The 69,809-nt window shown below is 44.5% G+C and overlaps 3 protein-coding genes across 6 annotated transcripts in view; 2 read left to right on the top strand and 1 right to left on the bottom strand.

Moving 5' to 3' along the window:
* Nucleotides 1–7,579, top strand: part of LRIF1 (ligand dependent nuclear receptor interacting factor 1) — a 12,056-nt gene extending 4,477 nt beyond the window's left edge. The window contains exons 2-4 of the mRNA XM_082494476.1: nt 1,373–2,888; nt 4,459–4,737; nt 6,053–7,579. Coding sequence (XP_082350602.1) covers nt 1,373–2,888; nt 4,459–4,737; nt 6,053–6,520 — 2,263 coding nt within the window. The 3' untranslated portion in view covers nt 6,521–7,579. The remainder of the gene's footprint in view (nt 1–1,372; nt 2,889–4,458; nt 4,738–6,052) is intronic.
* A 14,523-nt stretch (nt 7,580–22,102) lies between these two features.
* On the bottom strand, nt 22,103–36,935 carry DRAM2 (DNA damage regulated autophagy modulator 2). Of its 3 annotated transcripts, none has more exons than XM_082494509.1 (10): nt 36,865–36,935; nt 35,343–35,435; nt 33,187–33,282; nt 30,608–30,765; nt 29,847–29,914; nt 29,149–29,288; nt 26,624–26,801; nt 24,351–24,433; nt 23,287–23,379; nt 22,103–22,451 (listed from the first exon to the last, which is right to left on the bottom strand). In XM_082494509.1, exons 4-10 carry the CDS (start codon nt 30,736–30,738, stop codon nt 22,344–22,346), a joined length of 801 nt encoding a protein of 266 aa, XP_082350635.1. In that variant the 5' UTR covers nt 30,739–30,765; nt 33,187–33,282; nt 35,343–35,435; nt 36,865–36,935; the 3' UTR covers nt 22,103–22,343. The 3 variants fall into 3 exon arrangements, with proteins under 3 accessions (XP_082350635.1, XP_082350636.1, XP_082350634.1); XM_082494510.1 differs by lacking the exon at nt 35,343–35,435 and adding an exon at nt 36,046–36,123 and having other exon boundaries at nt 36,865–36,886; XM_082494508.1 differs by lacking the exon at nt 35,343–35,435 and having other exon boundaries at nt 36,865–36,905.
* A 79-nt stretch (nt 36,936–37,014) lies between these two features.
* On the top strand, nt 37,015–69,463 carry CEPT1 (choline/ethanolamine phosphotransferase 1). 2 transcript variants are annotated; one of them, XM_082494477.1, is made up of 9 exons: nt 37,015–37,024; nt 38,792–39,193; nt 42,945–43,092; nt 44,098–44,239; nt 60,385–60,469; nt 65,245–65,376; nt 66,268–66,426; nt 67,629–67,754; nt 68,533–69,463. In XM_082494477.1, exons 2-9 carry the CDS (start codon nt 38,798–38,800, stop codon nt 68,650–68,652), a joined length of 1,308 nt encoding a protein of 435 aa, XP_082350603.1. In that variant the 5' UTR covers nt 37,015–37,024; nt 38,792–38,797; the 3' UTR covers nt 68,653–69,463. The 2 variants fall into 2 exon arrangements, with proteins under 2 accessions (XP_082350603.1, XP_082350604.1); XM_082494478.1 differs by lacking the exon at nt 60,385–60,469 and adding an exon at nt 52,095–52,179.
* The last annotated feature ends 346 nt before the right edge of the window (nt 69,464–69,809 follow it).

Below are 69,809 nucleotides of genomic sequence, written 5' to 3'. Positions count from 1 at the left end.
CTGTGACGCTTCCCTGCCAGAAAAAAAATGCCAGTGTTTCAAAACTGCTTGGCAGTAAACAGAACACAGTACTGATGTCATCTGGACTGGGAAATACTCTCACGTCCATGTTCTCAATGCATTTATTGATGTAGAAAGCCGATGGGATGGAGCTAGAATGCTCTTGGTGACTGAAAGTGGAGGTGGCAGCCTTGCCTTTTAATTGTTCTGGATCTGATGTGAAGACCATGAAACCTACTTCCAGTTCATTTGGTCTCTTCTTTACTAGCGAGGGAAACTGTTTTGATCTTATCTTTCTCAGCATGCCATGTTGCTCCTGCAGTGCTTTGGGCATTAGATTATTCTTCTGAGAGTCCAGGAGTTCTTTGAGGAAGATGCCTGCACGTGGGCAACCTCACTTGAAGTGGGAGAGATTCTCTGTCTTGCAATGGACTTTAAAAATCCTGGCATTTGAAGCAGTCACGGCTAACTTGTTATTTGACATGGGTCTATCTGTTTCTTTGCTGGTTTTGAGTTCCTATCTTCATCTGAAAAAAAGTCTGTATTTACTCTTCAGATTTCACTGGTGCTGTTTCCACGTATTCCTCCTCATTCTTGAAGCCTTTTCTTTCCTAGACTTAGACTTCTGTTCGCATAAATCTATGTACCTTGACATAATTTGAGGTTGTTTTTTTTCCCCATCTCTTTGAAGATGACCACCTTTGTAGTCTATATCTGCCTAAAGAGTGAGCGGGGAGGTGAGACGTAGGCATGGGAGGTGGTCATCCTGTTCCACAAACTAAATGTATTCTGCATCTTAATTTCTTTTTTTTTGTATGTATGTGTCTGAAGTAATTTCTACTTCCATCTTTTCATGTGCCTAATCTGCCTGCATTTTCCCGAAGCTTTCCTGAAATTCATACTTTGTAGCACTAGGTAGGGATATTAATAGTAACAGGGAGATGGGAAAGCAAAAAATATGGGCTTTCTGTAGAATCGGGAGATAATGTTTTTCTTTTTCAGAATGAAAGGCCCTGTGAATAGAAGAGGAGGATAATGTAAGGTGTTTTCTTGGGTCTTTTAACTTATTTTTATCTGAAAAGGATGCCATTTCTTGCTACTCTGTGGTATAAAAGTTTGACATTATTTTCAGATAGTCTGTGGTATTCTGAAATGCGAACCCAAAACGTACACTAAGTAGATCAGTATGGTTTTTGCCAGTGAAGTTCCTGAGGATTAGATCAGGCATTTTTCAGTAGTTAATCTGCTTCTAAGGTGTAGCAGTGCTGGGTATACAATTCACTGATGCACATTAATTAAAATATCTATGCTGTGTTCACTTATGCTATCTTTCGTTTTTCTTTTTCTTTTTTCTTTTCTTTGTTTTGTTAAGCATTGCAGGCTGTGTGTACCGAGTAGTTCAGACGACGGGACCAGATGGAAAAAACCTTCTGAAATTACTTCCAATTTCTCAATCTTCTGGAAGCTTTGTGCCAATAGTTCAGTCTTCAGCCATGCCAAATAATTCTAAAGGGAGTATTTCTACTCCAGTCCATCTTACTTTTAAGACACAGCTTGCCAATACTACTGCACCTTCATCTGTTACGATACCTGTTTTTCAGTCTCCTAATCCTGGAAAGATTATTCTTACAACGACATTAGACAAACAGGAAAGTGTTAGGGCAGGTTCTGAAAAAGAAAGCCCAGTTCCAAAATCAGCTGCCAACATCCAGAGCAGTTGCGTTTCAGTTGATAGACTGTCTTTGCAGAACATTGCTGTTACAAGTTCATCTAACCAGAGTAACACCGCGTACATGTTGGTAAACACAACAAGTCTTCCAGTTGCTGTCAAGTCTCCAATGCTGCCCTCTGGCCACCACCTCCAGATACCGGCTGATGCAGAAGTGAAATCTGTCCCAGCTTCTTCTTTACCATCTGCAATACAGCATAAAATACTTGCAGCTGCAGCAACAAATGTGTCTGGAGGAGCTGATGGTACAAAAATGCCAACTGTCATTTATGTGTCACCAGTGAACACAGTGAAAACAGTACTTCCCAAGTGTTTGCAAGCCATTTGCCCAAAACCTGCCACAGAAGTTTCAAAAACATTAATAATGACAGCTACGCAAAAGGCAAATAGCTCTTCTCCTGAGACAGTAAAGTCTGACGGTCAGCAGTGCCAGCAAACTCCAATGAAATGGATTGTGCAAGAAAGTCCGCAGTCAACAGCGCCCTGCCTTATTCCTGTAAAGTCGTCAAATAATGTGGCTTCCAAGATCTTGAAAACTTTGTCAGACCTGAAGAATGTGGAAGTTAACTCTGCAAATATTTTACCGCTCTGTTCTAGTGGTCCTGGTGGAAGCCAAACAAAAATCACACCTATTAAAGATAATGCTCTGGTCATGTACAATGGGAAAGTCTATTTGTTGACCAAAAGAGGCTCTGATGTTCTGTCAGCCCAAGCTGACAAACAAGCATCTTCCTCTTCTGATGCTTCGCTTAAAAAGGAGACATCCAAGTTAATCGATTCTACTGCAGTCAATAAAATAACCAATAAAGTAGTGAATCTGGTGTTGTCAAAAAGCAAAGGAATGGTGCTGTCTCAGAAAGATCCCAAAACGTGTACGGGCTCCAAAAATTCTTTACCAACTGGATTAAGAAATGACTTAAAATCTGCACCTGCAGCTCCGGTGACACCACATGCTAATCAGCAGAATTCCACTGTAAACCAGAGAAAGAGTTTGCCCTTCACTGAGAGCATTTCAAGTGGAGTGACTCCTGTTACAGCAGTAGGGACACGGGAAAATGGGTGCCAAAATGGCAGAGAAAAGATTCATTCCCCCAAAGCAGCGAGTGCTGTTTTGCCTCAGTCTAAACAAGAGTGTGCTTTCAGTGAAGACTGGCAAAAGGTAACTCTCTCCAATAAACCTGCCCATCTCAGTCTCTGCTAAATTGTTATATGGTCCTGGTTCTATTTGAATAAAATGGCTATTAATAAGTTCACGGATTTTTGTAACCAAGTATCACTGGAAATGCTGGTCTGAAGTGTGGTTCTAATCAATAAATGATCTTTATTTTCAGTAAGATCGCACTATGCAAGTGAGAAAATGCATAAAGAAAAGAAAGTGGCGGGGAAAAGAGGACTTCTTATTTCCTCGCAAGATAAATTGTCAGTAACAACTGAGGCTATCGGGAAGTTGTTCATTGTTTGAGCTCTGGGAACTATCTGCTCTCTGGTGGTGTTGGTGCCACATCGCAGCACAGCCATTGACTGTTGTAGGTGTGATTATGTGTAGTTTGCAGCTCCGCAAGAGGAAAACAAGGTGTAAGAGTGGGGTTTGTCATCCAGAGACAAACTCTGGTGTTGCACTAAGTCACCTCCAATCTCCGCTGCCTCAGACAGCCAAAGGCAGGAGCGTTGTTTCCCGCCTTTCATGCCATGATGGGAAGGGATCCACCTCCTTTGACTCACGGTTTCATGTCAGGCAGAAGAAAATCCTGGGATCTTTTATGGCTTTTCCCCCTTCATGCTGGACCTACATATTCTTTTAAGAGCATAAGGTCGAAAAGACATAAAAAGTCCTTGGCCTCAAATCCCACAAACTCTACCTATGAAGGATTGTAGGTCAAGTTTTCAGTTGCTCAGGAGGCCAGAATGAATTTGCCTCCAGATAAAAAAATCATTCTGAAGCTAGTTTACGCTTGCTTGTGTTGACAGAAGTGTCAGCTAAGCATATTTGTGCAAATTTTAGACATTTAATCGTTGCAGCAGGTTGTAGGGCCTCTTTTGTGATTGTTCCTCACCTGGAAAATGGTTAAAATAGACTGGTATGGGTTGGTTTTTTTTTTTCTTCAGTGCTGTGTGATGCCAAGTATTAGCATTCTCATTTGCTTTAACCTCCGTGAAAAAGAGCGTATCAAATGCTTGCTGCTTTTAGTCCGTAAATTTGCAAGCCCATGGATTGCCAGACAGTACTGATGTGAGATTGACCGTGAAGATCAGAAAGAGCTCAGGTTGCAACGAGGTTAGGTAGAAGAGATGGCCAATAGCGCTTTGTTACCATTATGAACCCCTATGCAAATATGAAATGCATTCAACGGTCTGAAAGTGACACTGTAAAGACGCTGTCTGATCTTCCGTCATCTTCCTTTGCTACTTTGAAGTTAGGAATCGCCTAGAGCAGGTGATTCCCTTGTTGCTTCTTTTTATTCTGTGGTTTATTAGTTGGACTGTGTTCTGGATGTTCCACAATGTACTTGGGGGTTTTAAATAACTAACAAGAGTGTTAGACCCATGATAATATGTATATAATTTCTCAAAATTGGCTTATCTGTCTTAAATGTAACTTGCGGAATGGCAGACAAAACGAATGTTTGCCTGTCTCTTTAGTAACTAATTTGTAGTTTATATGTACGGAGAGAGGAGAGAGAAAGTGAGAGAGTGTGATTGATGGCGCTCTCACTGTTTCTATATTTCAGATCCAGTGTGAAAAGATGGATTCACCAGGAAAGGTTGTTCAACTCAAACACCAAGAGAAGCCACATTGGAAACAATACTTGGAATTAAGGAAAAAATTTGGTCTCTCTAAGGAGGAGAGAGTGTACCTTAAGAGAATACCATTAAGGACCTCCTACGAGAAACCAGAAGAAAGCGTTTGTTGCAGTAACAACTTGAAAAGGACAAATGATTCTTGCAGTTCATCACCGTTAGATGCGGAAAAAACAAACCAGCATCAAGAAAGTGTTGAAAGGGAAAAGGTATCTTGACATTTTTCAGTGCTAAAATGTGTACTGCGACACATTCAGAAAGCACCACGTGTGTAGTCGCTCCAGAGCTGCATGTTGATCTGGACCCTCCAACCTCTGGATTCATGGGGGCAAGTCAGTCGTTGTTCTCTGGTCCCTGTGAGAATTGTTCCTAGAACTTGTTTGTGTGCCACAACGGAGTTGTGTGATTTCAGTATGACTTGAGCACCATCTAAGAATTGTTATCCTCTTTTTGGGCTCCACTGGAGGAAATCTGAAGAACAACTGCTTTGGAAAGGACTCAGACCCTCTAGTGGTGGCTTAGCAGTCGAAGGGATGGTTTTTATTGGAGTAGAAATCACACCTCTGTATCCTGAGTTATATTTAGTCTTCTGCAAACAATTATGTTTATCCGGTAGTGAATGGATATAAGCAGAGTAATAGAAGAATAACTCCTTGTGAGGCTTTACCCTCAAGTTTGAAATCAGTCAAGTGCCATTATTTCAAGGCACTTTAGTCACTCCCAGGACTAGGTGTGGCTGGCTTCCAAAAAAGGGTATCCACTTAGTCAGGTGTGGTTTTGTTAAAAGAGATTTACCTGTGTACCTCTCTGATCTTTAGAGTCACAATTGTCTTTACAAACGCAGTCCTTTGGCTAGAAACTTGCTTGGGTGCTTCTGGAAAGGTTCCCTCGGTGTAAGGACTTCCATCTTAATGCATTCAAATGACTTTTATCCATCCAAAGTAGTTCTGTTCAGCCACAGTGTTCTAAATTTTCTTTTGTATGATTCTACCCAGTCAAAGGTTTTCTCAGGTTTTAATAATTCTGCGTTCAGAGCCCTGCTTTGAGCAGCTCTCCTGGCTGCTCTCAGTAAAGTACGTTAACATTTAAATAACAAAGCAGCTGGGAGGAATACAGTCTTGTAATGGACATTATTGCTCACGTTTGAGCTTTTTGGAAGTGTAAGCATGAAGAATTCTTCCATTTTGAATTTTCCCGTCAAGTTAGATGGAAAGTTTTTGTCTTACACTACAGTTAAAGAACTTAAGCAGCAAGAGGAGATGGTGGGTACGCACAGGAAAGGTGGAAGTGCACTGTTGACTAAGGAAGGAATTTATTGTTCTGGAATTGTTAACTGGGAATCTTTGCTAGAAGAATACCGAACACGGAAGTATGTTTGCGCAAATTGCTAAAAGAAACATCTTCCATATAGTAATTCTAAGAAGCTTGCAACAAATAACTTGTAATTTGTGCTTAGTGATGTTATAATTTAGAATGATGCTCAGTTTAACAGGAGTATATTTTGTATTTTTCTTGACTCTACAGATAATTGTGGATCTGGAAGAGGATTTGACTAAGAAAAGAAAAATCAAATCTTCGCCATTGTCAGACAGCGCAAAGAGAAGGAAAACTTCAGTCAGATCAACCACAAGTCCAAGTTCAGAAAATACCAGCTCAAGTTCCAGTGTACGTAACAGAAGCGTTTCACCTCCACCAGTCTTATTGCAGCAAAGTATTGCTACAGACTTTGTTACGTCGTCTCTAGGGAGGGACTCTGAGCAAGACCCAGACTCTCAAGATGGTGACGTTACAGACTCAAATATTCCGGTTTTAGTGTCTTGTGAAGATGATACTTCAGTTCTTGAGGGTTCTTTCAGAGATGATGCTTTCCCTTTGACTCCCCCAGACTTGGACGAAACGATACGGGATGAAAAAATAAAACGACTTAAACAGCTCTTAAGAGAACGAGAAGCAGCGCTTGAAGAGATGCGTAGAAAAATGCAGCAAAGCTGAAATACTGAAGCTGGTGATTCGGACCTTATTCATCTTCCTTTCAGGGACTTCAAAGAAGAAATTCCTTGTTTAAATGAATGTGATTTTTTTTTTTTTTTTTCTGGTAGATAGAAGATCTTAATGAGATTTACAGTATGTGTGTATTTAGAAAAGTATAGGTTTCCTGTTAAAAACCAGAAATAAAAGACTCGGACCATCAAATTCTGCTTCTGGACGTTGTATGTATCAAAGAATGCAGAAGAATGGCATTTTTATTAGTGTATTCTCCATATTTTGAATTGAGGGGTTTCTGTATTAGTCCTAGTAAATAGACTTTCCCACTTTGGAATTCCATGGCCTATGTCTTAGAAACTGAATGTAAATAGCAAACCCCCACTGTAGATATTTTTTTGTTTCCTAATGTTTTATAGTGCTTTTGTGAATTCCTGAGAACTGTCATAAAAGGTCAATGGTCAGTGTTTAATAAATGCTATTTAAGTGGTCTGGGAATTAGACTTCAGGCAGTAATAATGCAGATATTTGTACGAAACCTCTTACGGATGTGAAGACGGAAGCAGTGGAAACCCCTGCGGACGGTTACCTAGATATGTGTTTCTTACTGTTATTGTTGTAAGCCTTTATAAGGCCTTTGCCGGCTGTGGAACGTTGAAGTTTGGTTGTGGGGTTATTTTTAGAGGGGGAGGTGTGTGGTGGTTTGTTTTGTTTTCGTTTTTTTTTTAAACAAAATGATGTTGAATAATAACTTGTTGAAGCAGAAAAAAACCCATATTTCTTTATGCGGGGGTGGTATCTAATAATTCTTGAGTATCTTTTCCATTCTTTTGTTCGGTCGTTATTTGAACTTGTCTCTTGCTGCCGTCATTTGATGCTCCCTTAGTTCTGCATTGTAGGAGAGAGTGTGCACTCAAACTGTCTTTGCCATCGTCATTTTTATACGTCTTTGTAGTGTGTTTTCCAGCATATTCTATCATGTGTTGTGCGGACGCCTTTCACTACCCTCTGTTGTCCATGTCATCGCATCTTGTAAGGCTCTTCTGCGCTTCTTCAGTCTTTATTGTTACAGCCATGAAAAACTGTTTTGCCAACAGAATTTGTCATTGTTTTTTTCTTGTCGGTTTATGGTTATATTCAACACCTCTGATCCCTGTAGAACTCCATTGCTGATTTCTGTTCGCGGGACGCTATTTGATACTCTTCCTATTTTCTGTATATTAATCAAATTTTCATCTGCAAGGTTTTTCTTTATTATCACGTGGCTGCCCAGCGTGTCTGTAGGGTTTTGGCTTTGGAGGCACGACTTTGGAGAGCCTGGTAGACTGCGTCAGTCCTACGTTCCTTATTAATATGCCTCTTGGCAGTGTGAAAAAACTCAAGTGGATTAGAGAGGCAGGAGCGCCTTTTGCAAGGGAAGAAAAAGACGGTCCCTCCTCTGACGTGCTGGAGGTAGACCAGGTGTAGGAGAAGATGATACACCACACAGGCAATGGAGGGTGAAGAAGGAAGGTATGTAATGGCACTAAACTCTTTGATGGTTGAGGTTACTGTAGAAGAGGCAGGTGCCTGTGATAGCCCAAGCGAGTAAGGGTGACATTATCATGGCATCCACGGGTTCACTGTGCATGGAGTGAGCGTTTTGGGGCAGAAATCCCGTAGTTTAGCATAGGGAGAGAGACACCTAACGAAGGGCTGATGCACAGCGGAGACAATGATGTGCGCAAATTGGGTCTCACGACCTACGTTATCCTGCAGCCCAGGTACCACAGAGCTGCAAGCACACGCAAGACGGCTGAGCGCCTGAGGAAAGCACCATGTTGGTTGGACCAGTGACCTGTAGCCTGACAGTGAGCCCGAGTTGCTTATGGAGCTGGTGTGCACAGCTGCTGTGTGTCCTTTATCGATAAATGTGCAAAGCAAAGAGGCTAATTTATGGGAGATGTTTGGTTTTGGTTTTTTTGGGGTTTTTTTTTTTTTTTTTGAGCGGCCAGTGATACCTGTGAAGAAGATGGTCTCATTGGTGCTTGTTCCAGAAAGTGTGGAAGAAGTGTAAGTCAAATCTAAGCAGTGGTGAGGAGGCAATCATTTTGTGTGAAAAGGGAGAACGTTCCCTGCGCGTATGGGGGTGTGATGGGTTGTCCCAGGCCAACTGCCAAGCGCCTACCCAGCTGCTCGCTCCCTCCCCTCTCCCGCTGGGTGGGGAGAAACTAGAAGGCAGGTAAGACTTGTGAATCGAGATAAAGAGTTACCAGGTTAAGCAGAAGCTGCGTGCAGGCAAAGCAAAACAAGGAATTTAATTACTGTGTCCCGTCGGCAGGCGGATGTTCAGCCCTTTCCCGCATCTAGGCATGCGTAATGTTTACTTGGGAAGACGAATAATGTAACCATAAACGTCCCTGCATCCTCCTTTCATTAAGCTTTTAACTTACTGAGCACATCGTACGGTGTGGAACATCCCTTTAATCAATTTGGGGCTGCTGTCCCGGCTATGTCCGTTCCCACCTCCATGTCTATCTCCAGTTTACGTGCTGGGAGGGACTCAGAGTGAGAGAAAGGGAAAGCCTTGATGTCGCGCAAGCACTGTGCAGCAATAGCCACAGCAGTGGTGTGCTGCCAACACTGTCTCCCTCACAGATCCAAAACACAGCACTACATGGGCTGCGACGAAGGAAATTAACTCCATCCCAGACAGACCCAGTGTGGTGGGACGGCAATCAGAAAGGAGATAGAAGCAGCCTCGTCTTGTATCTCGCTGCAGTCACTTCTCGTGATGCTCTCCTGGCAGACATCACTCACCTATCCCAACCGTCTTCTGACAAAGGTCTTTATTTTCCAACGATCTCCGAAGGAATTAATGAAGCTGAGTTCACTTATCCTCTCCCTTTGCTGGGAGGGTTCCAGGCTTGACGTCCTACAGCACACCACCTTCTTTCTTCCACAACCTCTTTTACCCTAGCAAAGAGGTCCGTTAGCCTGAGTTTTCACTAGAGACAACGACAAGATATTGAAAATTCAGAGAAGAACCCTCACTGCAAGGTTTTGAAGAAATGTGACCAGTAGGATTTGGTGGAAAAAAAAAAGCGAATGGGCGATTTCCTTGCGAGCTAGTAATGGAAAACGCTCGGTGCAATTTGGAAAGACAAAGCCGAGCCATCTATGGAAGAGAAAGAGAGCTGTCTGTCTTGGAACAACATCAGTGCAAAGTTGGACGGATCACCAAGAGCCAAGAGAAGCCACTTGGTGTGCTGATGTAGGAAAGTTGCGCCAACAGCAGGAGCAAAGGGACTTCCAACCGCCAAGGACCTTGGAGGTCACTGGAACTGCTCCTCACCCAGACACATTCTCTGTAGCACAGATTCTGTTTTTCTGCACCGTTCAGCCTCGAACTCCTACAGTCTGTTAAGAATTTCTTTGTGCCAGAAGAACAGTTACACACCACGCTTGCTCTGTTAAGTACGTAGCGATATGAAAACCATGGATTTGGGTTATGAATTAAAAGTATTACTTTCAAGCAAAGATTCAGGAAGAGTCGGTGGAAGACCTTTTAGGAATTTCTGGGTCCATCGAGCTGAGGTGGCAGCGAGTGCTGGACGAAACAGGTTGGGAAGCAAAAGCAATACTGGGCCAGTTGCCAACATCAGCCTAACCCGGTGACTTGGAGTATCTGGACAGAACTATCCATGCGCAACGGTGTTACCTTCCAGCTGGAGGACAACCTACCGCAGCACCGGCGTTTCTATATGAGGACATGAATCTTCACAGAGGTGTCTCCCAGACGTCTAGCCTGAGAGGCCACCTGGAAGCTGGGCACCCTGAAGTCCATCAGGTCCAGTTTCTTCCTGGCAAGCCATCAGTCAGCTGCTGGGGGTGGAGGCGATGAGTTAATCTGCAGCTACTTGTCAGGATGTGCAGATTCGGCTTTCAAACTGTTTTGGACAGTGTGGAAGTGACCCTGAATTTCCTACAGTTGTGTCATTTGAGTGTCCTCCTCTTGTGGACAGGAGGGGCGCAGTCCGAGAGAGCTTCTGGCAAGTGGGAAGGGAGACAGCACTGCTTTCAAAAGCAGAAGCAGTCAGTGCTTGGTCTGGATTGGTCTGAAGATCCATCCAGCCCATCATCGTGTCACCAGCAGAGACCAGCACGGGGAAGGGAATCAGGCTGGACACCGATAGCGGATGCCTAGAAAAGGGTACAAAGACATAGTGATCAGACACGAGGCTTCACTGGTACTTTTAATTTTCCATCTACAATAGCTCTGAAAAAGACACCATAGCTTTATGTTTAACACCCCTCATTGGTGGTTTTTTTTTTTTTTCCTTTGTCTGTTATATTTTTCCATTAATTTTGTGGGGTGAGTGTAGCCAGTCCTCAAGTCACCATGTCCAAGCAAAATATTATTTTCTAGATTTTTTTTTTTTCATCTTAATTTTCAGTCTTTCTTTTTCTAGACTGGGAAATTCTGTGTAGGCATCCTCTGAACAGAAACTATCTTAAACTTTTGACCATTTTTCTTGCCCTTCTCCATAGCTTTCTAGTTCCACCGTAATCTTTTTCAGATAGATGAACCACAACCACTATACTGATTAAAATGTCATTACTTCATGGAGTTACAGTGGCATTTTGATGTTTTTTGTTTTGCTCTCTATACCTCTCTAATAATTTCTTATATTCCAGGGCTCTTTAGTATTGAGCTGATATTTTTGCGGACTGATCTACTAAATTTGCTGATCTCTGAACAGGAGAGCTCATTCAGAGCTCATTATTGTGTGTGGAAACACAAAGGTTTTCATTCATCTACGCTGAAATTCGTAGTTGTTTTGTTGCTCAGTTATTTGGCGTTGCGTGAACCTTCTGAAGCGTTTTTCAGTTCTCTTGAGAGCTATGCACTGGCGAACATTGGCATCTTGCTCTTCACCTGCTTTTCTAAATAATTTGGGAATATTGAAGCGTACAAGATCCAACAGGACTATATGGGACTTCTTCCTTTTGTTGAGAAACCGACCGTTGGATAGCCTTTCTTCTCCTTAAAACCAACTCTTTATACAGCTGAGGACAGTCCTGCTTTTGCCACGGCAGCCTCGTTTCTCTAAAACTATGGTGAAAGAAGTCCAGTCCACTCCGTTGGCGAGGAATGCGGCGGCAGCACCGGTAAGTTCTGCGACTGGGCGCTAGATGGAGGGAGCCGGGGCGTTCCTGGAGCCAGGGAACCCCGGGGGAAGAGCAGAGAGCCCCGCCAGGAGCCAGCAGGTCTTGCGAGGGCGGCTGAGGCAGCTTGGGCCTTGCCGGGAGCAACCGCGGGAGATTTCAACGGCCCTCGGGAGCGTGAGCGACCAGGAGCACTGCCAACAGGACATGGCGCGTCAGGCAGGGCTCGCGTGACTGGAACGCTGTCATGGGTGGCTATGTACTTTTAAGGAAAGACAGACCAGCGTGGCGAGGTGGTGGAGTTGCTCTCTCTCCGTGAGAGAGCAACTGGAATGTATTGAGCTCTGCCCAAGGTGGATGAAGAATGAATCGGGAGCTTAGGGGTAAGAATTAAGGGGCGGGCTAATGTGGGACACGTTGTTGTGGGTGTTTACTACAGATCACCGGATCAGGAAGAGGAAGTCAACGAGGCCTTCTACAGACAGCTGGAAATAGCCTCACGATGACAGGCCCAAGTTCTCATGGGGGACTTCAACCACCCTGATATTGGCTGGAAAGACGACACAGCCGGGCACGCGCAGTCCCAGAGTTTTCTGCAGAGCATTGATGATAACTTGTTGATGCAGGTGGTGGAGGAGCCAACGAGGAGAGGTGTGCTGCTGGACCTTGTGCTGACAAACAAAGAAGGACTGGTTGGGGATGTGAAGGTTGGGGGCAGCCTTGGCTGCAGGGACCATGAGATGCTGGAGTTCAGGATCCTGCGTGGAAGAAGCAGGGCAATAAGCAGAATTACAACCCTGGACTTCAGGAGAGCTGACTTTGGCCTCTTCAAAGACCTGCTTGGTCTACCAAGAACCGTTGGGTCTTTCCCATGGGATAGGGCTCTAGAAGGCAAGGGGGTCCAAGAGAGCTGGTCAATATTCAAGCATCACTTCCTCCAAGCTCAAATTTGGTGCATCCCTATGAGTAAGAACTCAAGCAAAGGAAGCAGGGTACCCGCATGGACGAGCAAGGAGCTTCTGGAAAAACTCAAATGGAAGAAGCAAGTTTACAGAATGGGGAAAAAGGGACTGGCCACTTGGGAGGAGTGTAGGAACATTGTCAGAGTATGCAGGGATGCAACGAGGAAGGCTAAGGGCCACTTGGAATTGAATCTGGCAGGGGATGTCAAGGACAATAAGAAGGGTGCCTTCAAGTACATCAGTAGCAAAAGGAAGACCAGGGAAAATGTGGGCCTGTTGCTGAATGAGGTGGGTGCCTTCGTGACGGAGGATACAGAGAAGGTGGAGTTACTGAATGCCTTCTTTGTTTCAGTCTTTACTGCTAAGGCTGGCCCTCAGGAGTCCCAGAACCTGGAGTTAAAAGAAAAAGTCTGGAGAAAGGAAGACTTCCCCATGGTTGAGGAAGATCCAGTTAGAGATCAGTTAGGCAAACTCAATACCCAGAAATCCATGGGCTTCAATGGGATGCAGCCACGAGTGCTGGGAGAGCTGGTAGGTGGTGGTGTTATCCACTACTCGGTGGATAAGGAACTGGCTGGATGGTCAGTCAAAGTTGCGGTCAACAGCCCGATGTCCAAGTGACGAACAGTGACAAGTGGCGTTCCTCAGGGGTTGGTACTGGGGCCGGCGCTATTTAACATCTTTGTTGGCGATGTGGATGTGGGATTGAGTGCACCCTCAGTAAGTTTGCTGATGACACCAAGCTGTGTGGAGTGGCCAACATGGTGGAGGGAAGGGATGTCATCCAGAGGGACCTGGACAGGCTGGAGAGGTGGGCCCATGCCATCCTCATGAAGCTCAACCAGGCCAAGTGCAAGGTCCTGCACATGGGTCAGGGCTATCCCAAGCACAGCTCCAGGCTGGGTGGAGAATGGAGGGAGAGCAGCCCTGAGGAGGACGTGGGGGTGTTGGTTGAAAAGCTCAACACAAGCTGGCAGTGTGCGCTGGCAGCCCAGAAAGCCCCCCACATCCCAGGCTGCATCCCCCGCAGCGTGGCCGGCAGGGTGAGGGGGAGCTTCTGCCCCTCTGCTGCGCTCTGCTCTGTGGAGACCCCCCCCCCAGTGCTGCCTCCAGCTCGGGGGGTCCCCACAGCAGAAGGACATGGAGCTGTTGGAGCGGGGCCAGAGGAGGCCCCAGAGATGCTGGGAGGGCTGGAGCCCCTCTGCTGGGAGGACGGGCTGGAAGAGGTGGGGGGGTCAGCCTGGAGAAGAGAAGGCTCCGGGGAGACCTCAGAGCCCCTTCCAGTGCCTAAAGGGGCTCCAGGAGAACTGGGGAGGGACTCTGGATCAGGGAGGGGAGTGGTGGGATGAGGGGGAACGGTTTTAAACTGGAAGAGGGGAGATTTAGATGAGATATTGTGAGGAAATTGTTGACTGTGAGGGAGGTGAGTCCCTGGCGCAGGGTGCCCCGAGAAGCTGTGGCTGCCCCATCCCTGGAGGTGTTCAAGGCCGGGTTGGACGGGGCTGGGAGCAACCTGGGCTGGGGGGAGGTGTCCCTGCCCAGGGCATGGGTGATCTTTAAGGTCCCTTCCAACCCAAACCATTCTATGATTCTATGTTATTGCTAAACCACTCTCCATCATCCTTGAAGGGTTCTGGAGAACAGGAGAGGTGCCTGAGGACGGGAAGAAAGCCAATGTCACTCCAATCTTTGAAAAGGGTAAGAACGAGGACCCAGGAAGCTACAGGCCAGTCAGTCTCACCTTCATCTCTTGAAACGTGATGGAACATCTCATTCTGGATGTCATCTCTAAGCACGTAGAGGAAAAGAAGGTTGTCAGATGTGGTCAACATGGATTCATCAAGTGGAAATCGTGCTTGCCCAACCTGATAGCCTTCTATGATGGCATGACCGGCTGGGTAGATGAGGGGATACCAGTGAACGTTGTCTACCTCAAATTCAGCAAGTTTTTTGATGCTGTCTCCCGTAACATCCACATAGGTAAGCTTAGGAAGTGTGGGTTAGATGAGTGGACAGTGAGGTGGATTGAGAACTGGCTGACAGGCAGAGCTTAGAGGGTCGTGATCAGCGGCAGAGTCCAGCTGGAAGCCTGTCGCTCACGGTGTTCCCCAGGGGTCAGTACTGGGCCCAGTTTTGCTCAGCACATTCACCAACGACCTGGATGAGGGGATAGAGTGTACCCTCAGCGAGTTTGCTGATGACACAACACTGGGAGGGGTGGCTGACACACCAGAAAGCCATGCTGCTGTTCAGCGTGACCTGGGCGGGCTGGAGAGTCGGGCAGAGAGGAATCTAATGAAGTTCAACACGGGCAGTGTAGAGTACTGCATCTGGGGAGGGATAACCCCATGCACCAGTACAGGTTGGGGCTGACCCACTGGAGAGCAGCTCTGCAGAAAGGGACCTGGGAGTCCTGGTGGCCAACAGGATGCCCACGAGCCAGCAATGTGCCCTGGTGGCCAAGGCGGCCAATGGCATCCTGGGGGGGCATCAAGCAGAGTGTGGCCAGCAGGTGGAGGGAGGTCATCCCCCCCTCTGCTCTGCCCCGGGGAGGCCACATCTGGAGCGCTGTGTCCAGTTCGGGGCTCCCCGGGTCAGGAAGGACAGGGAACTGCTGGGGAGGGTCCAGCGGAGGCTACAGAGGTGCTCAGGGACTGGAGCATCTCTCTGCTGAGGGAAGGCTGAGAGCCCCCGGGGCTGTTCAGCCTGGAGAGGAGAAGGCTGAGAGGGGATCCCATCAATGCTGATCAATATCTAAAGGGAGGGTGGCAAGAGGATGGGGACAGACTCCTTCCAATGGTGCCCAGTGACAGGACAAAGGGTAATGGGCACAAACTGGAACATGGGAAATTCCATCTCAACATGAGGAAAAACTTCTTTACTCTGAGGGTGGCAGAGCAGTGGCACAGGCTGCCCGGAGAGGTGTGGAGTCTCCTTCTCCGGAGACATTCTAAACCCGCCTGGACGCGTTCCTGTCCAACCTGCTGTAGGTGCCCCTCCTCTGGCCAAGGGTTGGTCTGGATGATCTCCAGAGGTCCCTTCCAACCCCTGCCCATCTGTGATTCAGTGTAGATGATTGACCCTAGATCCCTGTTTACAGGGACACCAATTCTTTTGATAAACGATACTGGATTTTGAGGCAGGTCTTGTCTTGATTGATTCTGCAGAGACTTTTCTGTGGTTGTAGAGAATTGTAACAGAAAAAAGAAGATGAGTCTGGAGAGAGAGCGAACCACCATGGGAGCAGCAGAAGAAAGAAGCGGCAGGAGGGCTGTGAGAACGGCAGGGGTCAATGGCACTAAGAATAGCTGGTCATCGAGATCCCAGCACATCTGTTTGCAGCTGCTGAGGACTTCCAGCTCAGGAAATTAATGACACTCAAAAAAAAAAAAAAAAAAAGGAAACAGTTCAAAATGAAAACTTGAGCCTTTTGGAGCTGATGGTAGGAAGACAGGGTAGGAGTCACAAGACACCCAGACAAGAAGGGAAAGGGTAGTAAGTAATTCCAGATGGTTCACATAAGTGGGGAAGGATGGACAGACAGAAAGATCAATCCGTCAGCTTCGAAAGGGTATGGCAAAGTACTTTCAAAGACAACAGGTAGTTGCCAAAGTCAGAACTGCCCAGGAGATGTGAGGAGGGTTTGGAAGCTGGTGTCAACTTCCACGTCACAGCAAGCAACGTGGGACAAGCCGCCTGGATACAGGTGTCCTGGCACCGAGCTACTGGCCAGACCACGTGGACACCTACCTTGGTACCTGCCTGCGGTTGGGAGCGTGAGAGGAGGGGTTAATTTAAAATAAAATCACCTTCTCCAATAAGAGCGATTGTTGAAATTTACTACGTTGTTCCGCAATGTCACGACGTTTTCCTACACAGTGTAGCATTGCTATTCCATTTAATCTATTTTTATTATAATTTCTACCTATTTTATTGGCATGGACAAGAAATTGCTGCTCTTATGGTTCCATGGACAGCTCTGGGAATGCTTCAAAAAGTTGGTGGTGTATTTGCCACTCTCCTGTCCTCCCCTACTGAAGCGGTTCTCAATGAGAACTTACTTCAGCTCTTTCATCTTTTGTTCCCTTCGGGTTCCTGTTTGAACGTGAGACTATAATCCTGTTCATTCCTACACTCATTACTCTTCATCAGTTTGTTTTGAACCTTTTTACCCGCATCTCAGTTTCCCACAGATCCATCAGTTCCTGGGATGAAAGGGTGGGAACCGTCCTGGGCTCTTCTGTGGTGGTCATGGACGGCGATATCATAACTTTTTTCTGATGGACTTTTCTTTGAAGGCTTGTTTTATACTTTGACCTTAAAAACCTTCTGGCAGACTTCCTCCTGATGTTTGAAAACAAGTTTGTTGTCCCTTAAGTCACCTGCTCATTTGGATGCTAGTTCCATTCATCCAGAGCTTTTTTTTTTCCTACTTCACCCGGTTCAGCCGTGCTGGCTGTCCCCCTCCCTCCCCGGCTCTTTTTGGGTGAAGTGGCACACAGTTGCTCTCCAAAGTCTCCGGTGACCTGCAGACATTTTGCCCTTTGGGCTAACGCTTTTAATTCTCTTTTTTTTTTTTTGAATTGATGACAGCCTCACTTGCTGATAATTTTTCTTTAAATAAATAAATAACCCCCCCAAACCAACCATAAAGACCTTGTTTTGATGCAGAAAGGATGAGTCAGCTGGGACAGTTTCCTTCCATAACGCTGCAAGCTCTCGCCCCATCTTCTCATCCTTCTCTGAAGATAAATGCTCAGTCCTTGCTGTGCTTGCTGGTGTTTTTTTTTTTGGTTTTTTTTTTGTTTTTTTTCTTTGCATTTTTACCACATCTTTCTTGCGCATTCTTCTCTCCCGCTGAAGCTGCCCCCTCCGCTAGCAGCCTCCCATTTGGCTTTGGGTGGAAATCCAGGCTTATTTTTCCTCCTCCGGACAAGTGGGGTCTAAGCTTAACTCAATCCGACAAACCTGAGCTGCCCGGGTGGCAGGACGAGGATTCACCAAGAATTTGAGTGGCCACTGGCTGTTGCCGTTTTAGCAGGTTTTTCTCCATTTTTAATAGATGTCTTACGTTAGCGTTCCTGTCAGTCGTAGCAAGACTCCGTGGCATGCTTCGCCTCCGGTATTCAGCTGCTGACAGATGCCTCCGTCCTTGCTGTCCTCGCAGCGAGGTGTGGGGCTCCTTTCAGGAGTAAGGCTGTCTCACCGAGCAGGTGAGGAAGTCAGCTCTGTGTTCAGTTACGGTCTCACAAGAAGACGCGGGTGTCATTTAGGTGGCAATTTCTCTAGCCCAAGCCTGTAAGTTTACCGCAGTCAGCCAGGAGCAGAAGAAGAAGGTGCTCAGAGGAACCGGCAAAGACAAGAAGTACGAATGCAGCCACTCCTTAACGAGGAAATGCTGATGAATTCAATGGGAATTGACTGAAACGTCTCACCCCGTCAGGGAGTGGCAGGAGTGGGGCTACTCCCCGAGGAAGGATGAGCTGGGGGTCACTGGGGCACCGGCAGTGCCCTCACCAACCAGGGGGTTGGGCCCTATAGGCAGAGCTGGGTGGCGCTAACAGGGCCCATGGACAGCTCTAGGCAGGGTGAGATGATGAACAGAGGTTGTGGGTCCTTCCAAGGTGTTCAGTCAGCAGCAGGAGATGGGACTGGAGACAGGACTGACTGACTGGACGTTTGAGGTCCATGGAGGAGATAAGGTTGGAGGAAAGTTACCTACAATCTAGATCTGAATTTTGCCCATAAAATAAAGCCAGAGGCAGAACTGAAGGCATGTCCACCTGCAACATAGCTCAGGCCAGGACTGGGTGCTTGAGCTTGAGCTCAAATGGAGCTCCTGGGCCATGGGCAGAAAACGTGGGAGGAGGTCCCAGGTGAGGCTGGTCAGGGCAATTAAGGTATATTAATGCCCTGAGAAACCTGGAAGTCTTGTAGAACTGAGGGAAGCAGGTGCCTGGGAGTCTTGGGTTGACTGCCTGAGCCTTCAACCTTTCCTCAGCCAGCACAGTCTGACTGTGCTCAGCTTCCTGCAGGGGGACTGCCCATCAAAAGTCTTCACTAGGAGAGGTAGGACTTGGCCCAGTGCTCAGGAGGACTATTCTGTGCTGGTGGAACTGGAGGGGAAGAGGATGAGGAGGAGGAGGAGGAAGAGGAAGAGGAGGAGGAGGAGGAGAAAGAGAAAGAGAAAGGGGCAGTGTTGCAACGGGAACATGCGTCTCTGGAATAGTCCATCAGGAGTACAGAGCTGTTCCTGGGTGCTGCTTATCCCTGTCCCTTTGGAACCGGGGGAGAGAGGAGGAGGAGGAGGGTTTTCCTATCATTGAGGGTGTTGTTAAACAGAGAAGAGTTTGCTGCTCTGAGGTTGAACTTCTGTGGATCTCCAAGTGAGTAAGAAACCCAACAAATGCTGAGCAGGTGGGGGAGCATTAGGGTGGTTTGGGGTGGGCGGTAGGTTTTTAACTGCAAGCTCATGAATGTGCTGGTTTAGGTAGAACTCAAAGTCTTCCCAGAGCTCAGACTCCTGATTGCCCACGGTCTGTCTTGGCTGACTCGTTGGAGTGCTGCTACTAAGGAAAAATTTCATAGAATCATAGAAATGGTTTGGGTTGGAAGGGACCTTAAAGATCACCTTGTTCCACCCCCCTGCCCTGGGCAGGGCCACCCACCCCAGCCCAGGTTGCTCCCAGCCCCGTCCAACCCGGCCTTGACCACCTCCAGGGATGGGGCAGCCACAGCTTCTCGGGGCACCCTGCGCCAGGGGCTCACCGCCCGCATGGGAAAGAATTTCTTCCTCATATCTCATCTAAATCTCCCCTCTTTCAGTTTAAAACCGTTCTCCTCGTCCCACCGCTCCCCTCCCTGATCCAGAGTCCCTCCCCAGCTCTCCTGGAGCCCCTTTAGGGACTGGAAGGGGCTCTGAGGTCTCCCTGGAGCCTTCTCTTCTCCAGGCTGAACCCCCTCAACTCTCTCAGCCCGTCCCCATAGCAGAGGGGCTCCAGCCCTCCCAGCAGCTTCCTGGAGCAGGAGTTGCTCCCCGGGGCAGCCTGTCTGATGCTCATTGTCAGGAACAACCTCTGTGTTGACCAACGTCTTTGTGCTTTTGGCTGGAAGAGACCTTTAAGACCTTGTGCCGTCAAGCACAACCTCTTTGTGCTGGACAGGAGAGAGAGGGCCGAAGGGCAGGTGGTGCCAGGCAGCAAGGGGAAGGAGCGAGAAGCCCTGTGAGTGGGCAGGGTCCTACTGGAGCCTTCCCGAGAAGCCGCATGGATGCGGGTTTTTGTTCCTGCCCTTTTGTAGCAGGACGAGGGCTCTCTTCCCCTCTCCCTGCAGATCAAGGCTCTGCAGACCTAAGGCAGTCCATCGCTGTCGTGACAATCTCCTGGTTAAGCCATTTGCCTAATGAGAGAGAGTTAAATGAGGCATAGAAAAGGTTTTTTTTTTTTTTTGCGAGCTGAAACGTCATGTTTTCTGGGTTGTAGCAGTTAACCAGAAACTGGTGTTTGCGTATTGCCTCATCAGAGAGTGTGTGGCCAAGTGTGCGACTCCCCAGGGAGGCCCCGATCCCCTGGGATTTATCACCTGCTAAAATATAATACTTGGAAATCTTCCCCGAGCCGCAGAGCCCTTGGGGTCTCTGTGACTCCATGTTAATCGTATCTACTTGTCCTCTTACTCCACTGGCTTCGGTAGTTTGGCAGGTTTTTGGCTCCAAAGTTTGTGTTCACCACATGAACTGTCTGAGCTCTGGGCTGAACCAGGCTGCAAGTGTGCCTAAAGCACGACTGCGATGGAGACGTCCCATTTTCATCTGGGAGAAAGAAGTTGCCCAGGGCAGCTGCTGGGATTTCCAGGAGGCCTCCAGCTTAAATTCCTCTCCTGGTCCTTTACTTGCCCCTCCAGGAAAGGGAAGACACCGGCATAAGCTGTTTCGGTGTGGGAACACACCAGAGCTTATGTAGCTGTAGACTTGAGCAATGATTTCGGAAGGAAGTTGGGCTATTCCTGCTAAATTGGGCTCAAAGGCAGCTGGTGATAACGTATTCTCTAGGTCTGCAATCAAATACCGAATTACTTTACTTTACTTTGGTAGAACGAGGGCAAATGTGTATTTTTAAGGCTTCTGGCTCGGTCTGGACGTGACCGTTGCACGGGGGAGGTTGTCCCTATGAAAACATGGGGTCGGTGTGACCCCTCCCCCCCCGGCGTGCAGCCGGGGTGTCGAGCGGGGACAGCGCTGGGGAGCTCAGCCTCTGGAGCAGCCTGACGAGCAGCAGGGTCGGGTCGGGATCTGGCAACACCACGCGGCAGCGCTGGGAAGCAGCAGGAGGAATGAGCAGCTGGCTCTTGGGTCGGAGAGCGTCTCAGGGGAGCTCAAGGGACATCGAGGCTACAAGGACATGTGTCATGCTCTGTGCTGGTGCTGTACTGACTCTGTCATGCAGTGTGCCCAGGTGGCCAAGGTGACCAACGGCATCCTGGCCTGTGTCAGGAACAGTTTGGCCAGCAAGATGGGGGCAGCGATCGTCACTCTGTACTCCGTACCGGTGAGGCCCCACCTCGAGTGCTGTGTTCAGTTTTGGGCCCCTCACTACAAGAAGGACATTGAGGTGTTGGAGTGTGTCCAGAGAAGGGCAACGGAGCTGGTGAGGGGTCTGGAGGATAAGTCTTATGAGGAGCGGCTGAGGGAACTGGGGGTGTTCAGCCTGGAGAAGAGGAGGCTGAGGGGAGACCTTATCACTCTCTACAACTGCCTGGAGGGAGGTTGGAGTGAGGGGGGGGGTGTGTCGGTCTCTTCTCCCAGGTGACAGGTGATAGGACCAGAGGAAATGGCCTCAAGTTGCGCCAGGGGAGGTCTAGGATGGATATTAGGAAAAATTTCTTCACTGAAAGGGTTGTCAAGCACTGGAACAGGCTGCCCAGGGAAGCGGTGGAGTTGTCATCTCTGGAGGGATTTAAAAGATGAGATTGAGGTGCTGAGGGATGTGGTTTAGTGGTGGACTTGGCAGTGCTGGTTAACGGTTGGACTTGATGAGCTTAAAGGGCTCTTCCAACCAAAACAATTCTGCGAATCTAAGAGTAGTGCTTCCCCCTTGAGTGAGCAGGACATGGGCTGCAGACTCTGAATCTTTCTAGACTTGCGCAATAATGACACACTGCACGTGGACTCTAGGATGAACCTGTCCATCAGCTCAAACAACTCCGGGAAGAGGGAGGGAGGGAAGGAAGGGAGAAATTCAGAGCATTTTCCTCGTGCATTGCTCAAAGGATGGGGTGGCTTTGGGGTCCTTCCGCTAGGGTGCAGCGTGCAGGTCGTGGCTCAGCCCCAGCTGCCCCAAGGTGGGGGGCTGTGGGTGTGGAAGGGTGATGCTGGAGCTCCGTGCGTCTGGAAAGGACCTGGCGTGAGGAATACTGGAGAGAGGAGGGCAGGGGAACGAGGGAAGTCAAAGTGGGTGTGGTGGAAATGACGAGGAGACACAACTCTTTAATAACCTTCATTTCATCTTTCATGACATTGGCATGTGCCGAAATGTTACAGGTTGACAATACTGATACCGTTTGCGTTGCTGTGTGGGTTAATTGCAAAGCCCTTTATGTCAAGTACAATACAATCACTTCATAGTTTTTTTTTTTTTTTATATAAAATAAATGCTTAGAAATATCAACCGTTATTGCTATTAAATTCCTGAGTTATGGCGAGAACATGTTCTCTTCAACCTTCATTAGATGCTCCCCGCTACCAGCAGCGTCTCCTCGTCAGTGGCAAAGCTCTGCGGTGTGTTGTACAGGGTTTGCCCGTGCAAGCTGACAACTGCACGCAGGGAAATTTTCTGTACAGGAAAAAGGAAAGCAAACTCAAGTTAGCGAGCCTGTCCCTGGCCCAGCGCGGGCAACTTCAGTAGTTGGATGAAAGACCAAAACGCAGACCAGCTCCAGAACCACAAGCCTGACTCCCGAGCTGTGCCCCTGGCCCGACTCCATGATCCGCTTTGCGATCCCACAGCAAACGGCCCCCGTGACTGTGACTGATCTCACAAGCGAAGCTGGTTAAAGCCAGTCGGACGCTGGAGTCTGCGTGTTACTGCAGTAGGGGTAGGTCCCACTGAGGAAGGGAGGACTCATTAAGAGATTGGAGCATCTCCCTTATGAGGAAAGGCGGAGAGCGCCGGCACTCTTTAGCCTGGAGAAGAGAAGGCTGAGGGGAGACCTTATTATGGCGTACAAGTACCTAAAGGGTGGGCTGAAGGAGGATGGAGCCAGGCTCTTTTCAGTGGTTCCCAGTGACAGGACGAGGGGCAACGGGCACAAGTTGGAACATAGGAAGTTCCGTTCAAATACACAGAAGAACTTCTTTACGGTTCAGGTGACAGAGCAGTGGCACAGGCTGCCCAGGGAGGGGGTGGAGTGCCCTTCTCTGGAGGTTTTCAAGACCCGCCTGGATGCAGTCCTGAGTCATGTGCTCCGGGCAATCCTGCTTTGGCAGGGGAGTGGGGCTGGGTGATTTCTAGAGGTCCCTTCCAGCTCTGAAACTCCGTGATTCCTTAATGCCAATCATGCTACAGGTCTTCCAGCCTCGATGGCGGGCAATCTAAGGCCCCTCTTGCATCCTGTCAGGCCATCTAGAGCTTGGCAAAGCAGAGCACTTAACGTTCACTTCATTCTTACCTGAAAGTCACGGATATAGGTGAGGAAAAAGCTGAGGAAGGAGAATGCTAACGACCACTCTGAGACGGTACTGATGATGTGAGCTGTGTAGCCCTGTGTAATAGTGAGAGGGGGGGAAACAAAAAATCAGCGTGAGAAGCTCCTCTTGAACCTGCAATGGCACAAAGACGGCTTGCACCTATGGCATCCCACATCCATGGCTATTCCCTTTGGAGAGCGAAATTTCCCAGCTACCTGGAACCTCTGGAAATGAAGTGCTGAACTCTGCAGAAGAGTGAGAATGGTCAGGTAAACACCCTGCCCCACACAACTGGGATGACCCCCACTGGGAATTTTATATCCACCTGCAAAAGCTGAAGGCTCACTGCAGAGCTTGGCCTGACTAACAGCAAAACTTCCTTACAGAAGTAAAGTTCACGGCCCTCCTTTGGATGTAAGCCAACTTCTGAGAGGCTCCTTATGCTTTAAATAAAGGGAAAGGTAGAAAAAGCCCTCAAAATCAGCCTGCGTAATATTTCCTCCAGTAAGTGCCTGCGCCTCCTGGAGAGGATGGGGAGGGCCAGGGAGAGAGGCAGAGCTGTTGAGACCTACGCACCCTTTGTCCCACTTGGGATTCCTCAATGGCAGCTCTGTCACTTCTATCCTTTGGCCTTTTTCTCCTCCGGACTCCACCAGACACCCGCCTGGCAGCAGTCAGGAACTCTGCCTCGCTGCAACCAGCTAGCACGTGAGGTTCATTATTTACAGTTCTCGTGTAACGGTGACCAGGAATCGCTGACCGGCACGCACCAGGCAGGCTGGTAGTTTGATAACTCGTTGAGACTGTTCAATTACTGCCCGCGAGCGAGATTAATTTAAAACAATGCTTGAAGCTGCAACTGGTTTTTTGCTCAGAGCAGTACTTCAGCAAGTAGCTGCATACTGGCTGAACCGGGAAAGCTCACCTGTCCTCTCCCATCCCAAACACGTGTACACAACTGCAGTAAGTGCCGAGGCAAATTTGTCACTGCAAATAATGTAGTTGGGTTTTGTTCTCTCTTTATTTTCTGCACTCAGTCACTTACTCTTTCCTGTGGGTCCCAGTGCAACTTCTGCACCAGATTAGTTCCATACAGGCCACTGTATAAGACAACTGAGGAAACAAACACTGTGAAGAAATATGTTAAGGAAGATTCAAGACCAAGAATGAGCAACCTGGAAGTTTCAGCCTCAGGTCTGGGCTGTGAGGAGATTAAGATACTAACTTCTTCAATCGTTAACGAGATTAAACAACAAGAGCCTCCTGATGTGAAAGATTAATTTTGCTGGCGAGCAAGGCTGAACCTACTGGCACAAACATGTCTTTGAAAACCCAGATTTCCAAGGCTTATTAAAAAATTGATGTGAGTAGTCCAGGGAGCGCTGATTACTGATCTGAATGCAAGATACCCAATTCTCTGCTAATTAAAATGTACGGCTTTAGTAGCTGTTAGTTACCCACCTGAGTTACTACTGCAATGGAAAGAACTTAATCATTGTGATACAAAAATAACTGGCTCCCATCCTCCCCTCGTTACAGAGCGGGTAATTAACTGCTTTGCTCTTTGTGTGTTGGCAATTCTGCTGTTTCGCTCCAGCAGAGGGTCAGGAGCATTTTTTGGTTTCATTCTGTCCTCCAGTACCAGTTACAACCATTTCACCTGCAGCCATAGACTTCTGCCTGTCACAATATTTCCCTTATTACATTGAGCTGTTAATTTAGAAAATACTCTGACAATTTTCCTTTTCTTCCCCTTCCATAAACATGTTTGTATATATCATTATTTCTACAGCTGTCTTTACTTCCCTCTAATTTTGGTTAGACCACAGTGGTTTAAAAACCTCTCTAGATTTTGGGCTTGTGGGTTTTTTGGCAACTGTAAAAGGCTCTTAACTTGCAGCAGTTCATCTTGTTGCATTTTAGTCTTCCCCAGTTGAGTTTGGCTCCCAGCTCTTCAAAGCTGAAAAGTCTTGTTCTTTGCTAGCTCCAAAAATTTCTGCTAGGGATGGCAATTTTCTAAGGCTCACAGATGATCTCCTTGCTCTGTGTCAAGCCTCCTCTGCAGGTCAGGGTCCGTCCCGCTCCTTTATAGATAACCAGCCTGTGCTCCTACTATCGCTTCTCGTCTGACTAGTACAGATTGTATAATCTTGCAGTAGCAGGAATGGGAGCTCGGTGAGATGCTCTGGCACTGGGAAACGGGGCGTAAGGTTTAGTGCTGCTTTTGGCTGCCAGCCTGGAAATAAGTGGAATTGGTGGGGATTAAATCGGTGGCCTTGATTCAGCTGCAGAAGGGACAGCAATTTAAGCAATAATTTTTTTCGCTCATGTCTTTGGAATGTAAATTCCAAAGCTTTTGTGTCGTAGTCTCGTTTGACATAAAACTGAGTCATAATTTTCAAAATACAACGTTTAGGTCCATTGGGGTGAGCAGAGGAACTGCTGTAGTTCAGTTTCCTGATTGTTAAATGACTCTGGGCAGGGAAAAGGCCTCTCTTTCTGGATGGGTATGCCTGTATTTCTGTAAAACCCACAGCTGCTTCCAGCACTCCGAATTCAAAGCTAAGGGAGATGATGGATTCTAGAGAGGAGGGAAGGTTGCAGGGAATCCTGGGCAAAAATGCCTTGTGTTTTGAACTGTAGGATGGGCATGGGAGGAGGTCAGAGGTCAAACGTCTCTTCCAACTCAACCTTGGGGATATGCTCCAGAATTGTCTCTCTGACAAATACCAGGACTTTAAACCGCTCTGGGAGCCAGCTGGCTCAGTGCAGCACTGCTGCGCATAGTTAGGTCAGTAGTATTTTCTCTTATGCTACGTTCTGTACTTCTCTTTTAGTTGTATCCAACTATAAAACTTGCTGCAGCATTCCTGTCACCAGGGAACAGACGCTTTTCTTTCTTACCTGGCTTTCCCTCCCCGCCACTAAAACCACCCATCTCTTAAGCACACCTCCCTTTCTCCCCATCTTTCATAATTTACAGTCAGCCTTCTTTGTGATAAACTCTTATTTTGCCATTTTCAGCCTCTGGTGTGCAGAAGGAAAGGAGAGGAAAAAGAGTGGTAACCATCCCTCTTACCTTTTTTCATTACCCAGTGACTCACTTGCGGGCTTAACCTGATAGTTCCCTTTTTCCTAAAGTTCCCAAGTTGCAATACAGGCTGTGAATAGATAGCACGATACAAGCCGTACGTGTAGAGATGATGGGCCTTCTATGGCGCAGAAGTGGGTTAAATTAAAAGAAGCGGGTTTAATTAAACAATACTGTCATTTGCAAAAGCTGCTCTGTCTTATGGTGACTGCACAGGAAAAGGATACTGCTCACAATGCTTGAACAACACCAGAGAAACACGGTCAGGCGGATCCAAAAGATGTCTTTGCTGTGAACTTCCGGCTGCATCAGGTAGGAGAGGACGGTCTGAACCAGCATATAAATGGCCCCTACTCCGAACGTCAGGCAGGCTCCGACCACGTGTATGTAGTACAGAATGCATTTCTAGGGAAGGAAAGCACTGCTTGTACAGAACCTGGTTTCACTTTAAACTCTGAGAACGATTTTCTTCTCTAATCCTTTGGCACTCCACCCACTTAATTACTTTATCACATCCCAAGATAAGCAGTTCTGGACCATGCCAGTACTCAGGATATTTTTCTTAGAAACCCCATACAGAGTTAGGTGGAAGCCAGCACCTGCCAGCCCTCTATTGCTGCTTCTGTTAAGTTCCTGTGGCTAAATTACAGGTCACAGCTGTATCTTAACTACAGGAATTTAAACGAGCTGCTCTCATTAGCCATAATGGACGGAAACGGGATGAAGGAATCCCTACAGTTGGGCAGGTGACAGGCTATCCGTTCAGCATTTCTCTCCCAGGAATCTGTACATCTGTTAAAGATAAAGCGATACAGGATAAACACAGTTCTACACCTCAAAATGGGGTTAAAAATGATGAGGTTTAGCGACTTTTCTGAATTACTCTAGTTTGAATAAACCGTGTTTGTCAAATTAGTATCTTTGAATACTCAAAGGGAACAAGATTGAATTAAGCAGTAATACTTCTTAACTTAAAAAACACTATAGGAGAGTCAACTGTCAAATAGTAAAAATCATTAAAATCAGAAGTTATTCCAAGAAAAACAACCCAACTCAAAATTTATGTCCTGAAAAATCACGTTGTTCCTCTCATCCCCGGCTCAGCACAGTACCCACAGACAGAAACGAAAAAGTGTTATCTTGCCAATTGTGCAATGCAAGGCCTGGCAGCCTTCCCAAACTCCAATCACGCGGGTGATCTTTTATGCCCTATGGCATGAGACTGTCTGTGTATTTTACTGAGTAACTGTTAAGATCAGGAATTGCAGTCACCCTTTCCTCACAATCTCCGTGCGCACCTTAGGTGCGCAAACAAATTTGAAGTGCTGCATCCACAGCATGACAGAGTTGGGAATTTATATTTAAATAGTGAATAATCAAGTTGCAAAGGTGTGTGCTCCAAAATCGTGTACTGCTCAGTGATGAGGTATCATCAGAGCGAAATCTTTGCCCTATACGAGAGGAAATCAATAGCCACAGCTGGCATAAAGCAATAGCACTGGCTGAACAGCATGAATTAAAGCTCCCATGAGGGTGAGAGATCGCTATTGCTTTGACTCCCAGCAGTGAGAGCTGTCTGGAGCTCTCTGTGTGATGGCTGTTCCCATATTCTTTTTGTTCCTCTTTGTATATTTTTCACACTTTGTTTATCTTCAGTAACTCGTGGATTCCAGGGGGCTTTAGCTCCTTTTGCCTCTGGGGTGGCCCTCAGCCAGTGCTCAGCATCACTTGGATATGCAGGTACATCACTTCCAATTTTTGTCTTGCTCAAGATTAAATGTTACACAAACTAGTTAACAAATTAACACGCATCTTCTGTATTTTGAGTATCTTAAAATCTGCAGAAAGTAGACGTACCCCCTCCTGACCACTGGTGGAGGGAAATTATGGAGTTGAACACGGCCTGGAGGCTTTTGCTTGGTGGGAGTGGTAGGGGAGGCTGTGACCTCTGGGTATAGCTGAGGCTTGAGAAAAAAGTAAATAGACTGAGGCCTCCCCCCCAAAAAAAAAAAACACAAACCCAAAATGAGTGCGCTGAGGTTTCTAAGACAGGGGCTGCTGAAGCACTTGGAGAGCTGTGCTAGAGGAAAAGGAGAAGGGAAAAAGGTGGAGCTTTCCAGGAGCTTTTCCTCTTTGCTTTTCCCTGGCCCTAATCTAGCAGGAGAGCAAGGTGACACTGCAGCCTCTAGTGGCTAAAGGCACCGCTACAGATCCCAAAAAAATCCGGCAGGTAATTAATATGATGAGGCTAGCAATTGTGCAGCTGTCTTGCATGTAACAGCCGACGATGGAGAATGTGGTCCTGCTGATGCTGTGACATCTGAGAATATCAGATTTTGGAAAAAAAGTATTGAGGAGGGAAAAAAAATAGAGACACCGGGAGGAAGAAACTCAAAAGCTGCTTGACCCTGCAGTATTTTCAAGAATTGGGCAGGTTTGAAGGGAAATATACCAAAGAAGGTAGATTTTTCAGAGCTGGTCTTCTTGTGGGGTTGGGTGTTTTTGTTGGCTTTACTAGTTCTAACAATTTTTGACTATTTGACATTTGCTTCTCTTGAGTCAAACTAAAATATAGTTGTGGTCTTTTAACCTGGAGCTAAGGCTTTTAGATCTCCTATAAGGAGATTCAAGATCAGTTTGCTGTCTGCCCTAAAAAGTTTTGCTTTTAGTAAACCCCCCATTTTATCAGGCATCTTGGTAAACAAACACACAGCTCTGGACAGCTTCAGAACATTGCAAACAAAGCACAAACCTGGAAATTTGCAATAATGCAAAGTCCAAAACAGCTCATCAATCCCAGCGTCAGGCCAATCTTATTAAGCGTGAGGATCTTGGATTTTTCTGGATTCAAAGCATAAACTTGTTTATAACGGACATACATGGTGGCCATACCTGTTAATGAAGAACCCAAATGCAGTAAGATTTTTCAGTTGACGAGTAGATTCTCCTTTTTTAACTGGGACGATGCTAAGTGAGAGAGGGTTTGTATTTAAAATACAAAACCTGTTGCATGGTACACTGAAATACGAAAGCTGAGAATGTGGAAGTCAAAACTGAAATAGTAGAATGGTAAACAAGTCAACTTACTAGATTTTTCAGATCTCTCATTTGAAAGATATACTAAGTTGTTTTTCCTTCTCTCCATAATTGCAGCACAAGTAAGGTGACTGCCTTGAATTTGCATTTCTGTTTCTTTTGCTAGCCTGTTGTTTTTTTTAAATGCATTTTTGGCCTTCTGGAATCTGCAATTGTCATGCTGTCTTTGTGGATAACATCCCTGACGTACACTTTCCTCTGAATTGCTTCAGAGAATTAAGATTAATTGCTTAGAATTTAGTTCTTGCCTGAGAATTATGGGCTGTTTGATCGGAATAAGGAAATGAAATTGTTTAAAGCTGCATGCATTCCGGAACTGCCTGCCGTTTGCCAAGGACAGCTTTCTATACTCACCCAAGAAAGCCGAAATATTTAACATGATCCCAAATAAGCATCTTTCAGGTGGTACTGTCCCTGTATCACTGGAAGAGATAAATGGAGTGATACGTATCTATCTATGCTAAAAATACTTGCAACACAACTTTACTTATTTCAGTCTACAAAGGAACCATAAGAACCAGATTTGTAAAAACCCTCCCAGACACTTTTCACTGAATTTTTCATTACTCAAACTATACTGAGCTAGTTTCTAGAGCTGTAGAAATAAGCATGGTAAAGACATGCTATCCCTAGAGCAAGGAATGAACATACTTGGTATAACTATTCCTTTTACATTGATCTTAAGTCCATAAAAGGTGAATAAAGAGTATTAAAACTGGAAGAATGAAGAACGTGGAAAACTGAAAGACCAACACTAAAGTCATATGTACAGCTGGGATACAAGGCAGTTGGGAATATAGATTATAGTATGGATTTACTGGTGCAACCAAACCTGGTGAAAGCAAGATGCTTTACTCTGAACAGAGGGTTGGAAATGCACCTCCAGTTCTCCTGTTCATCAACATTTTAAGGATATGTTCACAGAGCCACACTTAAAGGTTAGACTTTTGCACAAAAATAGACGGCTCTAAATAGAGTTGCACACAAATAACTAAAAACAGCTAGTAACTTTAGAACTGGAGCTGTTAGGTAAGAACTGCTGTTTAAATTTTGGAGTTAAGGAAGAATTTACGGGAGTGAGAGGCCAGTTCAATACTGGTATGAACGTTACTAACCTGATGTAGGGCACCAGAGGGTCAACGTGGTGTAGGACGATTGCAGTAATGTATGAAAACACAAAAGATGCAGCTGACCAAACAACCAAAGCCACAGGCAAGACAGAGAGGCCTTGCTGAAACCACCACATTTCAGCGCTGACTTCTAACTCTGAACACTGTGAGGAATCAAATACAAAGGTTTAGTAAGATTTCTCAAAGGTTTTGCTCTTCTTGAGGCAAGCTGCTGCTTCGAGTACAGCAATTTGATATTGCTCTCAGTCTTGTCCTGCAAACCCAAAGTGAACATTTGACTTCATGGCACGGAAGCAATCATAAATAAGCAGAAATAACATCTGGAAATGTTAATTCTGAAATTCTTAGAAGATTATGAGAGAAGAAACTGGTAGAGTCACTTTACTACATGTCTCAGCATTTGTTGCTGGCAGAGTAAGGTCAAACGGGTCACTGTGAATAACTGACTCTATTTTCTTCTTACCCTTGTGTCATAACACCACGTTAGAATTAGTGAGGCTGACAGGGAAAACGTGTCCCAGGAGTGACAGTTTAACTGATAGTGGCTGTTGTGGAGCCTCTAACTTCCATTAACAACCAACTGGGCAGACGTGAAGAAAATGACCTAAAGTTACTTCAATATCTGCACTCATTTACTACCTGTCATGCTGTGTGACTCAACATCTGTTATAAGCATCACTTAAATAAGCTCACAGATACCTATGAGCAAGAGCTGAGTGTTACCAGCCACAACCTTCAAACTCAAGGGCTACTTTTTCCTGGTGGCAGTATAGCAGCTACCATGTATTCACAGGTGGGAGGCAAAGGTCTATTTCCAGGAGCGAAATGGCTAACTCTGTACTCGCGCTAGCAAGTTCCCTAAGTCCCAGCCTGACAGCAAATCTGTGCCTCTACCTCCATCTCTCTTAACAGAATAATGTGCAGCTGTGTCACCCTGGTGAGCTCATGCAGAAAGAACTGTGACTCCTCTCTACTCTTGCCGATAGAGGGAAGTAATTTTCTATCAGCTTCAAATACAAAGTTAAGCAGAGCCAATTTCAGAATCCCAGAATGGCTGAGGTGGGAAGGGACTGTCAGAGGTCATCTTGTCCAACCCCCTGCACAAGCAGGGCCACCCAGAGCCAATTGTACAGGACGGCATTTAAATATCTCCAAGGATGGAGATACCGCAACCTGTGCCATTGCTCTGTCATCCTCACAGTGAAAAAGTGTTAAGTTCAGACAGAGCCTCCTGAGTTTCAGTGTGCGCCCACTGCCTCTGGTCCTGGCACTGGGCACTGCTGAAAAGACTCTGGCTCCGTCCTCTTTGCACCTTCCCTTCAGGTATTTGTACACGTTGATGAGATCCCACCTGAGCCTTTTCTTCTCCTGGCCCTGTGTTTTATTCCATTTTACTGATGGTGTTCCCTTACATTTACACCGGTGAGAAGAGTACAGAAAGTGCTTAAGCATAGTTGAAACTGGAGACTGTAAATGGAATATGAAACAGGAAAAAAGCGAAGAGCAAATAATAACAAGTATGGATCCAAGGGCATCAAACAGCGTATGAGAAAAGCAAAATAATCTTGAGACCAAATAGAGTGCAGCACTGAGAGGTTTTAGGAGGTGGGCACAGTGTGAGAGGCTGAAAGAAAGGAGAAAGAGAAAAGGAAGAAAGAGCTAGGAAGTACCAAGACCAGAAAGTCTCATAGGAGGAAAAAAGAAGTTGAAACAGAAGTGTGTGAATCTTGCAACAGATCAGAACTGATCAACTCCTTTGCATCTCACTTAGGGACCTGACATGGAGTTACTGCACTCGGCAGGTTCTCGGCCCCAGAAAGACCTTTGTCATTCCATGGCATAGCTTTTCACTGACATTTGCCAGCACGTGTGTCTAGGAGAGCTTGTGGAAAGCCAGGTTGATAGATTCATCACGTAATGCATAACAGTGCATAAAGAGAATTGCTCATTTACCAGAAGCTGGTCACTGTCTTGTGTTTGTGCTGCTTTTAAGTCTAGAATATTAGTGGTTCAAACAAGAACAGTTGAGCTCTGGCATTCTCCTGGAAGGTTACAAAAGCCAACTCTAACTGATAACCCTTGAAAAAAACGTACAATTACATCCTCGTAAAATTAAAGGTTCAGCTGCTTGTAAGGAAGATGTTAGGTAGGAGATAAACGTGTCTAACAGGAGATGCAGTGAATAAAAACAGTGATAGAATTAAAGGTGCGTGCTTTCTTAGCCTTAAGCTTTCATTTTTAAGCTAAGTGTAACATTTGCCGTCTAATGTTGACTTTCATTTTAAGATTGTAATGCAGTAAAAATAGTAATGAAAATAACTTCACAATCCCATCTTTTGTATGAGTAAATTGGGAATTTGCATGAAAGAGAAACGCATATTTTGCATGGCATTCTCTGTAACAGATGTTACGTGCCTGGGCATGCAATTCAAAACTTCAAGCAATGAGCCTAATGCTTAGATTTTACTTTTCCTTTAGCATTTAAATGTTAATAGTGCCTTAACTTTATTTCTGAGCTAATAGATTTTTGCCTGAAAAAAATAAACAAACAATATGACACATACCTGAGAACAAGGACATCAGAACAAATGACACATCAAGGGGAATCCAAAGTCATCTTTCTGTTGAAGTTCCACATTTCGCTTCATTTTTTTCTAAACCTTTGAGATATAAAGGAAAATAATCAAGATGTGAGGTACTTCTATACCTCTTAGCCCACAGTATTCGTTCTTCTTCTTAGCATCTTCTATTAGTCACTGCAGCTGGCTGCACAGTGGATTAGATGGACTGTTGGCCTGACACAGTATTTTCTCCTATGTTCCAAGTGATTTAAGGAGTGAAGCATGTGTATGGTGACAGTAGAAATGCAGAAAAACAGGTGTTTAAGACTTTTTGATTTATAGGACTTGTCTACACAAAGATTGAACTTGAAAAGAGAAGTTTTCAAGAAAAAATATATGAATGTAACTTTTAATGCAATTAAAGCCAGTGCCTATGATCACTGCTTTCACGTAAGGAAGAGGACAGAACATGAATTCTTCCCGTTCGCTGGAGATGAGCATCCCAATGTGATGCTGGTGCTGCGCTAAATATGTGGCGGGACAGGTGTTGAAGCAGCCTGAATTCAACCAGACATCCCACAACTCCTGTCTTCTCTTCATGTGAGCAGCTGCCATTTTCACACGCTGGAGAAGTCAAGAAGTCACCAGAGAGGAGATACTGTGCTGCGTTCCTGTTACTGGCGATATTCATAAGCTCGCAATGATGTCTGCAACGTTTGGGTGCTGGTCAGATGCAGCTTTGGGGTAGCGCTGCCACGTAGGTGCAGTGGGGCTGAAGCTATACAGGGGGTAAGGCTCAAAGACAACACAGACTCACCACCTGTTGGGAGTATTTCCATGCCTGTGCAGATTAATTTACCTAGACTAAGGCGGGGTTAGTGAAGCAGAACAGCTATTCTGAATTTCCCCCCCCAGATATTGCTCTTATTACATGGCGAATGTGTCCACGCAGGCAGCTCATCAGCAATGTCTGCTGCAGAGAAGCCCTTGCTCAGTCAAGACTGGGTATCTCCACAACCTACGCTGTCAGGCAGCCCGAAGCTAAGGCCTGGACACAAATTATGCTCGTTTTCATGTGGTCAGGCGTAAAGAGCAGTGTGGTAGCTTCAGCTGCAACCGGAGAGCTCTGGTGAGGCATGACTTCTTACTGCGAATATAGCTGCAGGCTGGTACATCCCAACGGCATGGGGATTAGAGCTGGTTTGGGCTCTGCCAGAAAACTGCAGCTCCGGTCCTCTTACTTTCACAGATGTAAACCTCTGACAAACTCTCCTTAAAACTGTTTTGTAATTTTTTTCCCCCCTAAATTGTCTGTCTTAGTTCTGTCAAGATCTTCCCTAAATTCTTATCATCTCCCTTCATCTTCCTTCCTGTTTAAAATTTTACAGTGAAATCAGTGAAGTCGTTTTTCATGCTATTCTGTAGACAGACTGTATATACCAAACACAGGCTTTGTTCCGTGCAAAGCGCTGTGCGCATTTGTAGCGCTGTCTGTCCAAGGCGCTCCAAACTTCGCACTGCTGCGGATACGCCGTGTCACTGCCAACTCACAGGGCTCCGAATGTGGAGCGTCTGGGCAAGCACAGGCGCATAAGGAAGCATCTCAAATCACTGGGAGGCAGGATGGAATCGCCTCACAATTTGCCAGCTGGAAGGTCTTGAAATAAATTAACACCTCATCCTGTCCTATTGTTTTCAACAGTAAGAAAGAAAACACACTCAACCTCCCTGTTTTTTCACAAGCTCCTTTGCCAACTGATTATACAACAGCAACGGCTAGCCTCACTTTTCAAAATAACTGTGATTTTCTTAAAACATATATCCTGATCTGTAGGCACATTCATGTCTTAAGGGAGTTTGTAAGCCCCAGATTGAATATCACAGATCTTTCCTGCAATAGACATTATCAAATCATCATCAAGAGAAAGGCAAGGAAGTGTTTCAAAAACAATGGAGATTTTAACCATGTCTGAAGGTTTTTCTTTAAATGCAGCAGCATTCTGCACATGCTTGAGCTTGCGGAATAGAAACTACAAATGAAAATGAAAGGTGGCCAAGACCGTTAACAGCAGAAAGTTAATGTTATCTAGAATGATAATGCTGAGAAGATGCTAAAAAGTATGTGTGGAAAAGGGAAATTTCTAAATTAACACTGATACCCTCACTGTCAACCTGCCTCTCTCAGCAGGACAGAGATGAAGCCGTCCTAAAGGATACTCCTTTTTCTCTCCAGCAAACTACTCCAACAGACCCTGTGTTGAAGGAAGAAAGACACAGCAATTAGCCGTGTGCATTACTAAGCAAACACGAAGGTCGGATGGGGATGAATCAGAAAAGGACTGAACATGCTCATTTACGCAACTTATTGTAAGGGTCAAACTGACAATAACAACAGATAACAACGGTTAAAGGTTAAATCCTCAAAGTAAGAAGTAAGAAAGTAGGAAATGTGTCACCTTTGTTGTTCCCATGGCAGGGTAACGATAGATGACTCATTTTGAGTGTTTTCTTGGTACAGACACCCCAAAAAGTTGCTATTAAGTCTTTTGGATGTGGGGGTCAGCTTCCAGAGAGTTGAGGCGAGGATCTTTACGCCCTCACTAAGCCCCCGTCACCCAGCTGGGGAAGCAGCAGAATGGCACGGCGCCAAACCAAACAGAGCCAAGCACAAGATACCACAACATAAGGATGTACCAATGCCCGTTTTGGAAACCTGGCATACCACGGTACCGGCCTGTTGTTACAGCTGACTGAGGAGCTCAGCGTCCAGGATGAACGCACGCTACCCGTCAGTCCAACCTGTCTAACCAGAGAAAACCAGCTAAAAATACGTGAGTCGCAGAGCAGGGGAGAGTTTCCCACCTTACGGATGGGGAATCGAAGTTACTGCAAAGTCACAGGGAGGGACTGGAGGTGCCTGGTGCCTGTGAGGGGGCAGCTCTGGGTGGTGAGGGAGAGGGGACAGCATGGAGGGAAAGTTTAGGAGGGGCAGGAAGGAAGGGGAGATGGAGGGGGGAAAGAGGAGGCCTGAGGGCAGGGAGGGGAGAGGACAGAGGGGCGCGATGAGGGGGCTGCGGGGGATGGTGGTCAGTGGGGCAGCAGGGAGAGTGGCGGGGGGGTCACTAGGGCTGGCGGGGGGACACGAGGAGGGGGTGACCGGGGTGGTGGGGGATTTGTCAGGGCAGGACGGGGGGAAACCTGAGGTAATGGAGGGTCTTTAGGGGCGTTGATGGCTCCCAGGCGGCCGGCGGGTCGTTAGGGGTGGCAGGGGGGCGGCGGTGAGGGCTGACGGGGGGTCAGGACGGAGGAGGCCGGGGATGGCACCGAGGAGGCCGGGAGACCCCGGAGGATCGCTGAGGGGGTGACGGGGGTGCGATGGGGGCACCGGGGGGTCGGTGAGGGAGACACCGGAGGATCGCTGAGGGGGTGACAGGGGGCGACGGGGGCACCGGAGGGTCGTTGAGGGGGTGAACCGGGACGCCGGAGGGTAGCTGAGGGGGTGACGGGGGGCGACGGGGGCACCGGAGGGTCGGTGAGGGGGTGAACCGGGGCGCCGGAGGGTAGCTGAGGGGGTGACGGGGGGCGACGGGGACACCGGAGGGTCGCTGAGGAGGTGACCGGGAGGGGCGGGACTCGGGGGGGGGGAGGGGAGGCCGTGCGCGCCCCCCCCCCCCAATTTACCTCAGCCGCTCCCGCGCCGTCCCCGCGGCGGCCTCGCACCGCCCCGCCCCACCCCTCTCCGCCCTGCCCCGCCCCCGGCGCGCGCCGCCGCCACCGCCCACCTCCTTTCCGGCCGTCGCAAAAGGGGCGTAAAAGCGCCGCCCGGTGCGGGGAGATTGAGGTAAATGCCGGGTTTCTTTTTGGGTTGGGTGGGAGGTGAGGGGTTGGGGTCTGTTTTTCCGGTTCTGTGCGCTTCCCCTGGGCGGGACGGGGTCCCTGAGGGAGAGGGGCGTCGTGTGGGTGATGGGGGAAGGTCCTTGAGGTCGGGCCTGGGCCTGTGCTGCGGGCCGGGCCGGGGGCTGGGGTACCCCCGCCCGGCCTGGGTGCGGGTGGGTCATGGGCGTCCCGGGGATTGGCCCCTTTGGGTTGGGGGCGAAGCAGTTGGCTGGGCCAAGGGCTGCCCTTGTTCTCCCTCCCCTCCCCGGGGTGTTTGCCGGCGAGCAGCCAGGCCCGGGTGAAAGTCCTGCGGAAGCTGGGCAGTGTGGGGTTGTTTGTTTTGGAGGATGAGGTGGTCTCTGGTTGTTTTCTCTCCTTGGGAAGAGCAGCCCTTCGGGAAGAGGGGAAAAGTGTATAGTTTCCTGCATTGGAACTAATTTTTCTGGTCGTCCAGGACAACACCCACGGGGACCTCCTAGGTGACTAAGTCTGTTTCCTGATAAACGAATGGGTGCAAGTCTGCCTGCTCCCAAATCTATCAAGTTCCTGCACAAGCAAGGCCCTGTTTACTTGCTTTCTCCTCTCCTCCCACTGACTGGGCTTTCTGAGACTGGCTTTTCACTATTAGAAATTGCCTTAATTAAGCTGTGGAGAGTGGAAACAAAACACTTGTTCTTATGTCAGTATTGACCTTTGATTTACATAGCTCTTTTCCCTGTCTGCTGTGTGTGTTGCTGATGGCTTTGAAGATAGCTGTCATCTTCCTTTCTCTAGCTTTATTCTGCTAGACTTCACAACTAGGTTTCTCTTCTGTTTTGTTTTTTGTTTGTTTGTTTTTTTTCTGCCTGGCTCTTGCAGATAACTAGCAAACTTCCCTTTTTAGTCTCCTTTCTCTACTGCTTCTTCTCTAGTTCATGTGAGGAGTTACAAGTTTCTGGTTTCCTGCCTCTAAGGGAGATGGAACATCAGGAGAGTCCTTGTTTACACTGGAACTGCTGTTCCTGACCCTGTGTTTTCTTTTTGTGGCTGCCTCATGCTGGTGTCTGTGGGCTGTCTGACCAGCTAAAGCACTCTAGCTCCTGCATGTTTCTTGCGTATCTTAAAAGTTGAATAGACGATGAGCTTTCACTGAGCTGGGGTAAATTTAGAGAGTAAAATAGCCACAGCAAAACTGAAATAAGGAACAGTGATCTAAAAAAAAAAAAAAAAAAGCGTGTAGCTGCCTTTAGGTGGTTGTTCAGCTTCACCAAAGAGGCAAAGCTGCTTCAAACCAGTTAAAATAAAAAGAATACACATACAGAGAAATATTTAGTGCCATCAGTTGGTAAGCTAAAGTGATGTATGTCTGTTATGTACAGCTAGCTCCCCCATGAGAGAGGTGCGAGGGGACTGACTGTGCCTTAGTCTGTAACGTAAGTCAGCAGTGTGGTGTAAGTTTCTACTGCTGATGAAACATAGGCTGGTGGCTGCAGGATATTTGCTTCAGTAGGCAGCAAAGAAAGTAAACAACTGCAATTTACCATTTTATAACTGTATTGAGAACACTTGTTTCCTGTTTTTTCCCTAAGCAATTCTCCAAGTATCTTTCTTTTCTAAGGGAGAACTCTTATAAAATCTTAGTTTGTTGATGGCAAATGAAACGCTCCTTAGAGCAGCGCCTAGAAACTTCTGATATCTTAAAATCTTATTTGTGCTCTTCACCTTCAGTATGTCTCAACCCTTTATGTTGCAGGATCTTATGATTCTCCGTAACAGCTGCTACCTGCCAAATAAAAGTTCCGAGGCCATCCAATCCATGAGTGGGCATCGAAACATAAAGAGGCGATGTGGGGAGTCGCACCTGGAATCCCCCGCAGGCTGCGGTCATGGTCCCGCTGCTGGATGTGTGTTAAGCAAACTAGTTCAGTTGCCTACACCTCCCTTGTCAAAGCACCAGCTGAAACGGTTAGAAGAACACAAATATCAGAGTGCTGGACGATCCCTGCTTGAACCCCTAATGCAAGGTTACTGGGAATGGTTAGTTGGAAGAGTTCCAGCTTGGATTGCCCCAAATCTGATCACCATCATTGGACTGTTAATAAATATATTTACAACTCTGCTATTAGTATATTACTGCCCAACAGCTACAGAACAGGTAAGTTATGGACCTCTGACAATCTTTGTTTGGTAGTTACTGTCATCTAGTAGCAGCTGGCACTGTTTTCTAGTGTGTTCTTGTCTTTGGAGAACTGTTTCTTGTTGATCAGCTGGCAGTTCTCACACGTTTAAGCTAATCTCTATAAATGTGTGTGCCTCTGCACGAGTGCTCGCATGCAAAAAGAGCACATGTGGATTCTGGGGTTAGCATGCTGCTTGCTGAGTGAAACAGCAGTTTCTCTGGCTAATGTGCACAGTATGAAATAGGGTCTAGAACCAAAATAGCTGTTCCAGTCGCAGCTGTGAAGGACCGGCTGCATGAAAGCTGCAGCCCCACAAGGCTCGTGTTCATATGTAGATGATTAAGAAATACATTTGTAGTTGTCTTGCTTGCATGGCATGTGGGGTTTTTGCCTGTTTACTTTCTCTGCTTGCGACTAGGTTAGTCACCTTCAGCTTTCTGATCTAGAGTTACCACACAACAAGAAGTGCAAGGTGACTCGATTGGCAGCGAGCTGAATCTGCCTACGAGCCCAGCTAGAGTTGCAACACAGCGAGGAACTTGAGCTCAGACAAGGGGCCGAGCTCCCAAGTGGTGCAGCTTGGGAGATCAAGGCTGGCTGCTTCTTCTGTGGCTGGTGTGACTAAACCCAGCTTACTAAAATAAAGGAACACCTTTCTTTATCCCGTGTGGGCCCCGGTGGTTCATATTACCGGGCAGCTCGGATCAGGACCTTGGGTACAGCGTGTTATGAGCTGTGGGAACACAAAGTTGTCTTCTTGAGCAGCGTGTTGCCTGAGTAGTCCATGCTGCGAGAAGGCTAAATAAAAGTCAGTAGTTTTATTCTTTGTTGTCAGTGCAGTGCGAGCTCCTGACCTGTCCTCAGGGAAACTGTCTCAACCTCCTGTAATTCCTGGTTTCAGGGGTACAAAACTCTGTGCAAGGCATTTCAAGTTGCTAGTTTCAAAGACTTTTCTTTCTCACTAGAGTTACCTCATAAGGCATTAGAAGACTTCAATTTTTGTGCACCAGAAAAGTTTTGAGTGTTGACTCTTAAAAGCTGAAAAAGCTTTTAAGCACTGAAAAAGGGAATAATTTGGTACAGAAAATGCACTACATGTCAAATAGCTGGAGAATGTGTCATGAGTTCTAGCTTTTAAGATACCTGAACTCCTTTGTAACCAAATCTTCCAAGCTAGGTCGGGAAAATGCTTTGTAGTCAAGCAGCATATGTTTGTTTCCACTCAGACTCCAAAAACTCCATGTAGGTTGGCACATTCAACGCTGTGCAGCCCTGTTCCACAGATGACCTAGTAAAGGGATGTTTGCCTCTTCTAGAAATCTGTTGAAATAGTTTCACAATAACTTGTGGAATTTGGCAGGTGTAAGATAAGAAGTGAATATTAAGTTCAAGCAGTGAATTCTTAGAGCAGCTCCTTCCTCTTTCAGATGATGGCATTGTCTTTTGGCTTGGTTATAACTCGCTGCTTGTTCCCACAGCAGTATTATGCGGGGGCTGAGACGTTGAAATTAGTTCGATAGAGAGCTTTCAGCCTTTCTGTATTCCAGCAACTTAACAGCTAGTACAGGCTGCTGAACCAGAGCATAATTTAAAATTTAGAGTACAGCTCTATTTTGGTTAGTAATTAAACTTCTGAAGTATGCACTAACCTACACTCAGAGTGTCAGAAAGTCATGGTGCTAGTGTAGTCTGCTGTATTAAAACACTGTTTTGCGTTTAACAGTTTGAGGGTTACTTTGTGCAAGTGAATGAGATTGTCTTCTCACTTCAGCTGAAAAATAACTTTCTGCTGAGGTAGCTTTCAGCCTGATCTGATTTGCCATATGGCACTGCAGCCCTGTGTGCTGGCACGACAGGGAAGATGCCATCTCGGTAGCAGAGCTGTAAGCTTGTGCTTATTAAGTGTCAAGTGGCTGTCTGGGAAGAAAATGGGGCTTTGAAATTCCAGAAACAGATAATTTTTATTTTTTTTTTTCCAAAAGCACTATTGCTTTCAGATGTAAATTGTCTCTTCCTTGTAGCTCAGTCTTAGTTCTGCTTTTTTCAAAAGCGACTTGTCTCTTCCTGTTGATGAAAGGTGCGTAGCCAAGGGAACGTAGCTATTGCTTGCAGCCTCCCTCATAGCCAAAAAGAAAATGAGATACAAATAGTTCTATCGCCTGCTTAGTTGGGGAGACCCCAGCTAGCAAAGCACTGAACAGTGGAATGGTACCTGAATTTTTGTGTTGTTTTTTTTTTTTTTTTTTAAAAAAAAAAAAAAAATTGGATGAGTGAGCTATGAAATTTTACGCAGATACAAATGATATCTAAGTGGAAGCACCTACACTGGTAATGAAAATAGTGTTTAAGAAAGAAGAGGAGCCAGTAGTCTGAATTTTTATTTTTTTTAATGTATAGAGGGTAAAATTGCGTGACACTGAAAGATAACTTAAACCTTGTGTACAAAATCTACCCGTAAGAAATAGAAATATCATCACGGGATGGAATTCTGTAGTATCAAAGCCTTTTCTAAATGTGGATCTCCGCTTTTGGGTGGCACGTTTCCACCTTAACTCGCTTCTTGTGCTGGTTTGTGTAGATGCATTGCTAGAAGCAGAGCGCGCTGCCAGCTTTTGAGGCAGGATGAACTGTTTTAGTAAAACGCAGTAGCAGGAACAATGCAAGCTGTAGAAAGAATATATTTAAGTTGAAGCGCTACGAGTGAGTCATGGTTGTGTAGCCCAGAAGAAGGTGGACTTCAGAGCTTTATGAGAGGCAAGTCAGCTTGCTTAAGCTGCTTAGCTGTATTTGGACATCGTTGGCGTGGTCTGTAGAGCTGCTCCTAAATGCTTACTTTTATAAAGTGTGTCATATGAAGATTGCAAAATATCCATTAATACCTGTTCTATGGATGTGTAAACTGAGACAGACTAATGGCAACCCTCTGACTTTTGTGGTAATAATGGTTTATGCTTTGAATACTGGAAGAAAAAAAAAAAGCTTGAATTGAAGTCTTGGGTCTAGCAGGGGTTTGCTGTTTCTGTAGAAATAAATTCCTGTAGAGGATGTGAATATTAAGTGTTATTAACACGGATTTGGCAAAGCTGCTGTTCCCTAGGAATAGAAAAACCAGTTGGTGCTGGAAGTGCTGTATTGCAGAGCACTGGAGCTTTACAGGTCTCAGAAAATGTAATAGCTGAACTTGAACTCTAAGAGTTTGAGCCCTTTGTGGTGACATAGTTCTCAAGTGCCACCACAGCCTGGTAATACCCTGTACTTGGCAGTGTTTTATACGTGACACCTCGTTGAGGTCTTGTGAAGATGAGCTCAGTGTTTGTGACACAGTTGCATGTTTTGGGGGCTAAGAACGTTTTTCAGTTTCTAAATCACTCAGACAACTTACAAAGACACCTACAGGAAAGAGAAGCAAGACAAGAACTTACTTGCACACAACTTTGCAGATGTAGTACTATATTTTTTTCAGCTGTACAGTGCAACGTCCTGCTTTACAAAATATGCTGTAGCTATTAATCTAAGCTAGTAATTCTTGTCACTTTTATTTACATTTCATGTCATAACCCCCTCTGCCTGTCCCTGCAAGGATCAGCTGCTGAAAGGTCCATGCATGTGGTGAGGAAGTGCGTGCAAATGAAAAACTACTGTATGAGAGTGTAAGATAGTTCAACTTATGGCGCTTTTTTTAAGGTTTAAAAAAGCTTTTACTGTCATTGTCTGTTTCTTTCTTAGGCGCCTCCCTGGGCATACATTGCTTGTGCATGTGGCCTTTTCATCTACCAGTCTCTGGATGCTATAGATGGAAAACAAGCAAGAAGGACAAATAGCAGTACTCCGTTAGGAGAACTTTTTGATCATGGCTGTGATTCGCTTTCCACAGGTATTGTCATTTTTAATTGAAGTAGGAGGATTAAATGACACTATTTCAGGGATCAAATCTGGAGTACAGAAAAATGCTTCTTTACTGAAGAAGAGGACAACTGATTTTGCTGAATGTATAGCTTTTCAGTCAACTTCTTTCTATAGACAGTACTCTTGATCAACTGAATGCCTTCTCTTGTATTACACTGAAAAACATTAAGCATGTGACTAATTCAATCTGAGCCAGAAGTTTTCTGTGTGTGCTCTATCAGAGTCTCGGTTCTACAAAAATTTCTGTAAGAAGTTGTCAAAATGCTCTTCTATATTATTTTAGATCCAATCTATATAGAGCGATTGCAAGACGGGTATGAAGCCTAAACAATGGAAAGGTAGAAATCCGAGTTTAAGATTAGAATCAACAAGATGAGTTCCTTTCTTGGTAGGCAGAGCTCATTGAGCCAGCCGGAAGTTTAACCCTATTGCAAAAGAATGATAGATGCTTTTGGTTACACAACTTTGATAAAGTATTAATAAATATTTAAAGCATAAGAGCTTTAGAATTTAAGTATTTAAAGTGTGTGTGGAGGGGGAAGCATAGATGCCTTACGAGTCTTGAATGACAGAACTTGGATTTTATTAATGGCATAACAAAAATTCAGAAAATGGGGGAAACTATGTCCAACAAACTTTGGATACATGACAAAACCCCAAAACTCTGGCCACAGGCTCCAATTGCATAAATGACTCAATTCCCTTGATGTCTAGTCCCGTGAAGTTAAATGAAAATGACTGAACCCCTCAATGCTGAGGACTTCTGATAACTGATATGAATTTAAATATACACTTTACAGTCTGTACTTTTTTAAAATGGAAGTGTTAATCTCTTGTTTGTGAAATAAAACACATCAGGATACTTTCACGCTCTGTCCTTCTCTGGGTCCTTTTGTTAGATTTGTTTCTGGTAAGGATCTTTACACACATACACACTTTATCTTTTTACTATGTGACTGATTTTCTTCTGCAGTCTTTGTGGTTTTGGGAACTTGTATTGCTGTGCAGCTGGGAACGAACCCTGACTGGATGTTCTTTTGTTGTTTTGCTGGAACATTCATGTTTTACTGCGCACACTGGCAGACGTACGTCTCTGGAACGTTGCGTTTTGGCATGTAAGTACCTTGGCTGAAAATAAAACTGAAAGTTAGGCTGCTTTCCTGTCTAATTGCACTTTATGCGATTGTAGTTCAGATCCTTAGAGCAGTAGTAAATTGTTTACATTCATATATAAGCACACTTAAAGCTTGTGGCAGCTATTACCTGTTGGATCCGCAATTAATACTGAAAGTTATTTTGCTTGTTTTAAGAGTGGTAAAATATCCTTTTGTCATATTAGTTAATTAGGAGCTTCTGACATGATTTCCTGTATTTATTTAGGTTTAAAGTACCTGGTGTTTCATCCCAAGAATGGAATGCTTTTGTCAGAGGGTGGCAGTCTGGCTTTAGTTAACTACCTATCTCTTGGTATTGCTTGACTTGTGATGATGTATAATTGATCTTCACTATTAACCATAATTCTTGAAATATAATATATTAATTGACATTGTGCCTACAATTTAAAGTTCTGAATGCCCTTTTAGGTAGTGTAGACCGTGGTTCTGTCAATAATGGGACCAAAATTGCAATGCCAATAAAGTCAACAGCTGAAATTCCGTTTAAGGCTGGGTGAGGGTAGGTGGGGAAACAATGCAGGGACTCGGTGAGCTGTGGGATTCACTAGCCTTAATGTGGAAATGAACATCTGTTCTATGTTTGCATTCGTAGATGGAACATGTATTTTAAGTAAATACGCTACAGAATGATTTTTCACCTGGAAACTGCTGAGATTTGTCCTTAGTTTGTATGGAATTTTGAAACAATGCTACAACATGCACAGTTTATTTACAGTGTATTGTTATTGATCTATAGATAGCCAGATACTGCTAAAACAGTACAATTATGGACCTCTTGTCTATAACAGCTCTTACTGACAGAATACCAATGCAGATTCTCTTGAGAAATGGCTGTGTTTCTGCTCAAAAATATATGACAGCAGAGCAGTTTCCGAAGTCTATTGGAGGAAGAAAAGAAAAAAATCTAGACCCCTATAAATCTTGTCATGTTTTCGGCTTCTCACTTTCATGCTGTACCAAAGGTCTCAATACTGAATGCTTTTAGCTCCCTTTGAACTTTAAGGGGACCTGGTAATTAAAGTTTTCTTGTTATCAATCAAAGAACGCAAAAAAAAAACCATCAACCAAAACCAACCTTGGCATGTGCTTGACTGTACAGATGCAAGAATCAAAACCACCCGATTTGCTTTTGTGCTCCAGACAAATGTGTATATTACTCCTGGTATTCACTGTAACTTTTGCTTTTCTGAGATGGTGTTTTGTAGTAAATACTATTGTTCTGCATGGCCTTATTGTGAGAATTTGATGATCCATCAATATGTAGAGAAGGCAATAAGCACACAAATGTGCATATCGTTATTTTTAGATAACAGACAGCACTGTATAGTAAACACACATGTTTCTTCATTTGCCCCGTGTCACGAGGTTAATAGACTGCCATAAACTGATGTTCCTTTCTGTGGCAAAACCTCTGAGATTATTTATCCAGTTAATTGATTCTCACTGTTTGATAGTAATTATTTTTCCTGAAGCTTTTATTGCACCAATCGTAAAACTGGAAAAAAAAAAAAAACAGTCTGCATTTTATCTACCCTTTCAAATTCACTGCAGTGCACAGGCTTAGGTATTCAGGTATTCTTACTCCTGAGTAAGTGCAATTGGAGACAGCTGTTGAAAGGAGCCAAAAAGGTCTCAGTGCTCAGCAGCTTTTTCCTGTCTATGTATCCTATGTAGTAACTCTATGTCAAAAATACACTGAGGGGGCTGTGAAAAGTAGTGATGTTTTAGGAAGTGTGTCAGCATTTCTGACTTGCCTCCCATTCCAAAGAAGGAGGAAAGAGCACACAGTTGGTTATCACTTACTGTGTTTCTGCAATGAGATTATGTTCAAGAAACTGTATTTCATTACCGAGATCAACTCAATAAGCAAATTGGAAATGGCTCAGAGAAGAGGAGCAGACTGCTAAAGGGCGAGATTAATATTTTACTCCTTGCAGCTCAAACTTGAACAGTTAAATGTGTAATCAACTGGGCTTGCTGAAAAAGTCCATTGTCTTGGGGGGGGGGGGTGGGGGGGGGTGGAGAAAGATAAATTAGCATGTCAAGTGTATGCTTGCGGAACAGAATGTCTGATTCGTATTTGCTGTCACTGTACCAGCCTTGACAATTCACTGAAGCTGTGCAGAGTGCACTTTGAGTCAGACTCTATCTGCAGAGTAGGAGTGTTCACCCCGAGGGAGGAGGAAATGGGATCGTTTCTGCAAAATTCCTATGGAATATTGCAGGTGGAGTAGGAAAACTATTAGTTCTAATTGTGCCAAATTACTGAATACATCAACTGTGCTGGTTCTTTTTCTTCCCACTGACAACCGTGGGGAGCTGCCCTGCATTACGCCAGGATTGCAGAATAATCAGTTGAGATGGTCGGGTCCCGGGGATCTGTTTCCGTCTTTAAATGTTGGTATGGTTTGAAGAATCCACAACAACTTATTGTCATTCAGACAATTATTCTCTCACCCGATGACCACTTCCCACCAGGGAAAGGGAATCGGGGGGGAAAAAAACAAGGAAACCCAAGGGTTGAAATATAATCAGATTTAACAGAATGAGACTAGATAATTAACATTAATAATACTAAAGAACTAATTTAAACTATACAAGGATTATACTCAGCCCATTCTATCAGTAGAAGCTGTGCACTCCCAGCAGAGGACAGCAAATGTTGGACACTGTGAGTGCTGTGGCTTTGGGAGGAAGGGAAGGGCTCAGGGCTCCGGCACTGGGGCAAGAAGTTCTCAGGATATCAAGGGATAGAGACCACTTCGCAGCAAACTTCCTAATTTATATGGAATGTGCCGTTCATGCTATGAAATAACACTGTTGGCTACCTTGGGTTAAGTGCCTGGGTCTCGCTCCTCCTCATACTTGTGCCTGGTGAGCTCGAAAACACTGAGACCTTGAAACGCTCACACCATAGCTGGCTATAAAGTAAATACTTTCACAAATTCGGATACTAGAGTCTTTTAAAAGTGCAGTTTTCCCAAGCATTAGAAGAGACCTTACTGAAAAGTAAAATTACTGAAAGAGAAATTATTCCTGTGCCGCTCAAACCAGGACAATGATCATATAATTTTGTTAGATCTTGTTTGGCAGCTGATGCAGACTTTTCAGAAAGCAACTTGAGTTGGTTAAATAGCTAAAAAAAATAGCTAGAGGTCAGTATTGCTTAAAAATTCCTCGTGAGGAAGCAGGAAGTGTCTCGAAGCAAGTTGGGTTGGCTATGGTAAAAGTCACTGTAAGTAAGACCCGCAGACAGCAGGGAGCAGCATGGGTAGAGTCATATGCAGAAGTTTTGTTTAAGAACAAACACCCGACCTGGGAATGGGCTTGTGAAAGAGGAGGGATGTACTGCACGGGTGAAGAAATAAAAAGGTGATTCTGAATTGCAGGAAAAGACTCAATATTAAAGCAGTCCAAATACTGTGTTCTCCTGTTCTGTTTTTCAGCCCGGTAACTGGTTTATCTGGATTGTGAACTTGCTGTGCTGCAGTACAGTATGAGCTTTGTTTCAGGCTTAGTCTTGTACGGGCAGAGCTGTGCCGTAACGGGGGCATCTTTGGTTTGGAAAAAGTACATTTGCTTCTGCATATCACAAAAATCAAACTGGGAAGCCCCAGTGGACTTCCTAAAATAACAGATCACTTGCACATGTCCACGCGGAACACGGTGCAGAAACTGGAATCATTCAGGAATCTGGTGCGCAAGCCCTGAAGGGAATTTGCTTGCCATGAGCTGGAGCCCAGTTGTGATTACGAGGTTTGGTTCTTCCAAATCCAAACTTATTCTGCTTGGATTCGATATGGCACCTGCTCACTGTTCTGGCTTCAAGAAGCTGTTGGATGTCTGTGTGGATGCAGGTTCAGTGCTGTATCGAACCTTACAAGGTCAGCGCACAGACAGGCTGACTCTGCAGGAGCTGTCTCGAATCCGGGGTGGTTAGAAGCGAAGCTGGAGCTGTTTGTCTCTGCCAGATCTGAGCTGGGTTCTGCATTGCAACTTGAGTGTTGTCTTAAGAGATGTGAGATGCAGCATTGCACCCATAAAGGCCTCCTACGCTTGGCTGTGCTGGACTGGGGGCAAGTGCTACGTCCTATTTGAAAAACCCAGTGGGCACTTATCGGGGACATGCGCCACAGTCCCTAGTGTTTCTCCTATGACTTACTGCATGATCTAGTTTATCCCAACCTTTCTTAACTGAAATACAGAAAGTTGGCACTAGTAGAAATTATAAGGGGGTATGTGTGTATATGTGGAAGTATATATACACGCAGTGAGATGGAAATCAGTTTCTAAGGATGTTTCATAAGGCATAACGGTAAACACTGAGAGGAAGGATCGGTTCTTACCAGCTTTCATATAACTGAAAAGTTTGAAATGTTACTTCACTGTTTGACTAACAGTCCCTAGAGAAAGCAAAAGCATTCAGGCTGTCTAACAAAACAGCCGTTATTGAGGAATGTTGGAGAATGTGGGGGAACATTCTTGCTCAGTGACACTGTAGCAGTTGTACATAAGCAAGAGCTTAATGGGTTGGTTTAGGAAGGGAAAAGGGTTAATTTGGTTCCCCCTCGGAGCCTTTGTGCTGGTACTACCACCGAGGTGTAAAGGAGAGATTAGTAAATGAGGCCAGCAGTGAAAATGAAGCCTTCCTCTTTAGCAGTTAGCAGAGAAGGAGTTAGTGTGGTGTCTTGGGTAGACAGTTCACACCAAATAGCAAAATACAGAGATGGAAGCCTTCCAAGTCAAAGTTTAGCACATTGAGTTCTTGCTCTTGGGAATGGCTTCAGGATTATGGTAGGAGATAAGGCAGTAATCTCCATGATTACAAGGCTTAAAACTTTCCATCTTATGGGTTTTTCCAGCTCTTCTTCAAGAGCTTTAATACCTTGGTTATTTGCAGAGGAAAGTTTGAAGCTCAGCAGAGTCTCTCTTGATGTTGGGGGGGGGGAATTAGTTACTCCGCACTTGCAAGCAGTCCGTGTTGGGGTGGCGTTGGCTAGCTGTGAAGTTTGCTGCTTGCAACCTGCCGCCTCCTGCGTACTTCAGTCACTCTTGGCCACCTCTCAGCATTTCTCCGGTGCTTGCTGTGTGTCATGTAAATACACGTAAGTGCCTTGCTATAGCAATAACGCATACAGCTGAAATTGCCGAGGGCTGGTGTAAATGAAGATGGGGGGTGTCCACATCAGGATCATCCTCCTTTCCTTCTCGCAAGTCCCATAGCGGTGTTTTAAACCAGGAGCCAAGCAGTCACCTGCAGAGATGGTGCTGCTGATTTTTCTGCCTTTTATGGTTCAAAGAAGTTCTTGCTGCTCTGTGAAATAGTGAGCTTCAGCATAATAGCCACGTGCTTCACCTCGTTATCTGACTTCTACAACTTTTAATCTATGTTAATGAGCAGCAAAAGGAAAAATATACATACTGTCTTAAATGTATGAGCGCAAGGAAAGGAGAAAAGCTTATGGCTCATTTTTAATATTATTTTTACCTCAGGATGAATTTCCTGTAGCTGGAATTAGTTTAATTTGCTTGTGCTTTTCTTTCTTTGCCTTATTCATGCTATTTGCATTTCATTACGCCCAAGTGAAAAGTGGATTGGAATGAGTTACGATTAGACTCCATAATAACCTTTAAACCGAAGCGTTTGGACTTGTAGCATGTGACTTTTACCTTTTTTTTTTTTTTTTTTTTTTTTTTTTTTTCTCTCATGTTGTGATGGTGAACATTCTTTTCTTGCTGCAATGGTTCCCTTAAGAAAACAATCCTTTGTCTCATGCTCAGAGCTGTAGTTCGCTGCCCAGCCTGCGTAATCCTGCTTGCACGCTTGGTAGATACGGATGAGACAGATGGAAGGATCATCATTTCTCAGACCAGAGTGCTGCTGTGCGGAGTATTAAACCGTAGATGTATCCCCTTGAGTTTCCAACTTCTGTGTTCTGATGAGACAAGAGTGTTTTTCTCGTCTGCTGTGTTTTGCTGCGTGGGACTGTTGCAGGGAATTCTGTGTTGGGGAGGAGGACGGGGCATAAATTTCCCCTCCTTAGTTTCACACAGTGTGAGAAAGAAGCTGTATTAGATCAGCTGTAGCAGTAGTGATTGACTTGATTTCAGAACAATCTCCAGTGTAAGTATCTGTTTCCTGTTCTTGGTTGGTTCTCAGGATTTCTTAGGAAATATCTCAACTTTGAATGAAATCCTTTCGGTTCACGGTTCTGGGCAAGGACAGAATTGACTGCAGCTGTCTCTAAACTCTGACACTTGATTCAGTGATGGCCCTTATAAAGTCTTATTTAATCAAACAGGAGCTTTTAAAAATTGCACGTGGAATATGCTCAATAAGTTAGCGCTGTCAAGAGTATATTCTGGAGGCGTGACTAATCAGTGGCACGTTAATTGGCTCAAGACTCTTACTGTCTTGACAAGGGAACCCAGCGGAGCAGACAGCATTCAAAATAAGACTTGTCACTGCCAACATCTGAGAGTTAAGCACATGCCGAGGTCGATGGCCCCCGCTTAAGCTTACCCGGATAATGTTTAAAAAATGAATCCATGTCTGAATTACAAATATCACTTAGAGTAACCCGGGGGGGGGGAAGGAAAAGAAACTGCAGCTGTCTGAAAGTACCAAAGCTGGCTGTGGGGTTTGTGTATGTGGGTTTCTCTTCCTACATTCCCTGAAATACCAAATATAACTATACGCTGTATTATGTGCTGTGATAATTAAACTGAGAATGCTTATCGGACTGAAGTTCACTGTACCCTCTCAGCAGGCAACGGGCATCGTTATGGCACTTCTTAAGCTCTGGCAGTGCGATCACGATGAACTTTGTTTCCCTGATGTACTTTTTTAATCAATTGACATGTTGCTGGCTGGCGGTCTGCGTGCTTCCGTGCCAAGAAATACTTCGATAAGCACTGCAATAAACAGGATCTCTGTTATGGCTGAATCTGTTATTGCTGAAATCCTTTTTTTTTTTTTTTTTTTTTTTTTTTTTTTAACTAGATAGCTTAATGTAACTGCAGTTTGATCACGTTTTAAAATATTTTAGTTATAAAATGCTGTAAATCTGCATTTTACCATAAGGAATATGTGCGGTAGTTGTGGACAGCATATTTTTTTCATCCCTTTCTGTCCGGGGTGAAAAATAAATATATACATAATAGAGTTTGGTTGCGACTGAAAATGGTTCCAGAGCTCACTTGAATTATTTTAGTATTATTTGCTGAGGAGCTGCCTGAGCGGGGAGGTGTAACTCCTCGCTTTCCCTTAGAGGAGCCAAACTGAAGATGCAGTCTGTGCTTCTGCCCTACAAAAAATACGCTGTAGCATCTTTAGATGAAGAATTCATATATGCAGTGTCGTTCGGAGATATGAGCGTTGGGTAGGGAGATGAGAAATCCTGAATTGCATTTAATTACAAATTTTATTTGCTGTGACTCGGGAGCAAGAAATCTCATTCTGTTTCCTCATGCACATGCAGACGGCTGTGTTTGCCCACGTGTTGGAGCGGTACTGTAAATTGCAGAAGCTCTGAATGGAGTTTTGAATGTGTAAAACATTGTATGGGTTACAATATTTCAATATTTTGGTTAATTTGCTAATACTCTCTTTTTTTTTTTTGTGGTTGTTAATTCCCTTCCTCCGCCCCTACCCTTTAAATTATCTCAATGCAACTACTGTTGTTTGGATTTTCTTCTTTACGCCGTGCCTGAAGATCTGTTTTAACGGCTCCGCTTAACTGAAGGGCTCGGGAAAATGTTTTGAAATGTTTTTTTTTTTTTCCCTCGCGCGTAGATTTGATGTTACGGAGTCTATGCTCTGTACCATCGCAATACAGCTTCTCACAGGAACCCTGGGGCCCTGGGTCTGGAACTACACGGTAAAACCACCGTTAAACGCTACCTGGCAAGCAATGGCATGGACTAAGCAGAGGCAGCACCTTTGTCATGCACATAGTAACTGGTACACGAAAAGCATCTTTCGAAGGGTATTTCACAAGTGCTTTGAATACGTGGGGAGAAGATGTTTGGAAAATGTGAATGAGCAGTAAAAATCCGATCAAACTGGAAAGAATTTTGTTTTTAAAGCATCATGTTTTACTTGAAAACCGAGCGAAAACCTGCCCGTTAAACAGAAGTTTGCTTTAAACGTTTCTTTTTATTTTGTCAGAGTTCTGGCTTCACCTAAAAGATAACCAGGGTTGTGGAAGCAGCTCTGTAAGTGTGGGTGTAGAGAAATTTTGTTGGAACTGCTTTTTAAAGTTGTAGATTGTTGTTGCTGTTTAAATACCTTTCCACCAGAAAAAAGAATTGCTTAGCTAGTTCAGGGAACTGTATGCTGTACAATAGCTTAAAAAGTCAGCGGTTACTAGTTAAAAACGCCTGTTTTGAACTCTGCCGCTTCATCCGTGCAGTTTGGTCGCTTAACTGTGCTTGTAGCTTCATCGCTAAGTTAACTTCCTTTCCTGGTTATCTTTATTTTCAGAATGCTTTTCCTTATGTCTATGCTAAATATATCCTTCTCCCCTCTGGTTTACTAATCTTTAGAAAGGACTTTCTCTTCCTTATTTCAGCTTTTTTGGTACAGTGTTGTGTTTTTTTTTTTTCCCCTCCCTAATAATATGGTATCATTAAGAGTAAGTTGGGTTCCTTGAAACTTCTCATTGTTGCTGGGTTATTAGCTAGGACTTTCCCTTGAAATATTTGAGGATATAAGAATAGTTTTTTCGACAGCCACCTTAGAACTGCATCACATTTTAAATAAAACTGAGATTTTTTTTTTTTTGGTGGTTTGTTTACATACTCTTTGTTAAACTTGCACCGATGCAAATTATGCTGGTCTTTTTGTTTTTTTCATGTAGTGGTTCAGCACAATCTCTGCTTTCATGAGGCTATTAAGAAGAGTCCTTAATTACCAGCTCTACTTTAGATCCAACAATATCAACACGCTGCTAAATCATGGCGTATGTCAGATCCAGTGGCTGCATCTGACTGTTCAAGCCCAGTGCCAGTTGGGCGTGCTCTAAGGTAGTCAGATGAGATAATATTTTAAATACTTTGTTGACAGCCTATGAAAGGCTGGAAATATTTCGTGTCAGGAAATGGTAATGTAGCAAGCAATAACTTGAAGGAAGAGCTTAATCAAGATTTTAGCCTCTTTGTGATAACAGCATTATGACTCTGCCCAAGAAGTCACTTAGGGCGAGGGAAAAAAAAAAAATAAAATCCTTTAGTACTGAAACATTTGGAGACTTCCTCAGTCACCCGTTGGTATGGTAGTTATGCGAGAGGAAGCAACTCGGGTTCTGTAATGAAAGTGAATTGTTTAAAATGGATGAGGACGAATTGCCACCGCATGGGGGAAGGAGGAAGGAGTGGGGATTCTGTGCGCCGGTGACCTGGAGCTGCTGGAGGTGTCACTCTGGAGGTCCCACCTATGGTCTCCACCCTGGGAAAGGCGGCCTTTGCCATCCAAGAAGAAATTTGTTTTACAAACGGTAACAGAATGCTCCAGTAACAGAATGGCAAGTGCTTGCTTGTGACAAGTCCCCTCACGCGCGCTAATTTTAACCAGTTTTTAGGCATCATGAATTACAGAATAGTCTTCATCTTTAATTCTGGCATCTGTCGTTTCAGATGCCTTCTGGCATCTTTGGTTTCGGTCTTAACTAAGAAGTAAAGATGCTGCTGCTTCAAAGTCACTCACCCAGATCACACAAGGCATCATGCTTATATTACATAGCTGGAGGTAGAGATTTAGATTTTTATTTCGGTATTGTACCGTCTCTGAGATGGTCTGGTGGGAGGTGTCCCTGCCCAGGGCAGAGGGGTTGGAACTAGACTGTCTTTAAGGTCCCTTCCAACCCAAACCATCCTGTGACTCTATGGTTAAGCTACAGGAAATACGGATTCTTTTTCATCTGATAGCTGTTTCATGTGACAAACATTTGTAGTGAGAAAGTATAAAAATAATAATATAGGCCTGTCTTGAAAATACTACGTCATCTGGCAAAATATGAAATGAATAATTTACAATTCTTGCAACACAGGTAAACCTTATACTTACACGAGCTGGGTAATAAGGCTTTTTCATCAAGGAAGGGAAAAAAAAATCTTAAATTATTAATGAAGTTTGCCTTTAGCCTATGGATAAATTATTTAAAAGAACATGAAGGCTTTAAATGATGGAAAACAAAGATTTTGGGGAAACAAGTTAAAACAGGTTTACTCTAACTTGAAGTGTAAATGTGTGGAATTCGGAAGAGCCTCAGCTCTGCCTCCCTCTTCCCGCAGCTCCGCAGCGTCGCCCTTCAGGACTTGTGCTGCTGGAATGTGACTTGTGCTTGTAATGTTCTACCTCGCATTTTGGTGGTGGTTCCCCCCCCTCCCCCCAAAGACCAGAATCGGGCAGTTTAAATACAGTTCAGCGCAACCATATAGAGAAATTGCAAACGCAGGTGTTGGAGATGATTGAATCTGGAAAATACTCAGCCTTTTATAGGAGAGAAAATGTTAAAATAATGCTGTTCCTAATAGTCTTCTCTTATGTCAGCACACGTAAGTTTGAAAACTAGTGAGTAATCTGCGTTCGAGTTTGGCAGGACAAGGAAGGATAGATTAAGAGTAAAACGTGTTGCTGCGTGTGCAGTAAAATAATGATGATAATAATAATAATAAAAAAAAAAAAAGCTCTTTGAAGCTGTACAGGCGTTCTGCTGTCTTGTGACTTTAGGCAGACAGGGAGCCAGGGCTGAAATGTGCATTTAAAAACTCGCAATGTTTATGCTTCCCTGACTTTATCTGAATTAAAACACTTAGATATTCGTGTTTACAGCCTTTGGTCCGCAGAGGTGGCTGATGCAGTGCTGGCATTGTTTGACCTTGTCCCCGCTTACCCTCTTCAGTTCTGCAGAGCTGCTGCTTGTTATTCTTTCCTCACATCAGTTTGCTGTAGAATCGGTATTTTTCGGGGTCATTTTCTATGTTTTTTTTTTTCCCAGCCTTGCAATTAGGGACTCTGTCTGGGCATTTTTAGTTTGTTCAACTATTGAGTCTAGGTTCTTTGCTTTGTCTTCAGTGTCTGATCTTTGTTCTTTGGTTCTTTGCCTGGATCTTCCCGGCGATCTTAAGAACTCTATTCAGGGTCTTCTGTTTATTTTCTGGAAGATGAAAAAGTCCCTGGTTTATTTGAAGAAGTGATCTTTGGAACTAGACTGCCTTGTGTCTGTTGGGGAACTGTTCCAGTAACTTTACATCCATCTATTGTAGCGGGGGCATGTCTTGGGGGAAACGTTTTGTTTCATTTTCTTCGTTTCATAGGTACTTGGGAGCCGCCACATGTTGTGCACTGTGTCTCGGCATCATCCTCGCAACATAAACTGTTTGGGCAATGCTGACATGACTCAATTTGTCAGGAAGCATCAGGCAAAAAAAAAACTGTCAGGTTAGGGGAAGTGTGGCTCAAGTGATTGCTGAAAATATCCCAGTTCAGAGGCTGTAAGAAACCCCCTCACTGGAGCTGCAGAATTCATGCTGCTCCCTCTTCCCATTGGTGTGTGGTGGTTTTTTTTTTTGGTTTTTTTTTTTTTTTTCCTTAGGATGTCCACTGTAGCGTTTAAATGAGGAAAGAAATACAAACACAAGGAGAAAATAGAATCAGGCTTTGAACTGGCTGATTCCCTCACTGCTTTGAGGTGTTTTTTGCTTTCCTACAGGTCTGCTTGTGGTACCAGGCTGCTGGTTGTGTGCGGTAATTAAATGGGGGGTGTGTGTGCAGTAATTAAATGGGGGTTTCTGCAGCGCCAAAGGCTTTTCCCCACTCTTGACTTCCAAGTGCTGTGGGTTTTGTTTGTTTTTTTCTTTTTTTTTTTTCCCCCTCAAGGTGCCTGTCTTTTTGCATTGAAGCTAAAAATACTTTTCTATTATTAGTTGATAAATGATCTGCTACTCCAGTTTGCATTTTCTGCAGTCCTTATCATAGGAAGAGGCGCTCCAATGTGCAATGGAACTTTATGTGGAAAAAAAAAATAGTACTATTTATGTAATATTTAAGCAGGAATGTTATCACCCTCCTTTGCAAGTAATTTCCCCACCACAGCAAGGTATGTGTGTTTTTCCTCAAAAGGGCAGTGTGGGGAGTACAGAAAGGCTTTGCTCGGTCGACACCAAACTCAGCGAGCAGCTTTCGGTGCAGCCCTGCTCTTGGCGTTCGAGGAGGTACCTTCCCAGTCCTACCAGAATTTGAAACCAATGTGGTGACTGAAGTGGTTTATGCATATCTTTATTACTGGCACATTGTATCTTGGAGCAATTCATAAATACAAGTTAATCATTAAAGTGTAGGAATGAATGTCCTCTGATTGCCTGACGTGTTACCGTTTTCCAGGTAGTGCTGTGCATTACCTTTGCTCAGTACCTTTCTTGCCAAAACCATTGTTGCTTTGTTTTCCAGTTACATTCTTTTGCCTTTTTTTTTTGTGTTACCTTTTAAGGGCTGTTTAGGACTTTTATGGACACTGGTAGCAGTCCACTTGTGTTGCGTTGGGCAACCTTAACTCGTACCCATTTATTCCTCCTTTTCCTCCCCTGTTGTCTAATTCTGTAGCTGCACAGGCGCTTTGACTCCGCACAGTTTCCTTCAGCTGCCGACACAGGCAGTGCAGCGATTCTGCTGCCCTCTCCTTCGGGCTGGCATCGTTCCGGAGGCCGCACAACGTGGATGAGGAAAGCTGATGATACGCTAGACATTGGGCCAGGGACCGTTCTTTTTCTTCCCTTTTGGTTGGGTCATTTTAGCTAAGCCAAGTTTGGGATCCAGTTGATGGCATGCGACTGTAGTGCTGGCACAAGGGAGAAGGTGGGACTGAGCGGGTAGGTTTTGGGGGGAGAAAGTGGTTGGTCTTTCAAGAAGCCGGGATGACCGCTCCTTCTAGCAGCAGCATGGGTTTAGTCATGTTTATGTGGTAGTTGCACAGTCATTTTAAAGTCAAGTTAAATGACTAGAGGAACAGTGTGCCTCTTTTCCCTTTCACCCAACTTCTTTTTCCAAACGTTGTTCCCTTTTGTGGTCTAGCTTGCAGGAGCTGCCTGTCTGGATTCCCGTATTCTTAGATTGCTGAGGAGTGGCCACTTGACATCCTGCAAAAAAAAAAAAAAATACTTGCTGGATAATTCCAGTATCAGGCATGTACTCTACTGGTGTCAAGCATATCTTTTTAAGTCATCTGACAGTAGTTTTGATGAGCATAGGATGTTTCCAGTCATCTTTCATCCTTGGTACCGCTTAGCTTTAGCATCACTTATGCTTTATTTAGGTGATCGTTTCGGTGTTTAGTTTCTCCTCATTTGGTCTTACGGCTCTGACTTCTGTTTTAAGGAGCCCTTTGGTGTTAAAAAAAATCTTCTCTTTATGTAGAACTGAAGCGAAGACTCATTTATCTGCAACATGAGATTCTTGTAAGTCAGGGAGGAGTTTTTAACCAAATATACCCGCGGTTCGCTGCTGAACCTTTTCCAGCTGCCTGATGCCATTCTTATTTGAGCTGGGAAGGGCAGAACTACAGGCGATGGAGCAAAGGTTGGGTCATGGCAGTGTAGAGAGGATCATGCTGACTCCCTAACCTGAATCCAAGCACTGCTCCCATGGATGTGGTTGGGATCCCAGTTCTGTGTAAGAGTTTGTCTTTCAGAATACTTTCTTTTCTGATCTAAAAACTTTTTTGAGGTATATGACCTTACTTTTATTTTGCATTAGGATTACTGCTGCCGAAAGAAACCTATTTTATTGTCCAAGGAAAGCTATAAGCTAGTTTTTTATATATATATATTAGTATATAAATAACTACATTAGTTATTTAGCAGGTAATAGTTATTATAGTCATTACTTATTACCTACATTAGTCACTGATTCTTTGAGCTTTCTCAGTGGCTTTATATTCTTTTAGGTCGTTGACAGAAGTAGTGAAATAGGCTAAAATGCATTCCTGTTTAATGTGTGTGTGCTCACGGAGCTGCTTCAGCCCTTCCCCAGTTGGGCACACTGAAAACACATTTCCATGCTGACCCCAAAAACTAGGAGGAAGTAATTTGCATTTAATCAGATGTTTTCTATATCTCTCTTCTTGCATGGCTGAGTATTTTTACTTTTTCTTGCAAGGCAGCTCAATGGCTTAATTTGTTTGTATGAGGACTGAAAATATGGATTTTTAGAACATTCTTTGCTCTTTGTGGAAATTTAATTTTTTTCCCCAAGCCAGTTCTGATTGCCTTACAGGGTTGTTATTGAACAAATCGGAATACGGGAGGAGCCCTGGGGTGATTTCCTCTGTATTTCATATGCTCTCACCATGCTTGATGTAGTGAAAAGAAAATTTACAAAGCAGAGGTATCTAAAGGAAATGGTCTTTTTTTTTTTTTTTTTCTTTTATTATAACCTTCGCTAGATTCCCTCTGACAACTTTGGCTAAACTTTCCCATTAAATCCTAAGAGTCTGGCTGGTTCCTGGGTATTGCTGCTCTCCCATCATCTTTACCCTTTACGCTCCCCTCCGCTGCTTCGCGGCTTATTTACTGTAGGGCTTTGGGAGGGAGCAGTGGCGGTTTGCAGCAGCGATAGTCAGGGGTTGGGTACCTCATACACTGCCCACTGTCGGCGGTGCCGCCACGTGCGGATTCTGCTGTTTGTTCCGTAGGTGTGTGTCCCGCTCTTAGGGAGTTGTTCAGAAAGTGTCTTGGCCAATGGAAAGGGGAAGTTGCACAGAGGGAGATGGATGCAGTGGTTTTACTGCCCACGTTTAGAGAATAGTAAGAGAAGAGGTGGCATCGAATGCCACGTACCATCGCCCTTCTGCTTTCTTATGCTTTGGGGGATGTTCTACATGGGAATTCGATGCAGCCTCATAATTATCCCTTGTGCATCTTGTTCTGCTGCTGAAACAAAACTATATTTTGGCCAGACTGGAGGCTCTCAAATGAGAGGATCCACTCCAGAACTGGTACTGAGGCTGTAGAGGAAACGGGAGGTAGCCCAATGAGCTGACACTAAACTGAATTATGTGGTCTTGGAGCTCAGCTAAGGCACACGGGCAAAACCCACCTCTGAACCATTATTCCCCGATGCTGATGCAGTTGGGTGTATCAACGGTATTTTTGTAACAGCAAAACGTGTATTTGCATGAAGCGATTTTGAGTCTTTTAGGTAGAGCTGTGTTCTTAGAGATAAGGAATATGCCATAAATATTTCAAACTGACTCGAAGGCTTATTTTTGATACAGGACTCCAGTACGAGGTAGTACTACACGGCTTCATATGATACACCAGCGAGTCCATGCTCTCTATATTGCACTTGCATTTTTCTTGACTTCTGTATCCGGAATTGATTAGTAGAGCTGTTTTTCCCTCTTGCTAGCTCCAAGACTTCTTGCATGCTCTTTAAAACAAAACCTTAAACTCAGTCTTTTCTGTAAACCTTTCCTTCTTGCCCTTCTACAACACATACCAGCTGTGCTGGAACCAGAAGTGGTTTCTCTTCTTGCTGCGTGCTGGAGACTGAATTGCGTAATTTTTAGCAATGCAGCTGACTCTACCCTTCGCATTTGCACAAACTCTTCAGGGATTCACATTTCTTTTTTAAAGTGTGATGCTATTCAGAGAGAATATTCATGTTAAAAAAAAAAAAAAAATAGGGTAGGGAATATAATAGGGATTAAAAATATCTTTCCTGAATTTTATCGTGTGAAATAGATTCTTTTTTTTGGTGGACAAGGTTAAAACTGAATATTTATTTCTGCGATTGGCAGTGGTCAGTTAAAAGCAGAGTTCCAACTGTTCCTTTTGCCAAAATGGATTTTTATTGCACTGTGAAATAAAACAAAAAGTATAGCACAGCATGGCTCTTGGTTTTAACAACAAAACTAAAATATATTTTTGCGTTCTAAATTAATTATAAACATTGCCTCTTTTGTTTTCCTTGATATTTTGGACTTTCTATACTGTGCATGATAGAGGAGAGCTGCTGAGCTTGCAAATAACTGACTTGAAATTGCTTTGAGTAATTTTGCTTTTTTTGGCTTTTTGTACCTAATCAGAATTGATGTGACTGAAGTACAAATCTTCATAATAATCATGCATTTACTGGCAGTGATTGGAGGACCACCTTTTTGGCAATCTCTGGTAATTTTGTTCACGTTCTTATCTTATCCTTTTAATAACTCCGTAGACACCTGGAGGAACTACCTGCATATAATAGCGCAGTGTAATTTGTGAGGGGAAGGTCTCACTTTTCCTCATAAATGGAAATACATATCCTCGAGTATAGGGCACGTGGCAATAACTGTGTGTTCTGGTTTTACCAGAGTTATGAAAACAAGCTATTATTTTGTATCTTGTGTTTGCGGGTAGAAAGCTCTCAAACGTTGCGCCAACTTAAATGTACCTTCGGTGAAGTCCGGCTTCCTTTGAGAGGGCTGGCCAAAACTTGAAGGAATTCCGTGCAACAAGCTAGATGGGCAACGGAAGAGTACTAAATTGGATTGAGGATTTGGGGGAAACTTTTGGAGAGCAGTTGGTGACCCTCAGTAGATAATTTGGCCTGAATGTGGCTGACAACTCTTATCCGTATGGGGAGGAAAAAAAATTGTCACTTTTTTTTTTTTCTTTTAAATGAAGATCATCCGAATTAAGCAAGCTGACTGACACGGGCTGGCTGCGTGTATGTCCTGCAGATGGTATATGGGCTCACCAGGCCGTGTCAGCTGGCGGGTTATGGGCTGCCATAAGTTGACTTTATATTTGCATTACTGAAGCCACGTTGGGCTATCAAAATGGCTCTGTCCAGAGAAAAGCATATACATGCATACATTAAAAATAAAAATAATCTGGAAATACCATGTAAAGCATTGATTTCCTGGAAGATTTTCATTCCCGAGTATTGATCTTCTTTGTTTACTCGATAAAGGTGAATAAAGAAATCTTGATTTGCGATAAAACCAAGAGATGGTCAAAAATTAATGAAACGCCGCCCCAACTTGATGAATTTCTAATCTGCTTCATATAACTAGAGAAATGAACTCTCTAACGTTGTAGAGGATATCTAGAAAATGGAGCTAACCTTGGCTACCCCAATCTTGCTACATGTGCTTTCAGGCTTACAAAAATCCACCCCAATTAATGATGTAAACTGCAAAGTAATACCATCTAAAGAAGAATGAGTGTGGATAGAACTAACTCTAAAAAAAAAATAAAATGAGGCTACAAGTCAGCTTATTGGTGCCAAACTTTTCCAGAGAGATTAATGTGGCTGACGTCCCCGTGCAGCTATTGTTGTGCATTACAAATAGGGATTTCCCAATTCATGTTCTCGGTTTCCTTTCCCTCTTTTTCAAAAAAGGGGGGGGAAAAAACGCTGCCACAGCAACCGCTGGCACAATTCAGTGCAAGGTCATGTTTATGTGAGCTTAGAAATTGTTCTCTTGTGGTATTAAATAACTTAAATAACCCTTTTAAATAACCTATTAAATAACCCTTTTCAGCAAAAATCTTGACATCTGTTAGGAGTTCTGTGTTGCAGCAGCATTTGGCTAAGGCAGGTCCCAAAAGATTAAACTATTTTGAAGTTTGGTATTGGACTGATGGAGGCGTTTCTCCAGACAACAAACTTCATCGGGTTTCCCATGACAATTAGGAATTTTCCTTTTTCATTCAACTTGGGATATTTTGTATATGTTTAGAGATAAATGTTATTTACTACTTGCAGAGCAAAATATATCGCACAACCCCTCCGTACTCTCTCCCAATCCTTTAATGTTTTTATATGACAGCAAAATTGGTGGTTTGGTGCTTTTGGTTTGTTTCTGTTTGGGGGGATCGGGGGGGTGGGAATAATGGAATAAAACGTGGTTGTATACTCAAACATTCCACTTTCTTATGCTAACATGCGAAAAGCAAAACAATCTGAATAGGTTAAATGCAGAACTGTGTATTTTGGCAATTGTTGCTTTCATTAGCTTTCTTTTTTGCTGCGAAACGGTGTGTACCTGTACCGGCTTCCTTCTTTCTGTCAGCGTAGATTCTCTGTAAAGCGTGTTAAAATGCTGTTCCGCAAGGCTGCTGGAGCTGGGTAATTTCTGGTGGCTGGTGAGTACGACTGCAGCTGCGATCCTCGTTTGGAAAATGTGAGTAAAGTGAGCGAGCTTAGGTACAACTTGTTTGATGCATCGATTATACAGAGGGATGTTGGTTTGGGGTTTTTTTTGGTTTTTTTTTTTTCAGTTTGAGGTGAGGAAAGTGCTGCAATTGCTTGAGTTTTATTCCACAACATAACCTTTAAAAGCGTAAACGCTTCGCGAATATAAAGCAAGCTTGGGTTTTGGCCCGCTACGAGTTGTTATTCCTCTTGCAGATGTGACTGAAGCGTACGTACGTACAGCTGGGATCCAGCCTGGCGAGAAGCGCTCCCAGAGTACTGGGACTTGCCCAGCTGGTCGTGGTATCTGTGACTAGGAGCCAGGAGGAGTTTCTGGAGGGGAAACTGTCCCTCTGTCCGCTTACGGATGCGTAGTCTCTGATGTGCTCTTCGCTGCTGCTTCCCTGACCCTTAGCTGTGCTCTTTTCCTGACTGTTTCCCAATTATTACTTTTTTTTTTTTTTTTTTTTTTTTTTTTCAAGTTCACGCTGCATGGAACTGATGGCATCTAGTCTGGAGGCCTGACATCAATTTTCTGGCGAATGATTCTGGCCTTGCTTTAATCCAGTGCTTGTTAATCCATTCTTTGCCTGCTGCCACTTGTTTTTATAAACATTATTTTTTTTCCCCCCCTAAGAAAATTCGCGATGTTCCCTTCACTGGGACGTACCTGTATGCGGAAGCTTTTGGTGTGGTGTAGCCTTTCTCTTGTGATCAACTTCAAAGGGTTTAACAGAGGATGTAATTTACCTGCAAAAGCTTTGGCTTGTGATCCTTCTCTGCATTATTGACATAGTTTGAAGTTCTCCGTGCATCTGACTTCTGGTGAAACGCAGGCAATTACCAGCAAGGTCGGAATAATCGCGTGGACCGTACTGGTACATGGAATACCAGACGGGGAAGGCTTGTGGTGTTCTCTTATTTAAAAAGTCAGGGGCTGCAATGCCATTTTGTAGGAAGATTTTTGAGTAGAACTATTTTTTTTTTATTTTTTTCTTTTTTTCTCTCCCCTCCACGCTATTTGCTTGTCTTTGCTGCTTCCAGCTTTTAGCCTTGCTGCTTCCATTTTGTACGCAAAGCAGTTTAGCAAGTGCTGCCTTTTTATGCCTCTCCTTTGACTTTCCTCTGCCAAATTTCTATATGTAGCTTTGTTTCCCATTAATTATTTCTGCAAGATAAGTGCAGTCTAATGCCTACCGCTGATGCCGCTCTCAGTGGAAGCAAAAAGGAGAGTGTTGCTAAAGCACAACTGGCCAAACTGGATGTTGTGACAGTCTGGTCTCATCCTTCTGCCTTTCCATCCATCTCGGATGTGTTAGTGGTAGTTGAGAGTTCATGGGGTGTTTTTTCCAGCCAACTCCCCTTGTCTTTGGGAAATGTCAACCTTAGTGTCTTTTGACTCCTGTATGAAGGAGTTTTTCTGTAGAAGAGCAAATTCACCCCATTCTTTAACTACTGTTAAGTAATACATTTAAGTATCACTTCCGAAACAGAGGGCAGCACAGGTACCTCCCTTTTATAAGATGGAGGGAGAGACCTTGAGAAGTCCTGTATGAGGACACAAGTCCCGGTAACATTTCATTAACGTTACGGGGACTTGTTAGCACTCCAGTCTGTGGCAACACATGCCTCTTGTTTCCTTGTCATTATTCTTTCCTTACTATCTTTCAGAAAATATTTTTTGACTTTACAGTGCAGTCTGAGCAAGGGAGAAATAAGTTGGAGTATCACGAAACGGTGCCAACCAGCCCCAAGCCTGCAGGGCAGCGATCTGGAGAGGTGATCTGGGTGCCTGAGAGCAAGGCGTGAAGAGTTAAAGCTGACTCTGCCTCGTAATTGTGCCCTGGAAAGATTGAGAGATTAAGTTATTGAACGGGATAGAAAACTAATGATCTTTACCTGCTGAAAGCTACCCTGAGAGTGTAATTGAAGGAAAAATAGAAACAACTTGACCTCATTTGGGTTTCTGCAGGTAGTTGGACTCCTTGCTGTTGGGGAGCCAGGCGTGTTTATTCAGTCAGGTGCTGTGACTGCTGTTCCTGCATCCAGAGCCCGTGAAGGTTTTTAGTAGTTTTATAGATAAAGTTTTGGGTAGTTCTCTCTGAACGCTTGCTTCCACAACGTATTTCCTGTGGCTTATTTTGAGCTCTCTCCTTCACTTCTAGTTTCTCCTGTTCTGCTTGAAACACGACTCTTACAAAAGAAAGAAACCACTGCCTGCCTTTCAAGGCTGCCTGTGCTCGTTTTTCACTTCTTTAGCAACCTCATCTCTTGCTCTCCTAGGCTCGATGACTCTGAGATGACTTGTCTGATCTCTGTTTGCTTCCCTTGCCTTGCCCTTAAGGTAGTATCCAGTTTCTTAAGGGGCTTTGTTTGATCGTCTCCAGTGGCTCTTTGCTTTACCCAGTTTGATCTTGGGCTGCAGCTGTGAGTTTTACAACCACCTTCAGGAAAGATGACTGCACTTCTCTTCCACGCGATAGCTGGGTGATGTAGTTCGCAAGTTCTTAGTTTCTGCCCACTTCCCTGCTTTTGATGGCTCGTTTCAGGCAACTGAAGAGAAGTCTGACTTTATGGGAAGCTTGGTGGAAGGCTTATTGGAAAAATACATATTTCTCTGTGCCTTGTAGAAATTTAAATCTCTGTATAGCGGAGAAAGAAAAGCAAACGTGGTGTTGGAAAGTGGAGTGTTTGAGTGCACCAGAAGTATTAAGCCCAATTTTAGTTTGCACGTATTTTAACTTCTTGTCTCTCTTCCATTAAGATCCCAATACTGAATATTCAGGTGAAAATATTCCCGGCTCTCTGTACTGTCGCAGGAACCATATTCTCCTGTACAAACTACTTTGGTGTAATCTTCACAGGTGGAGTTGGCAAAAATGGATCCACTATAGCAGTAAGTACTTTGTTCTGCTGGTTACTCTTCAGCATTCTGGCTTTTCAGCCATGCCTTTAGTTTTTATTTCACATAATACCTCCTACGTGTGAAATATTTTTCTTTCAATTCCTTGCTGGCTTGGGAAAAAGAAGTTGATATTGTGTGCGTAAGAATAATAGCTTTAGGAGTCAAGAGATTTAAAATTTTTGAGTGATTAAAAGTGCTCGTGGTACTGTACTTGCTTTTGAATTTATCATATAAACCGGGTTGTCGGGTTATATAAATATGCACTGCCCCAAAGAGTTCATAGGAAAGTCCAAGGCAAGGACTTCAGAAGGAGGTTCGTCAAGAAGACTGTTTATGGTTGTGATCCTTCAAAAAGACCTATAATACCCCTATTACCAGTGAAAAAGTACAGGTGTGGGAGTATCTGCACAAGTACCTTCTGTCTCAGTGAAGGTGATGATCGATTCTGGAGCCCTGGAGTTTTCCAAAAAGCAATTCTCTACTGGCCTGAGAATGATTTGCTACCTAAAAGGCTGTTATAGTTGCGTTCTAGCTGGCACAGAATAAGCAATAGAAGTCTTGTCTGCTGTGACTTGCAAACAGTGTCAGTCGCTGCCTGTGTGACCAAAAAAAAAAACCACAAAACTATGCAGTTCTTGCTGCCTAAAAACTTATTTTCTTGCCCAGCACAAGGAAGGTTCAGCCACTTTCTCAGCTGATGCTCACCCAAGTTTTACCACGCTCTGTTCCTGTTAGTACCAGTGCTCAGAAAGACGTGTTTTTTTTCATGTGATTTTAGTTAGAAACCACGCATTGCATCCCACGTGAGTGTTGGGCTTATTGAGGTTTCTTTGCAACGTGCGCGTTTTGTTAACCTAACGCATTAACTTTATCTTGCTGTAGGGAACGAGCGTCCTTTCACCTTTTCTTCATATTGGGTCAGTGATTGCGTTAGCTGCGATGATCTACAAGAAATCCGCTGTGCAGCTCTTTGAAAGGCATCCCTGCTTATATATCCTTACTTTTGGTTTTGTATCTGCAAAGATAACAAATAAACTAGTGGTAAGTGTGCCAGAACCTTTGAGTTTCTTGTTATTGCAGTAAAACTTTTTGTAGCTTTTAAAGTTCTCTGGTTATTCCATTGACTATCTTGCATCTCTTTGTGTGCTGAAGTGATACTCGTGCTTTACTTATTTTAGGTAGCTCCGAGGTGCAGGGGAGGCTTTCTTCTGTTTGAAAGAGGAGTGGTAAACATCAAGCTAGTGCCATGGTTACGCGCTCAGTGTCAGTACAGCTTACAGTTGCCCAAGCTCTGTTTCTTCCCCCTTCCCAGCTGTTTATTCACACTTCTGCAGTGTATTTGTGCACATGTGTGATGAACTGGGCTGAAACCGCCCCCCAGGTACAGAGGGGAGGAAAGTTTGGGAGAAGGAGAGGAGAAGGTGACAGAGCTGCTGAGGTTTGAAACAGTTGCTCAGGGTTTAACTTAAAGAATTGGAGAGAAATAGTGGTTAAAAATTACTAACAGGTTTGTACCAGGGAACGGATGGCAATCCTGTCGGGAGAGGAGCTCCTGTTGAACAGAGGAACGAGGGATTTAAGAAGTGCTGCCCCGCGCTGTCTCAGTTCTGCAGGTGTCTGTTGCGTTGCCACATGGACTGGATCAGTGTTGGACATAACTCGCAAGGGAAGAAAGGCTGATTCCTTACCAAGACCAGTTTATACACAGTAAAAATGAGAATGCAGTGTGGGACAGCCTCTGTGCACCTGGGGCAGGGTGGGAAGGTCACACCTGGACACAAAACGACTTGATCACGAAATTGTAAGCAGAGGGAGGTGGTGATCCTTATGGGATGGAATCCAATAGGTGCAGTGAGAGGAACACCAAGTGTCTCTGATTTTTTTTTGAAGATGGAGCAGCTGGGAGTCTCTGTTTCCAGGCTCAACTAAACTTTAAAATTTACCAGTCTGCTTCCGTTTTACTCTTGTTTCTGGCAGGAGGAAAAAGTTTGCGGGATGGAAACCTCGTTAGGTGTTTTTCCTGTAGCTACATTCTTTGTTCTAATAAAAAGTACTGTGTAGCTGTAGACTTTCGTGGCTGAAACAGTATTGCTGCTGACACTTTACTTATCTACTCAATATATCTTACAGTACTGTGGCTTGAACTGTAATTTTTTTGGCTTTGTGTGTTCTGAAATCACTGTACCTTGGCTGCAGTATGTTTATTTCTTAAACTTCCTTTTTTTTTTTTTTTCCTAATGTAGGTTGCACACATGACCAAAAGCGAAATGCACCTGCACGACACAGCATTCATAGGCCCAGCTCTGTTGTTTCTGGACCAGTATTTTAACAGCTTTATTGATGAGTACATTGTACTCTGGATTGCCCTGGTAAGTACGGGCTCACTTTGCTTGTCAGTAATCATCGCAAGCGTTGCATGCTCTTCCACAAATACTGTTTGCGTCATCGGTGGAGCCTAGCTGACTCACCTAGGGGGTGATGGGACTGGGAACCTACCTTTTTTTTTTTTATTTATTTATTTTAAATGGACTTCATGCAAACAGAGGTAAACATGGTTCGCTTGGTGCATAGTTTAAACAGTTTCAAAGCAATGTAGCAAATGTTCAAAGCTGAGGATGGAATATTTTGAAGATTTGTGTTCAAGTCTTGTTAGCGAGGGAATATGTTATGTTATGTGCAGGTGTAGTATGGCTGTGCCTTAAGTTCTTGAAAGCATGTAAGTCTGTTGTTACTAGCAGCACCCATTAGGATAAAATACCTTACGTTAAGCTCATATGTGCTCATCAAGCACTTGAGTGTTAACTACTAAAACGCAGTGTTAACCTTTTAATAAAATTGGTATTTTACGCGTGGTTATCGCCATTCAGAGTTAATGGGGCATTTCACAGAATCTGTATAGCTACTGCATCTGTTTTCCCCTCTTTGACTCTGGAATTAAGAGTCTGTGTTCCTACAAAGCTGGAAGAAAGTCCAGCATGTCAAGAAACTGCCTTTCTTCACTGGGTGATTATTCCTACAGAGTTTGAGATTTAAGTCTTGAAAAGACTCCAGTGCTCTTATTCTGGAGGATACAGGTGGTGTTACAGTCTTGTGTTATACTCTGTGAAAACATAGCTCTAAACGCGTGTAATTTTTTTCCCCTGGCAGATCTTTTCTCTCTTTGATTTGCTTCGATACTGTGTCAGCGTGTGCAATCAGATTGCTGCCCATCTGCACATCCACGTGTTCCGAATCAAGTCCTGCTCCACGCATTCTAATCACCATTAGTAAACGGGGAGTCACCATAAGGAGAAATAAGAAAGAGTTGGTTTTCTACATGAACGGATGTGAAGATATGTAGGAGACTAAGGCAAAAAGCAGATAAGAACAAAGTAATTTATAATAATCAATGTTGTATAACTTTTATTCTTTGTTATCAGTAACACTCCTTAACTAGTCTCCTGCCTGAGAGAGTGAATTCCAAGTACACCCTAGTCAACTCTACATGTAGTCAACTCTGTTGGTTCAAAGCCTGGGAAAGCATGCAGGGAGTAATGCTCTGTCTTTGTAATTACCTTGATTACAAAATAATCTATATATGGTGAATGGATCCCCAACAACTGAAGTTTCTAATGTAGTATAATTACAGCTGCAATACGACTTGCTTTTAATTTTAATATTTCATCATCTCTTAGTGAAATACTTGTTTAGTGTCCACTTGAAATTTATTTACTAAAGACCTGAGCTGGTAAAAACAGAGATATCGCACTAGCTTGTGTAGCTGAAGCAGCTGTCAAGGTTTGAGTGCAGACTGATGTGGTTCTTTTGCTTATGCATTGCTGATAAAGCGGTTTCTTGCTAAAGACTAATGCGTCGAACAGGGTTCTGCAAGCGGAAGGGACGAGCGGCATGCAAAATAGTGTGGTATCTTTGTCAATTAATTTTATTTTTTTAAATAAACATTATCTAAAAAGACAACTTCTCAGTTTTCTTCAGTGGAAAGACTATATAAAGAAAATTTTACTGTTTACTTTTTTATGTATGAAACTTTAAGCAAAATTTCCTTTCTGCTCTTAATAAATAAGAATTCTGAGAGCAACAGTTGTCTTCAGATGTGTGTGTTGCTCTGTCCTGCTCAGACTCATGAAGTACAGTGCTGTCTGTTATTTAGAAAGCAGTTTTCTAATGCTTTTAAGTCCGTAGTGGTGGTGTTCCGGGATCTCCGAAAGCTTTCTCCGCTACGTAACGCAGTAAGTTTGGAGTGGGGTTTTTTTTGTTCTCAGTTTAATAACGTTTTAAATGTGGTGAACTGCTAAGGGGGAGGCTAAGTTAGACTGAACGGAGGGTTTAATCGCATGGTAGCGATGTGCTGCAGTGTGTGCCACCAGTCCCGGCATCGAGGGGAACTTCAGGCCCTGGACAAAGCACGTAGGCTCGCTGCCCAG

This window comes from Vanellus vanellus (assembly GCF_965231255.1).
Source record: "Vanellus vanellus genome assembly, chromosome: 23".
NCBI lineage: Eukaryota > Metazoa > Chordata > Aves > Charadriiformes > Charadriidae > Vanellus > Vanellus vanellus.
Note: the sequence above shows the minus strand (reverse complement) of the source record. Positions and strands in the feature narration are given on the sequence as shown.

Coding starts and splice junctions, on each gene's coding strand:
- DRAM2 (XM_082494509.1), bottom strand. CDS start 30,738: ATGTGGTGGTTTCAGCAAGGCCTCTCTGTCTTGCCTGTGGCTTTGGTT. Junction 29,915..30,607: donor CCTCTGGTGCCCTACATCAG/GTTAGTAACGTT, acceptor TATCTCTTCCAG/TGATACAGGGACAGTACCAC. Junction 24,434..26,623: donor TTGTTCAAGCATTGTGAGCA/GTATCCTTTTCC, acceptor ATTTCTTCACAG/TGTTTGTTTCCTCAGTTGTC.
- CEPT1 (XM_082494477.1), top strand. CDS start 38,798: ATGATTCTCCGTAACAGCTGCTACCTGCCAAATAAAAGTTCCGAGGCC. Junction 39,194..42,944: donor GCCCAACAGCTACAGAACAG/GTAAGTTATGGA, acceptor TTTCTTTCTTAG/GCGCCTCCCTGGGCATACAT. Junction 67,755..68,532: donor TTGTACTCTGGATTGCCCTG/GTAAGTACGGGC, acceptor TTCCCCTGGCAG/ATCTTTTCTCTCTTTGATTT.